We start from the raw sequence: 54,105 nt of genomic DNA, 5'->3' as shown, positions 1-54,105 counted from the left end.
AAAGATCCTCTTGGAGAAAAACTTGGCTTCACTTGGTGTGTCCAACTGGCATCGGTTAGCACGAGAAACGACTGGTGTGCTTTGTTAAACTCGGCCAAAATCGCGTAAGTGGTTATCGCGCCAATCAAGAAAATGAAGAAGGAGTTTATTTTATTTTGTGGCTAACATTAACACGGATAATTATGTCAGCCTTGAAACCCATGGAGAATCTCCCTTGCCAACAAGTGCTACTTTGAAAATTTTATCCTTAATGATGGACGACAAAATCATTGGCGTGTTCAAGAGAAAAATTCTTTGCGGCGGCAAATATCACAGATGATGGAACGATGAGAGAATAAAGATTCAGCGGATCGGCTGAAATTGAAATTTGAAAAAGATGAGACAAGAAACACCGAGAGAATGGTAACTCCTGAAACACTCAGGCTAAGGAGCCTATTGAATTCGAAGTTCCGGAAAGGAGGAAAGGAGAGAAGTGACAGACAGAAAGAGATACGACTCATATCGTACGACACACTAATACGATCAGTGGGATCATCCAAAGTGCATTATGCGAGCTTAACTCTTGGGACACAGGATGTGGTCTAAGTTTAAACCCGCGTAAAGCAGAACTAGTGCTTTTCAGCACCAGATATAAGGTACCAACCTACATATTAAGAAGACGGCAACCATGAGTGCATTTAGTTTAAATGAAGCGGGTCGCTGGAAAGAAAAAACTTATGGTTTTGCCAGTCTACTATTGAGACAAACTCAGTTAACCTCGGTGAGGACTGACTACATCGTCCCGACAGTAACATTCAATAGGAATTTTGCCACTCTCTTCCCATCTAAGGAAGAATAGATTAAGGGATTCTTTCGGAACAACTTCGACACTACAGTCTATACGGATGGAAGTAAAATGGACTGTGGTGTTGGATCTGGCATATACCATATTCTCACAGACTTAAAATTGAGAAATCTGTGCGCCTCCCTAAGACCTGCAGGGTCTTCCAGGTGGAAGTACTGGCAATTGGGGAAGCTTGTAGGCTACTAATCGCAGATCTTTCTTTTAAGGGCTATATCGGTATTCTTTCGGATAGCCAAGCTGCAATCCAGGCACTGCGTTCGGCTACAACAACCTCTAAAGTGATGGAACAAAGTAGGAATAGCCTCACCACTTTGAGTGTAAACCATAAAGTTACCTTAATCTGGGTACCAGGACATCGGACCATTGAAGGTAACGAAAAAGCAGATGAACTGGCAAGAGGGGGATCTGCCATCTTGTATCGGTATTCACACCATTAGGTGCAGTCAAGAATATAGTTTCCCAAAAATACCTCCAAATCGCGGATTGTAGATGGAAAGACCCGACGAAATGCAAAATTAGTAGAACGTCATGGCCCATCTACAACCTCAAGCAATCGTTGATATTAATAAGCATGAAATGACGGGACGCCTGGAGACTAACGGCAGTCATAACTGGCTTTTGGTCCGAACGGGGAACAAGCAGCCAAAATGGGTATCCCTCACAACAAATACTGTCACAGTTACAAACAACCGGAGGACAAGGAAACAATCCTCCATTTCCTCTGTGAATGCCCTGCCCTATGGAAGGACTGAATGTTAATCCTGGGCCAACCGCTATTCGAGAATCTCGAACAACTGTCTGGCTTAGACGTCGACAACCTAATAAGCTTCTTAAACCGCACATACTGGATATAATCCTGCTGTAAATAACCATTAAAAAAGTTGGTAACGAGGGTGTGGCAACAAAATGGTGCGGAAGCGCTAGTTGGAAATCTCTTAGAATCACCACTTTAACTAACCAACCAACCGTATCGTACGAATGAAAGTATTCGGTGCGGTAACACAAAGCTAGCCGAGGCACCCACATGAATGAACGAATTCCTTTAATAATAAAAATGATTGCTTTTTTATGTAAACCAAAAAAAATTGAGTTTTCAACTCCATAATTCGTTTGTATAAAAATTTCAAATATTTCACAGTCGTTGGTGCAGTCCTAAGTATCGCTTCAGAAACTACCGGAAACAAAGACTTTTATTGTTCTTTTCTCGTTAAGTCTTGTCGTAATAGTAATGCCCATAAATCTCAAGTATGAATCATTTAATGATATTGATAAGACAATCGAGGTGATTTAGCAGGCACTTATCTATACTTCATATATTTATAGTATTCGCATCACTTCCACTAATTATAAAAGTAGATTTCTTAGAATTTCTCGAATGAGTCATAAGGGTAACATCCGTTAATACTTTGCATTTTTTCAAGTACTAAAATTAATTTTAGATAATTCCAATCAAGTGAGTTAGGCAACGTCGGCTATCGCACTATTGGCTATCTAGGAGTGATTCCTAATTAGAAAAATTACTGATAAATGCGGAGCAGTTATTTAGTAAACAAATCAAGCTAATTAACATAAATCGAAGCAATTTCGTTTGGCAGTTTGGTAATATTGCTCAAGTGATTATTGAAAGCTTACTTTTATTACTTTTAATAGGCCACCTGCCAATCGGTGCTTTGCACAGTGGGCATGAAAGATATTATGTCCGAACTTTGATTCATTTCGTAAATTGCGATTCGTGTTTATTTATACTTTGCGATCTGCTGTTTGCATATCAACCACTCTTGCACAAGATAAGACGAATGTTTTGGATCATTATCTTGCTGAAATTGCCAAGTTAGGACCCAGTTCTTCGACACTTGGACTTAAATTTTCTTCAAGAATGTCGCGATACACATGCTTATCCATTGTCTAAGCTATGAACACGAGCTTTCCGGCATCAGATGCCGCGAAACACCACCAAACCATCACATTTCCTCCACCGTGTTTAACTGTTTTGAGCAGGTTGTTCTCTTGAAGTTCTTTATTTGGCTTTCTTTTGGTGCTCCATCTGATCTAAATAAATTGAATTTTGATTCATCACTAAAAATGGTGGTGCTTCAAAAAGCGTCAGGCTTATTTAAATGCTGTTTAGCAAATTCTAGCCAGTTTTTCTTATTTACCTTCGAAATTAAGGGTTTACGTCGAGGAACCCGGCCATGATACCCAGCCTTATATAGGGTATTCTGAACAGTTTGGGGGTTGAAATTGATTCCAAATGAATTTTGCAGGGCCTCGCACAATTTGACAGCCGAAGTTTTTGGATTTTGTGCCACCGTGGACACCACAATTCGCCTCCAGTCGTTTGGTTAATTTTTTTGGGCGGCCAGATCTGCTCTCCGGAGCTATTTTGACAGTATTGCAATAACGCTGGACCATGATTTATCGACAAGTTTGCCAATTTCGCGATAGAATTTTTTTTCTAAATACAGTTTTATTATTATTGACGTAGTTCTAGGGAAATATCAGCACCACGGCCACGGTCCATGCCCGTTGAAATTGCGATCAAAAGTGATTGCGACCGTAAGCAATTCCTAAAACGTACGAATAAGTAAAAAAGCGAGAGTGAAAACAACGGGAGTTTACCGTTACGACGCCAAAAGCATAAGCTAACAAAAAGAATGTGCCAATACTTTTTTGATGTGAATTTGTGCCTTATTTTACCTTTCAAGGTTGAGCCTGTAAACCTATGTCAATATTAATTTTTTTTTTTGTTCAGATACCTAATAAATAATTACATTTAGGAAACACCGTTTTCTATTTTTTTTATACTTTCATTAGAAGAAAAGTTATAGCACTGAGAACTTTGATTTTTCGAGTGTGCCAATACTTTTTTGACTCACTGTATACTATAAGAAATAAATTATTAAACGGTGAGAGCAAAATCTACCAAGCCATAGAGACTTTTCCTAAGATTAATTTAAACGCTCCGTGCATGCGCAAAAAAATCTCACTCTACAGTGTCTGACACTCGAACTGTAACCGATTAAAAAGACCATAAATCAAGTTTGGAAAATAACTTTTATTCAATTGAAAGTAAAAAATTTGTGAAAATAATACAAAATTAAGAATCAATTTACTTTTGCTCGATATGACCACTTTTTTCCTTGACTATGGCCTTGAGATGGTCTAGAAACGAATTGCAAGCTGCCCGAATGTGACTTGCAGGTATTTTGGCCAACTCGCGGACAATGGCTGTTTTCAGCGCCTCGAGACTGGTGAATCTTTTAGTTCGGACCTGGCTCTCTAAAATGGCCCAACGAGAATAATCCATCGGATCCGCGTCTGGTGAATTTGAGAGCTATTGTGTGGACGTTATGAAGTTCGGAACGTTGTTTTTTAGCCATTCTTGGTTCACTCGAGCTTTGTGAGAAGGTGCCGAGTCCTGTTAAAACGTCCATGGTCTGCCACCGAAATGTGTGTCTGCCCTCGACTTCAAAGCAACCTCCAGAATACTTTTCCGATGGAACCGATTGGATAGCGACCATGCTCGTGTATCAGCTATGCGAGCGGTCTGAAGTTGGTTACACTTCGAGTGCTGGACCCTATATTTGCTCTATAAGATTCAAGAAAAATTCATAAAATATTGAAAATCGTCTTAAAACAAAGCAAAAGCTTTGTTGTTTCTTTTTAACTCGTGTTAGATCAAATTCGTGTAAAAAGAGAATCAGGTGTATGTCTTGTTTTGTTTAAGAAAACAAATAATATTCAAAGAAATATTTTTTTTGTACGAGACCTAAATATTTCTAGTTTCTCGATATATTTTGACTGAATCATAGTTAATTAATCTTTTGCCAAACAAAACAAAAGAAAAAAAGAAGAAGAAAAAAAAACCAGACAGTAGAACACCTTTGTTACAGCACAAAAAACATAAATATTTACCCCAAAACATTTTCAGCAAAAAAAAAAAATACAGCATTGAAGTAAAAATTATTACACTCTATCATTCGCATATCCTCTCTCTTCCTCCTTCCCCAACTTCACATTTTTAATTGTATTGTCGATGCTTATCATTAGCGATGCGCCACTTATCAGTTGTGATTCTTTTTTCATACTTTTTGCGGTTAGTTTTTTTTTCTTTTCCAATTTCTTCAGCACCTGTTGAAAGTGTTTTATATTTGTTTTTGATAAGCACTGAGTTTTTCATATCTTTCTGTATTGCCAATCAATCGGCCACTCGTTGTTTCAGTATAAATAGTCGCTTTTGCTACCTGGCGTTGTCATTCAGTTTTGATAACAGTTCTTAGCAGTGCCATTTCCGGCTAGAAAATTCTAACAATTTTATTGTAATCTCAAATCAAATAAATTTTTTACTAAAAAATATGTATTCGCGTATATCGTCTGTGGTTTCAATTGCTCTGGTCGCCTGTTTGGCGATTGCCGTAGTGGACGGTGGTGTCGCCAGAGATAGCAGCAACAGCCTAACGGGGCAGAAAGAGCTTGACATTACGGTTGTCACGGATTTGACTGAATTTCAGAAGCAGCATCCAGAATTGGTTTTGTCGCGTATGACGAAGGAGGAGAGCCAAGCAAGGAGCCAATCGGTGCGATACACGCTGGGCGCACGGGTTTCAGGTGAGTTTTCGAAACGACAACTGCGCTAAATCTAAAAATATGGGAAAATAAGTTATGACGTCACTATTTTCGAGGAAAACTAGATGCACCTCAATCATGATTTAGAACCTCAAACTGATTTGTGCCAAAATTAAAAAGGAAATATTTCTTAACCAAGCCCAAGTGAAAATGTACTTGAAATTTGAAAAGGCGCAAAAGTTCAGTAACGCTCTCAATTTCGAAATAAGTTTTAATACTCATTTTTCCTAATCTAAGTAAAGCGATTAATTTGGTCACTCAGAAGTAGGTACCCACTTACAATCAAAATTTTGAGCGAACTACATGCATTGATTTTTTTTTTTTGAAAAATTAAACGTGATATTTCTTCTAACAAAAAAAAAACCTTGATACATGACTCCAAACGCTTGAAAAACGAGAAAAAAAAAATTTTAAATAAATGTTAACTTCGTTTTCATGACTCCAAACGCTTGAAAAACGAGAAAAAAAAAATTTTAAATAAATTTTAACTTCGTTTTCATGACTCCAAACGCTTGAAAAACGAGAAAAAAAAAATTTTAAATAAATTTTAACTTCGTTTTCATGACTCCAAACGCTTGAAAAACGAGAAAAAAAAAATTTTAAATAAATTTTAACTTCGTTTTCATGACTCCAAACGCTTGATAAATGAGAAAAAAAAAAAATTAAAAACTAATTTTAAATTCATTTGCATCAGTTGTGCCTGGCATTGCTCTGGAGTAAATACAAAAAAAAAAATACCTCCTTTCACTTTTTTACTCGAAAATAGGAAATATCTGCATTTACTCTGACCCTTCACTCACTCACTCACTCATTCACTCACTTCAATCCACTAATTTTTCAATTTCTCTTTCTACTACATTTTTTAGGTGATCACTTGGTTGCACAGGCTGCCGATGTCTTCAACTATCAGGTGGCGAAGGATGTGACTATTCAATTGAGTTACCCTCAATCGGACTCGGTTTCGGCCAGCGTTCTCACTTATGTCGAAATCGTCTGCGAACAGGATAGCCTCGAAGGCAATGCTTACGTGGTGGCTGGCGGCATTGGTCAGCGTTTGATCTCCATTGTGTTGGAGGCGAGCCAAACGGAGCAGTTCTCCTACAATGCGCAATACTATGGAACAGATTAGAAATTAAGTTTTTAAAGAAACTCAAGTACCTGTTTGAAGAAATTTGCATTCGAACGCTTTGTGTTTATTGTACCTATAATTAATTGCATTTATGAAGAAAAAAATATAAAAGTAAATTCTGCCCTGTGAGTTAAATTATAGAAAATTGTCAATTATTTCACTGTGAGGAGTTGGAATTTAATTGTGTACCATTTGCGCTGTTGGCTTGTTTTAAGAACAACTATAACTATTAAGAGGAGTAGTTATCAGTTATGGTATCAGATAGCTGTTTACCAGTGTCTTTAAAAAGCATCACGTCAAAAAGAGAATAAAAAAAAAAATGGAGTTCAACCGTGAATATTTTCGTGCTATTATTTTTCACAATTTTCAATGTAATTTAACAAGACAAGAATACCTCACTGAACTAAAATCATTACGAGATAAGCAAGCACTTTTCTTTCAAAGCTGAGAGATTTAGAAGGTTTGCTTTTTAGCTATGAAGAAAAAGAAAATTGCGAGGGGAACTTTGGTTGCCACGTCACATTGGATTCGGAAGCCGAATACCGATGTATACACGATGTATTCACACTCGGCCAATCAGTTATTGGCATCATCTCGGGTTAAGCGGAAGCAGGCCTTATCGAGTAATCGTCGGACGAGATAGCGTTAGTTGGAACCCCTTGTTCCGCCAGAGACTCAAGGAAACAATGATGATGATGAAGCCATAAAATTTGCCAGCAATGGTCGAGGAAAATTTGCAATCGTCACATAAAAATTAAAGGCAACTAACTAGCCGATCTAACTTCAAAGGAGGCCTTGAGACGTCCACTTAGCCAGAGATAAACAAAGCTACTCCAATAAACTTTTTACACTTAAACAAAATAGTACAGGGTCCGGAACTCGAAGTGTAACCAACTTCAGACCGCTTGCGCAGCGGATGCACGGGCATCAGCTGTGTGTTAGTTGGGTAAATGACAGTTCAGAGTATTCTTTACAAGCGCGCGGAAGCATTTTGCCGGGAGTAAACGCGAAAAGAGAAAATCAGTAATGGATTTCAAACTTAAAGTCTGATTGCATTACATTTGAATGCAAAATCACAACCAGCGATTTTTTGTGAGCTCGAGCATCTTAAAGTAAATACAGTTTTTGATTATCGCACCATTACCTATTACAATGATACTGGTAGCATCGCGAAACGTCATGGAGGTGGTCATCAAAAGACAGCAACGTCACGTCAAGTGCTTCAAAAAGTGAAGAAGCGACTTGAGCGAAATCCCCGACGAAGTGCCAATCAAATGGCGAAGGAACTGAAAATATCTGATCTTAACATCCGCCGCATACTGAAAAATGATCTCAAATTCAAACCTTACAGGATCCAAAATGCGCATGATCTCTCACCTAAGCAGCAACAAGTCAGACTTGAGAGAACGATGGAGTTGCTTCGCTTGGCCGAAAGCGGTCCATTTCCGAACATTGGGTTTTCTGACGAGAAAATTTGTCAAATTGAGCAATTCGTAAACTTCCAAAATGATAGGGTTTGAGTCATCTATTGGGCACCAGAAGGCAGCATCCATCACAGGTAATGGTTTGGACCGCTGTAACCGCAGATGGGCGCTCCAATCATTTTCATCGAGCCTGGCGTCTAGTAAAAGTGAAATATTATCGGAAAAGTATTCTGGAGGTTGCTTTGAAACCGTGGGCAGGCAAGGATTTCGGTGGCAGACCATAGACGTTCCAACAGAACTCGGCACCATCTGACAAAGCTCGAGTGAACCAAGAATGGCTGAAAATCAACGTTCCGAACTTCACAACGTGTGAGCCATTTTGGAGAGCAAAGTCCGAACTAAAAGATTCACCAGTCTCGAGGAGCTGAAAAAAGTCATTGTCCGCGAGTGGGTCAAAATATCTACAAGTCACATTCGGGCAGCTTTCGAATCGCTTCTGGAGCGTCTCAAGGCCATAGTCAAGGCAAACGGTGTTCGTTCATATCGAGCAAAAGCAAATTGATACTTAATTTTATATTATTTCCACACATTTTTTACTTTGAATTGAATAAAAGTAATTTTCCAAATTAAATGTATGGCCTTTTTAATTGGTTACAGTGCCGGACCCTATAGTCCTGGGCTGCTTGAACCGCCAAATAAAAACTTTCACCATTTGCGCGAATTTCTGCACATGGAACCACTTTCGTACAGAGGGATTGAAAAACTTAATAAAAAAAACCACATTATCCAAGTAAAACCACATTATCCAAATTTTTTTGTTAAAAAAACATTTTTCTATGGTTTGAAGCTTGAAATAATTTTTTAAATTTAATCTCACATTTGGTATATAACAAGTAAAAATAGGTAATAAGTATTAACTAAAAACAAAAGTCATCTAAATAAAGGCATTCAGTATTTTTCTGACAGGGTGATCCAAATACAAGTTTCTTTTTAAAATTCAAATAAAATGAACAAAGGTCAATTTCTGCGGTTTCTTGCGGCATTATAGGAAGGCGTAAATAGTCCCATTATTTATGGAATACGGTTTCACGTGTGCGCCCTTGCTTTGTCCTGAAGGAACACAAAACCTTTGCTGTTGGCCAATTCTGGTCTTCTGATCAATCGCTAGCTTCAAAAGGCTCAGCTGTGGACAGTAGAGATCTAAATTTGGTGTTTGGCCATACGGAAGTAACTCATAGTAAATGATTCCTTTCAAGTCCCACCAAATACACAGTAGAACCTGCTTGGCCATTAGTCCTGCTTTGACTACCGTTGAGCTGCTTGGTCAAGGTTTCGCAGATGGAAATGCGATCCATCCTGTTTTTTTGGTGTTAATTGGTGTGACACCCAAACAGCGAGCTTCTTTTTGAATCCAGCTTTGGGCAATGGTTTAAAACTGTTGTATGGTCGATCTTTAGCTCCTGGGCGATGCTACGACTACTAAGATGCCGAACTGAATAGAACAATCCAACTGAGTAATTTATACCTTCTGTGTGAATAGTCCGAGAGTTTCACGAACAATTCACATCAGGCCGGATAGAGTTGCATACAGCACGATGTCGAGAACTTCTAGTTTTTCTTTTTGTGAGGCAAATTAGTTTCTTTAAAAACACTTAGGTAGGGAGGTGAAATGGTTGAAGTCCCAGTCTGGCACTCCTCAAGTAGTACTGATGCCAGTCAGGGCTGTTGATATAATAGAGAAGATTGATGGGATTTAGGTTGGCGCACTGCCCCAGGCTGTCGAAGAAAGGAGCACCCAGTGACCTTAATCGTCCAGCTGCCAAACCCGGACATTTACAGAGAATGTGCTCAACAGTCTTCTTCTCTGAAAGGTCCCCACAGATCGTCCAGTGACCAGTAAACACAGATACGAATTTGGAACTTGAATGGCGAGGAGTCCAAGGGACTTTCTGAGTCCTTCGTATATTGTACTGGGGCCAAAGTATTTTCGAGATAGCACCTGAAGAAATGGAGCTCCATCTTTTCTGCGCTTTCCTGAGAAATCATCTGTGCAGTTTCCCTTTAGCAACTGTCAGGGGGATGTCGATGATCGGGTAGGAGGTCTCTGAAGCCAATTCAGTCCCCTCTCTGGCAAGTTCATTAGCAATTTCATTTCTATGTTCCTATGTCCTGGAACCCAGGTCAGAGAAATGATACCTGCACACCCAAGATATTTGATATCCTCCTTACAGGAGTTTATTAATTTCGTTCTGCACCATGGTGTCGTCAGAGCCTTGATCGCGGCATGACTATCGGAGAAAATGTTAATATCTCCCTCGCTACCGCGTTCCCTAAGCATTTTGCATGCCTGCAGGATCGCAAAGACTTCTGCTTGAAAAACACTTCGGCAGTTTAAAGCAGATAGATGAATTGGCCGATTTAGAGAAAACCCCTGCTCCGACTTCCGATTCCATCTTGGAACCGTCAGTGAAGACAAAGGTGCAAGCTTCGCTACAGATTTTCCCCTCGAACAAATCCTGCCTCTTTGGAAGATTGCCCTTGCACGAGCTTCTAACACTAGTTTGCGGGTAGAGAGATCTGCTCGAAGTTCGGAGAAATACGGTGTTAACTGTCCGAAAATGCTACCATATCCCTTGAGAGATTGCCTCCAGCGGCTAATCTCCTTTAGCCTGATTGCACTTTGAGCTGCGATGGAAATAACGTACAAGTCGATGGGAAGTAAGTGCAAAACACTGGGGCAAGTTTTACATGCTCCGCTGATGCCAATGCATGAAGACTGCACCCGCCCCAGTTTAGTGATATTATAGCCCTTCCGAAGAGCTTCCCATCAAACTAGGCATCCATACGTTAAAATTGGCAAAACCACTGCGTTGTACATCCACAGCACGACCTATGGCTTGAGTCCCAATTTTTTACCGAATATAGATTTGCAGGAGTAGAAGGCTATACTGACCTTCTTTACCCGATTTTTAATGTGTAGCTTCCAATGGAGTTTGGAGCCAAGTATCACTCCAAGATACCTAACTTCCGATGAGAGCGGGAGAACGTGGTTGTTTAATTTGGGAAGTGGAAAGGGTGGAGGTTTATATTTTCTGGTAAATAGCAGCAGCTCCGTTACTCGGACGCCGCAAGTGGCAGTCCAGCGACTGAGTATAGCCAGTGATCTTTCCAAAATCTCAGCCATGACTGAGGGAAACGGTCCCGATACCATCAGGACTAAGTCATCGACGTATGCTACTACCTTGACCCCACTCTGATTTCTGTAAAGACTTATTTTTTTTAGGATTTGTTCAATCATAAGGCGACTCATTTCATTCCGCGGACATAATTTCGACCTCAAGTCAAGATTTCGAGCGTGTAAGGCAGACGATGCCAAACCCATATACGATTCAAAAAGAAACTTGTCTCTGGACCACCCTTTATAAACTAAAATTTCATAAATCCTTCCACACGATATCCTCTATAAAATCCAAATACGACGCAACTCGTGTATACAAACTAGGCGTGGTCGTCGCGCAACCACTTCCAGCCGAGACTATGCCAATAACCTGCATTTTGCGATATTTTTCGTCGATTATGAGATTGAGCGGTCCACCGGAGTCGCCCCAACAGGCGTCACTGATCAAATCTGGATCGTGAATGCACATTTGTGTGGGCAATATTCCGCGCGCGGGTAAAATACCTAGGCGCGTATAGGCGGCATTGCAGTCTTCTAAGGAAAAAATCTTAACACGTGCCGTGAGTAGAACGTTGGATTTTTCACGTGCTTTGGAGGGAGAGAAAAATGTTTGTATGGTAAGTAGAGATAAATTTAAAAATTTGGATACCAGCTGTGTGTGATTTGAATAATTTAATACCTACTTCTCAAGTTAGTTGTGCCCCAGCCAGTTACATTGAGTGCCGCGCTTGGCGGCGGATCAGCTAGGTCTGTATGCAGGCAAGCTGGAAACACCAGCGAGGAGTATTCGACGTCATTTTTTAGCTCGATTATGGCAATATCGTCATACTTCTGCAGGCTGTTGTAGTCCTTGTGGATGTGCACCAACTGTCAATAAAAAAAAGTAGTTAAATTATCGATTTCTGAATACTTAGCAAACATTTCTCACCTCAATGGGCATATCGACAGCATTTTTCATTTGGTCGGCATTATTAAAATCGGTCACGCCCAAACGCACAATAGCCGGCACGCTGTCACGTCGATTAACGCAATGCGCCGCCGTGAGCACAAAACGTTTGGCTATGAGTGTGCCACCGCAACGTATATCATAGGGCGGGCCTCGTTCATTAATGGATGCGTAACCGATTGCCGCCATGTGCGGGTATTCGCCCGGCGCAACCGGTGAGCCGCCAAGTATATGCGGCACGGTAAATGGCTCTGCAAAGTCCTCGAGTAAGCGACATGCTGAACAAATTTTTGAAGAGAAAGCAGAATAATCAAGACTTAAGCTAATTATTTCGTACAGTGTTTGTGTGGTGTGGAAGTTCTCCTACCTTTCAGCGCTTTTCGCTCTTGGGCGCCGAAGTCTCCGCGTTCATTGTTGCCGCCATTCGAATTCCGAGTATTTTTTATAAAATCATTTGTGGTATTAAAAATTCCTAGAACATTTGTATCCGCTGCCACGGGGCAGCAAATTATTTCCTCAAAGGTGGTGAAACCACAGCGGACTACATCCTTGTTGGAAAGTCCCAAATTTTGCATTTGCGTTATGAGATCGGGACAATTTCGGGGTAGAGTACACTTTCCAAAAACTCCTTGTTTCACCACACACGGGTCGTTTTCTGTAGGAATAAGAAGTATTTAAAAAATAAAATACATGTTTTTGGGAGCTTAGCGAAGCGCTGCTTGTTCGTGCTATTCACTGAATCGACAGCCTATTAAACTGTCTTTGGGAAAGTGGATCAAAACTACGTGATAGGCATCATTTTAGACGTTTCGACATATTGCCCATTTAATGCAAGATCGTCATATATCAAAAAATCAAAATGTTGAGAAAGACGGCTTCAAACCAACTTCTTTAAAAAAATATTTTATACCATTATTGAGTAAATAAGCGATATGTGCATATTTGTTTCATATTTCAAGCTACGTCACATCAGAAAACATCATGTGATGTGACATCGCGTTACACGAACTGACATCACATCGCATCACATCACATGGCATCAGAGGATGCGTTTGCACGACAGCTACCGGAACGACCCAGATTTAAAGCATACCCGTTAAAGGACTGCCACTTCAGCATCATTTCTCGTACATGTTTGGAGATATTTAGACTGCTACAACAACAGCGACAACAACATGATGAAAATTTCTGATATTTTTATATAAGGCATCGCCCTGACTGAATAAAAAAATAAAAATTCTTACATGTCAGTAGTTGAATTCACCCTCACATATAAGTTTTTCGAGTTTTCTATTAATTTTTTGACAAAACGACGCAAAATAATGCCATGAGCAACACAGATTAAAGTGATGAACACATCATGCCAGATTATATTTCATCACATCACATCACATTAGCATGCCTTGACGATATACACTAAGTCACTTATCAACATAGCAGACTGCTAGATCGCGCTTTGTTGCTGGACATCAAGGCATGATATCACATCACAGTTTAGATCATCAGCGCATATGCAATGTAACATTATCACTCTAGTCATGTCATCATATCACGTCAAAGGGCATCACATCGTATCAAATAACAACACACAACAATAAATGACATCACAGCGGAGCACTCGGCGTGTTATTTATAACGCAATCAAGCAATTTTTAAATCACATCGTATTTTAAAGGGTGGGGTGAACCAAGCAAACCAAACCACTTTTGAGATGCTAATTCGCTTAGCGGGAAAATATAATAAATACTAATATAGTGAAAAACGCTGACACCACTCCGAGGGTGCCCTTCCTAACTAGTTCAAGGGCCATACATTTTTTTGCAATGCGGTTGTGATGTGGAACCCTCAATACCTGCAGAGTTTGAAAGCATTCAGAAATGAGGGAAAGGGAAGTTAATCAGCCTACAAAGTAATTTCGACTCACATTGTTAATGAGCCTTGATTGCCGCTTGGCTATCAGAAGCGTGATAGAAGAATATGTAAGTATGTATGTAAGTAAGCGGGGGTAGCTGCAGAGAGCGCTGTTAAGTTACATCTTCAACATTTCTGAGCGATTCTCTGTTTACTATGATGCTATTGCTTTTGGCGTCAATTTAACTAAGTTGTTCTCATTATTTCTTTTACTTACCACCCGATCCATTTGTGTTAGTGGCTGGTGCCGGCACAGCATTGAGAATGCGAAATAAAGTTGATAGGAAAACAAACGTACAAATCCAAAATTTCAATTCGCGGCATAGCTTGGGCGATGTAAACATATTATTCTCAGCTTTAGAAAGAAAAAGAGGAAGAGAGAGTGTGTGAGAGAGAGTAAGAGGGAGAGACTGTTAGATCGAAGAAGCAATATGTGGTAAAAAGTGTGTTAATCTCTCGGCTTAATCTTATCTTCCCTAAAAATAAAAAAAATAAATCGCACTCTTTCGACTTGTGCTCAGTTTCAAAAACGACAAAAAAAAAACAACAAATCACAACATTACTCGGTTTTAAATAGCACTCTGTTGTCGCTCTAGTGTTGATACGCTGTCGGAAATGTCACTAATCTACATACATATCTAACGTCACTTGTTGCTCACTTAGCACTAGCCAACAACCGCTTGAGCCGGACTTAGGAGAACTTTGCGAGCCCAAGTCAGATGAATTGCACTCTGATGGCTTGTTGTGGGCTCCTTTGTTGTTTGAGTACGATTTGCGAATGTTAATGGACGCGTGTTTACCTTCGCCAACTGCGTTGTTTGATTTCAATTGATTTCTTTCACAAAGCGCTTTACTCAGTTTACTTTTTTTCAAGGTTCTCCGTAATATTTACAATTCGAAAGTTTTATATTTTCGGCACTAGAACATTTGCTATATACGCAAAATGTGCAAAAATTGGCGAACGTATTTTTTGGAAATGAAAATTACGACTCTCTCGCGGCAATGCAACACGACGACTGAGACGAGTTGGCTACTTGGCGTTAGGTCTTTTTTGACAACGAGAAATGGCAATGACGAGAAAAGTCTGATTAATTACACTGTGTTGCATAGTAAATAATTTGAACTAAAAATTTTGTTTGAACTCGTAAGTTCTGCATTATTGAGGTAATTTAGTTCTATTTCTCGTGGCCGCAAATGTAAAATCAGATATTTAGTATTACTTACTAAAACCAGATACATTTTTTATTCTAAATTTTGTTACTAATTTTAAGCTAGGCAACACTGATATAGAAGTTGTAAATTTTCGAATAAAAAAAAAAAATAATAATTTGGCGTCTGTTAAGTGTTTGGCCGAGCTCTTCCTGCATACTGAATACCTTTGGAAATAACAGAAAATGTAGTGCGTTTGAAAAATATTACTTTATTTGTTAAAAAAATGTTTATGTACTGAAATGTCCCAAAGTTTTTTCCTTGTTGCTACCTTCTAAATTTGTCCCATGGCCCAAAAATGTTCCCAATTTTCTTTTTTTATTTTTTAACATGTTTCGACTATTTTTATATAACGTTTTTTTTTTTAAATAAAGCTATGATATATTAGTTGCGCAACTAAGATCCCGCTGTTTGTCAATAGATGCCGCCAGCAGTGTGTGCTAGTCGATTCTAACATAACCTAAACGTCATAAACCAAGCTTAGAGATATGGTAAACAAACTGCTTCGACACATTAGTGATTTGGTTTTGGTATCATTTACTTTTGGTTTTGAGGAAATGTCTGATTTTGTGCCGAATAATCGACATTTGCGGAAAGTGTTGAGGAAACTCTTTCATTCGAAAAAGACGGCGGCTGAAGCGCATCGAGAGCTACAAAAAGTTTATGGAGATGCTGCTTTAAGTGAAACAACATGCCGAGATTGGTTCCGTCGCTTCAAAGACGGTGATTTTAATGTTGACGAGCATTGGACCGCCCGCGTGAAAGAAGGCCAAAAACCTTCGAAGAGCCTGAATTGGTGGCATTGCTCAATGAGGATTCGTGTCAAACGCAAGAAGAGCTTGTTTCAGTATTAGGAGTTACCCGCCAATCCATTTCCAAGCGATCGCATGTTTTGGGAATAATTCAGAAACAGGGGACTTGGGTTTCTTATGAGTTAAAACCAAGTGATTTTAAACGTCGTTTTTTCGCCTATGACTAACTGCTCCAGCGGCAAAAAAGGAAGGGTTTTCTTCATCGCATCGTGACGGGTGATGAAAAATGGATTCATTACAGCAATCCAAAGAAAAGAAAGTCATGGGGCTGTCCGGTTATGCTTCTACGTCGTTGCTTCGACCGAATATTCTCGCTGCGAAGGTTATGCTATGTATTTGGTGGGACCAAGTTGGTGTCATGCATTATGAACTGTTAAAACCAAACGAAACCATCACTGGGTATCGGTACGACTTCAATTGATGCGATCGAGCCGAGCACTGCGCTGAGAGGCATGAAAAAGTGATTCTACAGCATGACAACGCTCGGCCTCACATTGCCAAACCCGTTAAAACCTACCTGAAAACACTGAAATGGGAAATCCTACTCCACCCTCCATATTCTTCAGATATTGCGCCACCTGCTCCGATCGATGGCACATGATGAACAGTTTTACCGCGACGGTATACGAGATCTACCAGAAAGATGGGAAAAAGTAGTAGCCAGCGATTGGCAATACTTTCAATTCACTTGTAACCATTTTTTCAGAATAAAGTTATATTTTCACCAAAAAGAGGTTGTCTGTAAAGTCGGTTTACTGACGATAGTTTAACGTGACAACGTCATAAGAAAATACTGATTGAATGGTTGCATTTTTAAAAAAAGAAAATTTTAATTTTATTTGTTTGATAGATATTTTGTGTGGATATAGAGAATGAGTTAACATTAACATAACATAACATAACATAACATAACATAACATAACATAACATAACATAACATAACATAACATAACATAACATATCATAACATAACATAACATGCTGTTCAAGCAAGGTAACGACGCATTTTTTGGTGCGTGCAGCCGGCTACATAGAATTATAAGACGTTATCACGTCAAAAAATAATAATAACATTAAAACAACAGGTATTATTAACAAACTTGGTTTTGTTTTAAATTCTTCAAGTGAATCAAATTAATAATAATCAATAAGAAGGCATATGCAAATACAAATACGTGAATTTATATATGTACATATGTGCATATACATACATATATACGCTCACTTAAGTAGGAGAGAGCAAGATGTCGAACGTTGCCGTTCGTTTGCTTTGTCGTTCGTTCCGCGCTTTCGCTGCAGTTCATTCAATGCAATGAGCAAGGTAACGACAAATGAGCAAGGTAACACTAATGAGCAAAGTAACGACATATGAGCAAGGTAACACTAATGAGCAAGGTAACGACACATTTTTTCGTGCGTGCAGCCTGTTAAATCGAATTATAAGACGTTATCACGTCAAAAACAGCGAGAACTTAGTTACGCACTTAATAATTATTTAGACATTTATGAAGAGGAGATTAAATAATATTGATCTATAAAAATTGTATGCCAAATTTAAAGAAGAATTGATTTTTTCCAGGGGAGTTTGATAATTTTCAAAGTGTTGGCATCATGGGGAAATATTAAGTAAATAAAAGGATATAAAAAATTGATGTCTCAGGTTTTTTGGCTACTCAACATATTTAGGAGATAGCATCAAAACAAAAAAGGTTTTTTCTTTTTTTAGTCAACAAAATGTATGGCATAAGGTATGAAATGATATTTGAGATATTTGAGTTCAAACTTGGCAACACTTTTTCTATACACAACCATTATGATGATTAACGTCAGATTTCTAGATTCAAGGCTCGAAAAGTTGTTTTGAAAATCACAGTTCAGCTCGCAAAATTATCCGTGAGGAGCAATGCTTTCTTCTCCACTATAGTTTATAGTCTCCACTATAGTTTGATTTTGCTGCTATGTACATCTTCGTGTGGTGATATGTGAATTCACCACTGACAAGCCAGAGAGATTAAATTATACCACTTGAATGGAAAAATTCACATTTTCTTGCAAAACTACAAAAAGCCATAAACAAACGAATGCCCAACACGAAGAAATATACCGATCTGATCGAAATTTGGTTTGGGTTCTTCCAAGAGATACTACTAACTAAACATAACATGCAAGTAGTGCCATCTCTGAGTTTGCACATACTTTTCAAACGACCCTCGTATTACAGATCAAATGGGCACACTTAATATTCTATCAATCCACAAAGTTCCGCATTTGTTCTACAGTGTAGACATTTGATTTAATTTTGCTTACAGTTATGTAAGTCAACAATGTAAGTTACAGCAACAAGTCAGACTTGAGAGAGCGAAGGAGTTGCTTCGCTTGGCCGAAAGCGGTCAACTTCCGAAAATTGTGTTTTCTGATGAGAAAAATTTTCAAATTGAGCAATTCGTAAACTCCCAAAACGATAGAGTTTATTTGACCGACCGTGCATACAAGAATTTGAGTCATCGATTGACCACCAGGAGGCAGCATCCGCCACAGGTAATGGTCTGGGCCGCTGTAACGCAGATGGGCGCTCTCCAATCGAGCCTGGATCAAGGTAAATGGGAAATATTATCGGGAAAGTATTCTGGAGGTTGCTTTGGAGACGTGGGTAGACAAACATTTCGGTGGCAGACCAAGGACGTTTCAACAGGACTCGACACCGTCTCACAAAGCTCGAGTGAGTCAAGAATGGCTAAAAAACAAGGTTCCGAGCTTTATAACGTCCACACAATGGCTCTTAAATTCACCAGATGCGAATCCGATGGATTATTCTATTTGAGCCATTTTGGAGAGCAAAGTCCGAACTAAAATATTCAGCCGTCTCGAGGCGCTGAAAAAAGCCATTGCCCGCGAGTGGGTCAAAATATCAGCAAGTCACATTCGGGCAGCTTCCGCTTCATTTTTGGGTCATCTCAAGGCTATAGTCAAGGCAAAAAGTGGTCATATCAAGCAAAAGTAAATTGATTCCTAATTTGGTATTATTTCCACACATTTTTTACTTTGAATTGAATAAAAATAGTTTTTCAAACTAAATTTATGACCTTTTTAAGTGTTTACACCTCGAGTGCCGGACCTTGTAAATTACAATCAAATGCCGGCATATTTGGTCTAAGAGTAATATATAGTTAGTCACTACAGTTACTTCGAGACAGACGTCCATTCACGGTGAGCAGTTAAGACTTCTGTCGTGCCCTCTCATACGAGTTTTATGTCACCGCTCAAAGAATGTGTAGTTGAGGGTCAAAGCGTACTACAAGATGGAGTCGATTATAATCTAGACAAACTAATTATTTTTTCTCTACTACAAGTGAATGGTAATTAAAAATTTTGTTCAATACCGTAGATTTATGCACATTTTAATGGACAGATGGACACGTTTTTGAAGAAAGGTCGACAGTTTTCCGTTCGGGCTTGTCACAAAAAGTTTTCACTTCTACAGCGTTCTAGACTGAACCTTTGCTCTTTATTTAAATTGCATACATAATCGCTGATCCAATTCATGATTCGTCTAGAACTGATTTCGATTGTTGGCTCTGGTCCCTATGGGCGACCGCTGATCCGCAGTTGGCAAATTATTCGGCAATTTCACTTCCTTGAACACCGCAGTTTCCTGGAACCCATATAAGTACAAGCTTATTCCGTTTTACAAAATAATTGAGCTTCTTCTTACATTCGTGAGCAATCTTTGATATTTGCTTTGCGTTTTTCAAGGCCTTCAATGCTACTTGGCTGTCACTAAAGACTCAAATCGGTTTCCCGCTCCATCTCCTCTTAATTTTATATTCTGTTATTTTCCGAATAGCAAAAATTTCAATTTGGAAAACAGTTGCCATTTATCCTATAGCGTAATGCTGTTTAGGTTAGGTTAGGTTAAATGGCGACCCTAGGAACACTTGGACAAATATTGACAATGCGTCCGTTGAGATGCCATACATGGGAGAGGAGAAAGGAGAAGGGAAGGAAGAAGCAGCCTTGGGATTAGAGACAATGATGACCATACATTTTACGACGACGCCGACGGTGGCTAATTTGTGTTCGTAATTAGCCGCAACAAGCTTTTGATGAACTTCACCCAATGTATGATATTTAGACCCGCTATATCCGCAGGCGTAGCGAAAAAATGAGAGCCCAGATGCCTAAATCTTTGCCAGACGAGAGCAGGGCAGCTGAGAAGAAGGTGTTGAGATGATTCCACCTCGTCTTCAAGACAACTTCTGCAGAACGGACTTGAGGCAATCCCAAGTCTCACCGCATGAACACCTAACGGACAATGTCCGGTAAGGATAGCCACCAAATTCGAGAGCTGAGGCTTTGTTAGCCTTAGGAGATCCCACGAGCGTCCCCGGTCTACCCGTAGCCAGAAGGATCTCGCGACCATGCACGTTTACGCACTAACCCAGCGCTCGCTGAGTTGACTCGAGGCCCATCTTTCCAGGAGCAAACCACAGGTTCTGTCATTACGCGACGAAACCGTCTCCAAAGTTCACTGTCTAGAAGGCTTATCAGCCCAGCAGTTTCCCTCTATGCCGGGAACCCAAATGAGCCTGATGACGAAGTATTCGGATGCAATCGAGAGAGAAGCCAGACACTCCCCGACCAATCTCCAACGCACAAGCAACGAGCCCAAGGCCCTACTTGCCGCTTGGCTATCGGAGTAAATATTTACTTCCTTAATGGTAATTATCGAGGTAAGCAACCAGTCCACTGCTTCCTTAATTGCGGATACCTCCGTTTGGAAAACACTACAGTGGTCCGGAAGCCTGAATTTAAGTTTGAAGGAAGCTCCTTACAGAATATTCCCCCACCAACCCTTCCGTCCAACTTCGAGCCATCCGTGAACATGTTTGCCATGCCTTGCCGCCAAATGTTGCTCCCCGCCCACTCAGCCCTTGAGGGTAAATGAGTAGAAAACGGTCCGCTCGGACCTAGCGTGGTTGCACAGGATCCAGCACCATGGAGATGAACTCAAAATGTTTAAGGATGCTAGAGTGTCCGTAACTTAAGTCTAGCCTATGGCCCGAACAGCTTACTCTGATTGCGGCGCGTGCAGCGGTAGTTTTTCCTACAATGCCAACGGGTGCCACATTCAGCATAGCATTAAGCGCTAAAGTAGGAGTGGTACGGAGCGCCCCACTGATTCCAATGAGAGCAGACCTTTGGACCCTCTCCAGCTTTTTAACAGATACCATCCTTTCTTGCGAGTTCCACCAGACAAGGACTCCGTATAGCAAGATTGGTTTTATAATCGTGTTCTAAAGCCAAAAAGTGACTTTAGGCGAGAGGCCCCATCTTTTGCCTATAGCGGCCCTGTAACCATACAAGGCGACTGTTGCCTTCCTAATTCTCTTCTCAATATTTGGCTTTCACGTAAGACCTCTGTGAAGGATGAGTCCCAGGTACTTCACCTTGTCAGAGACCACTAATGGAGCGCCCCCTATTGAGGGGAGAAACACTCTAGGTATTTTGTATTTCCTCGTAAATAAGACGAGCTCCGTCTTTAGAGGATATTTGGAATGTACGTCTTGATGTTTTTCCACAAATGAAAAGACCTACAGTTGTATGCCGCTTCCGAGCGGAAGATGGTTTTTTATGTGGAGCTTTTTAATGGCAGGAATACAGACGGAGGTTTTCCATTGCTACCCGAGGAGTGACCGCTACTAGAACAACATTTTCTATCAATTGGTGGTTCATGTCCGATGTTTTGGAATCTGAGTTCTACCGAATGGTTGTCACGCAGCAACCCATTCATCTACGGCGGTCGTTAAAAGCTTTTAGGTCCACTAAAAAGGTCTGACACATCTTTTGCTTACATGCGATGATGAAATTAATATAGTCCGGGTCGCTCGATTTAAATGAAATATGTGTCATTTTGTTCAATAGTTTTTGTGCATTTTGAAGGCAATTTCATAATGGCGTGAAATAATTATTGAATTTATTGTAGTAATTTACTTAATAAGAGTCATGAATATTGTTTATTCCAATAGACTACAATTTTGGTAAGGTATTCTCCTGCCAATCACACCACCACACTTGGACTTATAGTAAATACACAAGTAGATACGTAATTGCATACGAGGGTTGCTACTAACGTTTTGTGATGTGGTAGCACTAGCGTGAATTCGAAAAATATTACATTTTTTAGACAATTTGACTGTTTTAATATATAGTAGGCTGAAACTGAACATTTTGCTGTATGAGTGCCATTTCTGATTGATATGATTTTTATTGCTGAGATTTTTCATGACGGAAATACACTCGGTGGGTTTCCATTGTCTGCCGAGGAATGTCTGCTGTTAGAAAAAACTTGTTCTATCTTCTATCTATCATTTGGTGTTTCCCGCACGGAGATTCGAACCCATTAAGCCACGGCGGCAGTTGAAACATTATTCTTGGTCAAAAAATGGAATTAAGACTTCACACTTTTGGGCGACGAATTTCTATGACTTTCGATATACATACATCAAACTAGCAGCAGCGTGCTGAAAAAATTGGTTGGACTTTTCGTGATGTAGCCCCAATCGGGCGACATGCTTGCCGGTTTTCCAAATTCAACCATTTTTGCAATGAATTCAAAGAATGAGTTTCGTCAAGGTTGGGCGTGAAATCGGTTGTGGTGTCAAAATAAATTGATGCCTTAGTATGCATCCAGCCATATTGAAGGGGCAATTAGAATAGATATTATTTGATTTTTTCTACTCAGTTGCCAACTGATTTCGTTTCTTTAAATTACTCGAAACTGTCAATCTTTGTTTATAGATTTTGACATTCTAGGGGCCAAAGGCATAAACAAAATATTCTACAAAATGCTCTACTATACTTCTTCTTCTTGATTGGCGCGATAACCTCTTACACGAGTTTGGCCGATTATAACAAAGCCGTTTCTTTCTCGCCAGTTGGACACACCAAGTGATGTCAAGTCCTTCTCCATCTGATCTTTCCAACTCAGAGAACTACTCGTACTAGTACCTGTTTAAGCTGCCTTGGTATGTAGTGATATCGCAAGACCGTTCGATTACGGTATGCTTGGGCATTAGTTCCACTTTCATACCTTCAATATTGCATGAATATTTTGCCGCCAAAATGATTAGCTCGCATCGAATACCGCATAATTTAAAAATCGCTCCAGAAAAGCCTCGTTTCGAGTGCTTCGAAAATTGATTCAATCGCATGCAAAGTTGTATTGATCTTCACGGAGAATTTTTTGAAAAACAATAAAACCATTTTCGATTATAAATTTGATTTTTGCTTGTCTATCGCAAAACGTATGTAGGTACCCCCGTATTTTGTATAAACTTACTTCTGATGAGTTCTTAGAAAAATAGTTGCTCTTAATGTGAATTCATCTTTGCATCAAAGTTCAGCTGAGTCTTATCACTGAGGAATTTTCATTGAAATGAACTGCAAACAATAAAATTAGTTGTGAAGCAAAGAGCCGTCATCGAGTTTATTTTCGCAAAGCAAAATTTTATATACAATATTTTTTTAGTTCTAGTGAAAAATACTCAAAAATATGCGTAACTTTGATTTCAAAAATAAAATCGATTAAATATTTTGTATCAACAAATAAATAGCAAATTTATATGAAAACATTTGTCGAAACCAAAACAGAGTTCAGTTGAAATTTTGTGTGAGAAGTGCAAAGAAGTGCCGGCTTTAAGCTACAAATAAGTGCTCACAAGTCTAAATTCATACATAGATACAAACATACGTGAAATTGTGAGGAATATAAAAGGACATTTCGGGTTCAAAACATTTGACAAACTACAGTTAACTTCCACATTTCCACAACCCATTGCCCAATTATGTTCGTGATTATTTTACTTGTTTGCCTGGCACTCGGAGCAGCTCAATTAGAAGGTGAGTAAATAACTGTTATTATGAGGAGAAATCTACCCTTTTGTGGTGTCGTTGCAAAAACTGAGAATACCCAAAAAAAACTTCATATTTTTTCATAGAAACCGTCCGGCCCGCGAAAAAATTTTCAACCGCCTTTTTTCGATTGTTTAAATTATGGCAGACACTAAAAAGGTAGTGTTTCGATTGATGCTTCCTCATGTCGGACTAGCTGCTGAGTCTATTTAATTACATTCTTCTTCTTAAATGGCGCGATAACCGCTTACGCGATTTTGGCCGAGTTCAACAAAGCGCGCCAGTCGTTTCTTTCTCGTGCTAACCGGCGCCAGTTGGAAACACCAAGTGAAGCCAAGTTCTTCTCCACCTGGTCTTTCCGACGCAGAGAAGGCCTTCCTCTTCCTCTGGGCCTTCCTCTTCCTTTGCTACCACCAGCTGGTACCGCTTCGAATACTTTCAGAGCCGGAGCGGTTGTATCCATTCGAATGACATGACCCAGCCAACGAAGCTGCTGAATCTTTATTCGCTGCGCGACGTCTATGTTGCCATAAAGGTCACATAGCTCATTGTTCTTTAGCCTGCGATACTCACCGTCACCAACGTGCAAAGGTCCAAAATTCTTCCGAAGAATCTTTCCCTTAAACAGCCCAAGATACGCCTCATCGGATGTTGTCATCGTCCAATCTTCTGCGCCATACGTTATAACGGGCATGATGAGAGTCTTGTAGAGTGTTAGTTTTGTTCGTCGAGATAGGACTTTACTGCGCAATTGCCTATTTAGTCCAAAGTAGCACTTGTTGGCAAGAGAGACTCCACGTTGGACTTCTAGGCTGACATTGTTATTGGTTCCTGGTTCCTAGATAAACGAAGTCTCTTAAAACTTCGAAATCATAACTGTCATGTCAAAAGTGACGTGGGTGTCAATACGCGACTGCGCTGACTGTTTATTTGATGACAGGAGGTACTTCGTTTTGTCCTCGTTCACCACCAGACCCATTCGCTTTGCCTCTTTATTCAATTTGGAAAAGGCTTATTTGCTTATTTCAAGTTGGAAAATTCAGACCTAGCGGTATATGTTATATACCTTCAACACTTCACTTGGGAACATAGGTCATCGACAAGGCTTCGCCATCTGATAAGATTAGTTCCTGTTGACAATAACTGTTTCTTTTTGCGCTATTCCACATGATGTTCACAGCGGCTAACTCACGCAAGGTCGATCTTCTCCAAGTGGTTTTGGATCTCCTCCAGGTACTTCCTTGAGCATGCCAGTTTAGTACCATTCGAGTTAAGTGAACTGATGGCCTTCTGAGTGTGTGACCTATCTATCGCGTTTTATTTGCCGGTGGATGGGCTTTTCATCAATAAAACTCCACTGTGTGGCAATTCTGCCTATCTTTGGCCAGAATATTCTTCAAACTATGCGTAAGCAAGTGTTTATATAGGTCTGGAGCCTCTGTGTGATGTTGTTTGTGACCAGCCATGTTTTAATTCCGTACAGCAATGCCGACTTTACACAAGAGTTAAATATTCGAAGCTTCGTTCCCTCGTCGATGTGCGAGCTCGTCCAAACACCTTACTTGCTTTACTCAGTCTGCAGTTGACGGCTTCTGCGGCTGTTAATGAATAGCCAAGCTACCAACGAATTCTACCGTGAAATGGCCAATTATTATATGGTGTGAGCCGGTTTGGTTGGCTCTCATGGCCTTGGTGTTGACAATGTTGATCTTCAGTCTAACACTGCCGGCCAGTGCAACTAAGTAATCCGCTTTTGCTTGCATGTCGGTAACCTTTTGTGAAAGGAGGCAGATGTCATTGGTGAAGTCCGAGTTCTCGAGATGGATGGTGAAGTTCCAAAGATACCTCTTTTTTGAGTTACCAAATGGTATATTCTTATTTCAGTCCTTAATCCCTATTGGGACTTACGATATTTGATGTTTCGTTGGCGAACAAATTTTGAGGAAAACAGGACGCCAGCCTATTCACCTCCAGTCTGGAGTCTATGCCTTGTTTCGCCAGTAAGCCTTGGGAATGCCACTATTGATCCACAAGAGGCTCATTCACCGCCACTCCTATATGACCAGAGACTCTGTTGTTGTCCTTAGTACCTATCCTAGCCTCGTCTTCGAATATGTGAAAGAAGCTCATAGTAGGAAAAAAGAAAGCTGGTCCTCATACGTCTCTAACTACCGTATTGGCCCTCTGAGCTGACGCTAGTCTTGCTGTTGGGTTCAGCAGTATGGTGACAGGGACTATCCACCTCTCTCTTTAGCTACAACTTTAAATTACGACACACTGCTGCCCTGTTCTCGCAAAATATAAAGTCGTTCATCGTCCGCTGCATTGCCCAGAGTGTGCCCACACTACGTCAGTAAGCGCTTCTAGGAGGCAGATAGTATGATTCACACCCCAATATACCCCAGCGGTATATAGGGAACTTTAGTTAAAAGAGCTTCAACTTCACAGTACTACAGAGAGGGTTAAAGTTTTCAATTTTGGCTGAAAATGCGAATTGTTTTTAAAAAAACAAAAAAAAAAAAATGTAAAATCGACTTCGAATATATTTTCTGTTCTCAGACTTCTATAACTCAACGAGGAACTTTTTTGTAGTATATTTTAATGCTCAATCTCCTACCTAAATATGTGTTTTCGACCCTTTCTAAAACTTCATTAAAAGAGGCAGTTAGATGGTTCAAATGTTCCACAAAAATTTTAAGCAAATTTTACTGGATATCAGCGAAGACGGAAAACTCGGACGAGTTAAGGTGAGAAAGCCTTGTTCAAGCTAACCTTTCCCCATTTGGTATAGAGGCAATGAGCACTAGGGAGAATCGATTTGTATGGCAAAACAATATTTTGGAATTATTGTGCCGCATAGATTGATATACAAATTAATTCGAAGTAATTTTTCGTTGAAAGTACGGCTGTAGCTGACTGTAGTCCAGTGCCGGACACTGTAATTGTAGCAGATTGTTGAATCAACTATATTTTGGTTTTATCGGAACGCACTTAAATTGCATTGTTTTTTTCTTGTATTTTAGAAAATGACGCATGTGAAACGGAACACTATAAGGGAAATTGTGCTGTCAGCCTGAATTGTCCGCAACTACCCGCTTCTATGACCACAATGGGTCTCACCAGTAAAGATGTCGGCCATTGTGGTTTTACTGTAATTGAGGAGATTATTTGTTGTCCGTAAGTATTTATGAACTCAATGACAAGTGATTCTCTAATATAAAAAAAACAATATAAAAAATATTTCCTCCTAGGGACAGTGTTGATATCAATGCAACTACTGAGAAGCCGCCAGAGTTTACGACTATGTCATCGCAAACGATTCGTGACATGCTGAGCGCACTTCCTCCAGATCAAAGGAAGCAAAAACTACTAGAACTGATTAGAGAAGCATCTGGCCGTGGAGGTGGTGGAGGTCGGAATGCAACAGCTAAGTCTTAATACTTGTCGTTCGAACCGGCCGAAGCATGATTGACTTTTGATGATGCGACTCTCCGATCAACAGATCACCGAACAGAGAATCACTCTAGTTCGCCTTTTCATACTTGATGCTACGGTGGGGTAATGGCAATTGCAAGTAGCCGTTCTCAATCTTCACTGGTCGACGGCTGCAGATATGCAACCAACGTAGCGCAGTTTTGTTTAAAATGTCAACGTTGACGCTCCCAAGTACACTGTACAACACTTTTACATCGCATTTAACCTCAAATTGTCTTAGATAGTTAAGTAGAATGACAGTAGTTGTGGTAAGTTTGTGGAGAATCCTCTCATAAATGTAAATATATAAAATAAGTAAAAATAAAAAGTGTGAAGAACTTAAAAATATAACTAAATATTCAGCTACATAGCCACATAAGTGCACATAAATGGAAATGTTCTAGAAAAAGTTAATAATAAAACAACAAAATGAAGCAAATTTTTCAAAAGTTCTTTCACTGTGGAAACTTTCTCTCAACTATCAGCGATCTCATGCAATACGCGTTAAGGGAGTATTCTGGTCTAGACGCCTTAATTTTAGGTATTTTTAAAACTAAGATAAAAAAAAATGAAAGACATTTGTACTATCCATTTTTATTAATATTCGAAAAGTAAAGGGTGGTTAAGTTTGAGGGCCGGTGTTGATTTTAAATAAAATACAATTTTTTTAAGAAATTATTGTTATTTCTCTTTATTATGATAATATTGGTATGGCTGAATTACGCATGAAACAAAATATCGGCCAAATAGCCGCCGAGGCCGCGGCGGTACACCTCCATCCGATGGTCCAAATTTTCGATGACGCTGAGGCATAATTGAGGTTCTATGCCGTTAATGAGCCGAATTTTCTTATCCTTTTTCTTTCGAATAACCCCAAAGAAAGAAGTCCAACGATGTCGTTGACGTTTAGGTGTGGTTCACATTAAACATCGGCCCTTGACATTTAACCACCCTTTATAAAAACAAAAATCGTGGAATTGCAGGCAGGCGGAGTGGGGGCTACATAAAAAACAGTGCTCCATGGTTCACATGATTCCAACCCTTGTAGTGATATAAAAGAAACAAATTAAAAAAATTCTTCATTAGTTAGAATGTCGCTATCGGATTACGACAAATAAAAAAAAAAAGAAAAAAGTTCACGAAATGGCGTCAACTTGAAAAAAAAAAAAAAATGTTTACCCTCTTTCTTTACCTTTTCAAATTTTTTAAAAATACTTTAAACTTAAATTTTCCAAAATCCGAGGCAGACACGACAGACAGATGTATAATAAAAAGTATTTATCAAACTTCAAGGCGATCGGTCAAGTAGAACTTGAGATATCATGACGACCATCTCAAAAAAAGTAGTTTTGAGAAAATCGCGTTTGAAGTTTGAGCAACAATTTCAATAGAATAACTTAGATCCTAATATTTACTACTTACTCTGGATTAATCGGCGATATATTTCCAGGTATATAATATGGACGTCTAAAGTATATATATATGTATAGAATAAATAAAGGTTGTGCCGGATACAAAAGATTTTCTAGACAGAACGAGTCCTCAAGTCGTCCGGTAACATCTGCCGTTCATTGTGCGATTCACTCCACTCGGCCGGCTTAGACGCCACGTCACAAAATCCGCTGTATCTTTGATAATAATTCGAATTTGGAAAATCCGTTGAAGGGCATATTTTTGAAGGTCTAAACTTTGAAAATATACAAAAAAAAGCGATTTTTCTTTTTCAAATTTCTAGACCAGAATACCCCCTTAAGTGTAACCCCTTACAGCAGCGCCAAAAATGCGCTAAAAAAAACTGTTTTTAGAACGGGATAACAATAGAAATAAATATTAAAAAATGCTACACATTTTTTATAGTAATATACTTAAACTTTATAAAAAAATGTTTTTTAATTTTTCTAACAAAAATTACTAAATAAAAAATCACGTGACCCAAAGTACAATGAAAAAAAAGTTGCTCCACGGTCTGCATCATTTCTCTTGGAAATGTTGATGGATCTGTAAAAAGTAAAAAAAAAAATTTTTAAATAAAGTTGTAGTTATTGTCTGTCGAACCGGATTTTGGAATTTCGAAAAATTTTGCAATTTACGGAATTTTAAGGGGACAGATACCTGTAAACGGCTATATTTTCCCTGATTTTCATTAAAATTATTTAAAATGAAGAAATCAATATATTTTTGTTCAAAATTGGCATACAGTTTATTTATACATTAAAATAATATAAAATTTTTTAATTTTTTATTTTAATCATTTAAAATGGCGGATGTACACCCAATTCTTCCAGGAAGGTCGCAGCGGGACTTCTTAATCGGCGGACATTGTAGCATCGGCGTCAGTGACCAGAATACAAAAAACCAAATTTTTTTTTATTTATTGATGTCATAATTTCTATATGAATAAACAATAAATGGAACAAAAAAAATTACGCGGAATAAAATGCTTCAAAACAAAAAAATGAATTTTGGACGAATTTTCCTACTATTTTTGCTTCGAAAAAATAGTTTTTTCAAAAAATTTTAAATTCACATAGAAAGTCATATCATAAAAAGATGTGTGCAAAATTTCAGGGAGATCGGTCAATAACTTTTTGAGTTATCGGGTACGCCAATTGGAAAAATATAGTTTTGAGAAAAACGCGAAGAAAACGCAAAGAATAGAGTCTTCACGGTTGACGATCTACATATAATATAAGAAATACTTGAATTTGCGTTCTAAAAATTTTTTGCCATATTCTTAAAGGATTATATAAACATTTTATGAAAAATAAATTTTTTTTTCCAAATTTTATAGGTATCTGCCCCCTAAAAAAAGTATGCGTTCTACGTCATAAATGTCACACTATAATTATATTTATAAAATTTTTTAATAAAAATAACAGAAATCCGGCTCAGAGAAAAACGAGTTAAAACTTAAAAGTGCATTTCGTAACGGCCAGCTGTCTCAAATGAAGAACAGCTATCTGTGCTGATCAAACTCTCGTCGGGCAGTTACATTTTCTACCATAACTTTGTATCTATGGGAAATTTTTACAACCGACTTCCACAGAAATACGCCTAAAACTATTAAGAATAATAATCTGGAAAAAGGAATCAATGTTTTGAAAATTCTGGACGTATGTAACTCCTTAAGGTTCGCTAAGTGGGCGACCTCAAACGACCTAATGGTCAACCCAGCCAAGACCGAACTAGTTAGTTCTTTTCATAGAAGATATAAGATACCGAGTTTTCAGTTACCGTCTATTGATGGAGTAACACTAACCCTATCGAACGAAGCCAAGTGTCTTGGCATAATTTTGGACTCAAAACTTTCTTGGAAAAGGAACACCGAGAAATAATGAAGAAAGCTTGTAATGCCCTCTTTATCTGTAAGAGAACATTTGGCCAAAAATGGGTCTGAAATCGTAAATAAACCACTAGGCGTACAATACGATATGTCCAGGATATGTGCTCGACCATCACTAAATGGGACGCCGGAAAAACGTTCGCGGCTACAGTCGTGACGAGCAGCAGCAGCAGCAGTAGAAGCAGAGAGATAGACTAAGTATTCAATACTATTAAAATATTAAATTAATTAGATAGCAAGGCCAGCTAGGTTATTTCTTATGTAATGTACTTAACCCAGCTAAGTCATAATACGATAGTGATAATTCGATAGGGGAAGAGGAAGAAAAAAAAATACAAAATACAAAACAACCTTATAAATATAAAACCTATTTGTTTATTAGAAAGTTTTTGGTACCTTTGCTAGCAGGTGGACAGTGGAGATAAACTGTTTTAGGCAAACCGACGACAGACAGAGACGCTTGAGTCAAACACTCACAACAGTACCGAACTGAAGACAAGACAATAGTTTGTGAGTATTGGACTATTGCATATTCTCCAATGCTTCATTCCCCCCAAAACTGCTTTCGAAGACAGTGGGAGGAGTGAATACTATCGACGACGTAAAATCTCCATACGCCCACAGGAGCGGAACCTGGATGCAGGAACCTGTTGTGTCAATAGACATAAACGCGGCTCCACCTTGAAGAAATGCTATGCGGTTATCTTTAAAATCAGCCGAGGAGGAAAAATGTTATAGTGTTAGTGGAGGCATGCCCCACATACTATGGGTGTGACGGCACCTTTGCTGATTTTTCAGACAAAAGAAAATGCGTACAATACGATCATCAGACCCATTTGGACTTATGGAGCTTTCGTATGGTGAGAGGCAGTGTAGACACAAAATAGTCTCATAAAAGTCCAACGATTAGCTTGTAAAGGAATAATAGGTGTGCTCCGATCGATAGCGGCCAAATCTGCTTCCAGAATTGAAGCAGAAGGCATACTAAAAGGAACCACACATGGTCATGATTCAGCTCTACTATTTGTGGAACAGTTGCAAGACGCATCTAAAACAGGCTATCTGGTTCCCAAGATAGATCTGAAAAAAAGACAATAAAATACTAATACCCGACAGAAAGTATTGACAGACCAGAGTCAAATCAGTTGATAGTGGTCACCATATTTATACTGACTGCTCAAAGGTACCGGACAATGGCACTGGACCAGGAGTGTATTCGGAATAATTATCTTTAAATTGCGTCTTTAGCTTCCCAAACCGGTCTAACGCCTTCCAAGCTGATATCTACGCTCTAGACAAAACAGCAAAAACGATAAGACTTATCTCCGGGAAACCATTTTTGTTGATAGTCAAGCAGCGATCAAGGCACTGGCCTCAGTGCACACCAACGCAAGATGTATTGGCCACTCTGGAGCGGAAGGAAATGAAAGAGCGGATGAGTGTGCAAGGAAAGGCTCTAAGCTTGACCTGCAATGTGTGATAGAGAACATAAGCATTCCTCTAAACGAACTGTATACTACGATTGACTTGCGCGTAATTGCGGAAACTAATAGAAGTTGGTCTCCGACTATTAACTGTAGGGTATTCCAAGCGCTCTGACCAAAACTGAATCTTCAAAGGACAAAATGTCTGCTTGGATTCAACAGACCAAGTAAAAGCGTCCTCACAGGTGTTTTAATGGGTAACTTACTATTGGCACCTTAGCCAGTAGAATGGATCTATCTCACAATGAGTTCTGAAGATGAAGAAGAAATTGAGTCCGTATAACATCTCCTGTGTGAATGTCCTGTACTTTTAAGAAGCCGTGCCAAATATCTGGGCGATTAATTCTTTGGAGACCTTGGAAATTTGCAAAATGTCTCACTAGAGGGACTAATTATCTCCCTAAGAAGATTTAAGTTTCAAGCCGACTCCGAACGGCAGATATTTTTATGAGGAGCTTTTTCATGGCAGAAATACACTCGGAGGTTTGCCATTGCCTGCCGAGGGGCAACCGCTATTAGAAAAACCTTTTTCTTAACTTTTTTTTTTTGGTGTTCCACCGAGATTCGAACCTACGTTCTCTCTGTGAATTCCGAATGGTAGTCACGCACTAACACATTCGGCTACGGCGGCCGCCAAAGTCTTAAAGTATAATATCTTAGAAATATTGTGCGAAAAATTGAAGTGAATTCAACAAATACTTTTCGAATTATTCAACAATTAACAGAGGACGCTCGGGCGCTCCGGAGCAGATAACAAAACTTTAAATACGTTTTTCTCAAAACTATGTTTTTTGAACTGGTGATCACTGTAATTTAAAAACCGCTTGGTAGATTTCCATAGAATTTATACTGTTTTTGAAAACCATAAAAAACTGGTACCTGATCGAAGGATTTTTTTTTCAAAAGTTCCCATTTTTTTAAACAATTAATTGCCGGTTTTTTTCTCGAAAATCTGAAAAATATTTCCTGAGGCCGCCTTAGTTTTGAAAGAAAAAGCTTCCATCAGGCACTAGATTATCTACTAATAAAACTAATTTCTTTTGTCCGATTCATTTTAGATAAATCTCCAAGGACTTGAGATGATCACCGCAAGGGACTTCTGGAGAAACGGGCTCAACAACGATAACTTTTAAAATTATTAGTTTTTCTTTTGAAATTTTACTAAAGTCAAGTGGCGTATTAATGCTATGTTTTTATTTTTGTAAAAAAAAAAGCCAAAAAAAATGATTGTAAATCATAATTTTTTCGGGCCTCTGACCATCCCTAACCCCTTAAAGGTCTGAAAAAAATACTCAAAATTTTTTCGAATGATTGTATATTAGTTCACACGATAACGACATCAGTTCTACGTCATTTAAATTTTATTTCATAAAAATCGGTTCAGTAGAGCCGGCTATATCTGTGTCTATTGGCCACGTTAAGACCATTTTTTTTAGGCTGACAACTTTTTGAACGAACCTCGTATGTCCAAAAACAGATTTTATTTCTTAACAGTGGATTAAAAAATGAAATACTTAAAACAAAATTAAAAACTATTTTTTCGTTTCCGTTTTTAACGAAACACCCTAAAAAACACTATTTCGAATGAGGCGACAGATACTTAAGGGGACAGATACCTGTAAACGGCCATATTTTCCCTGATTTTCATTAAAATTATTTAAAATGAAGAAATCAATATATTTTTTTTCAAAATTCTCATGCGGACTATTTATACACTAAAATAATACACAATTTTTTTTTTAATCATTTAAAATGGCGGATGTACACTCAATTCTTCCAGGAAGGTCGCAGCTGGGCTTCTCAATCGGCGGGTATTGTAGCATCGGCGTCAGTGACCTGAGTACAAAAAACCAAAATTGTTTTTGTTTAGTAATGTCATAATTTCTATATGAATTAAAAAAAAAAAAATGGAAAAAAAATCGCGGAATAAAATCCTTAAAAAAAATGATTTTTGGGCGAATTTTCCTACTATTTTTGCTACAAAAAAATTATTTTTCGAAAAATTTTCGAAAACTTCTAAATTCACATAGAAAGTAATATCATAAGAAGGAAAGAGTAAAGAAGGCCAACGTTGGATTATATACTTGCAAAAGAGCGGTCGGTATTAAATGGGGGTTAACCCCTCGCGATATTCATTGGATATATACTTCGGTAGTTAGACCAATCTTAATATATGGAATACTTGTATGGCGGCCATCTACTCTTAAGGCGAGTTACGCTAAAATCATAAATAAGGTCCAAAGAACAGCTCTTTTATGCACCTCTGGTGCTTTAAGGACTACTCCAAACAAAGCGCTAGAAGTGCCAATCAATTTGCCTGCACTAAATCTCGTAGGGGAAAACGTGGCCGCCGCCTCGGCGCTTAGACTCAAAAGTATGGCGCTATGGAAAAAACGGCGGTTTGGCCATGCCTGTATTTTGCACACTCTGAACAGTCACAAACAAGAAATAGACTATTCTATTCCTAGATTTAGCTTCGACAAGCTCTTCAAGACAAGTATGCCGTCAAAAAGGGAGTGACAGACACCAAGGCCATGGAGAAGGAGGGAATTAAATTTTTATGCAGATGATTCCCGGCTAGGTAAGTTGGCTATTGAGTATTTTTGAAAGAGTTAGGGCTATAACTATCCGCACTACTACGGCTTTTATCAGGCAGAGGTTTTAGCTATAAAAGAAGTGGCTACATACCTAAATACGCATGCAGTAACAAAAACTACTATAAATATATTCTCAGATAGCCAAGCGGCCATTAAAACAATGTATATGGCTATACTAAGATCAAAGGTTGCACAGGATTGCCGGGCAGCCATAAATGATATTAGCGTCGTATTCAGGGTAGCCTTATTTGGGTTCCGGGACAGAGAGATATTGAGGGAAACTGTAGAGCTGATGAGCTAGCCAGAAAAGGTACTGCTCTTCAACTATTCCGTGATAAAAGTACCATTGGAGTACCTTTGGTCACGAGTAAATTAATAATAAAAAACCACATTACCCAAGAGGCCATTAGGTCATGGGAAGAAGAAGATACATGCATAACAGGCCGCAAATAAACAAGAAAAGGACAAAGGAATTGCTTAGTCTCTCAAGAGAAGATATCTATGTAGAAGGTCGTAGTTTTTGTCACCGGACACTGGCTATTTGGCAGACATTCCTTGAGACTAGGAGTATTCTCCTATGAAAATTGTAGAAGTTGTAGAGATGAGCAAGAGGAAAAAAAACAGTTGAGTACTTCCTTTGCAATTGACCAGCCTTAGCTAAAATCCGAGCAGGTTGTCTAGGTAAACACTTTTTCAACCCTCTTACAGAACTTTCTGGGGGATAGGCTGGGATTAGACCAATCCTGCGCTTCATAAGAGCCTCAAAATGGTTTCATAAAAGTAACTAAACAAGGTTCCAGTGTCGCACAGTGGTATCACAACGGACCTGTGAGGTCTAAGTGAGTTGATCATACGGACCGACTACCACCATAACCTAACCTAACCTAATATCATGAGAAAGTTGTGTGTAAAATTTCAGGGAGATCGGTCAATAACTTTTCGAATTATCGTGCACGTCAATTCGAAAAATATAGTTTTGAGAAAAACGGCTCTAAAGTCGGCAACGCATCTATACCTCTCCCAGCGCTCGAACGCAAAGAACAGAGTCGCCACAGTTGACGATCTATAATATATATAAGAAATACAGGGTTGGCCATATTAAACTGACCCATTGAGTAACCCTATAACTTTTTACTGTAATTTCAGATCAGCTAATGACATACCGCGTTGGAAGCGTCAGTCGAAGGAGATTTATACCATAAAACAGTACACCCCAATAGAACGCGCTGAAATTGTTCAGCTGTACATTCAAAATTCCTTCTCGATTGTAAAAACGCAACGTGCGTGGAGAAAAAAAAAATAAAGTGAAAAGTGCGCCGTCAAAGAACGCAATCAAGCAAATGCACAAAAGATTTTTGTCTCCCGGCACTGTGGCTAATACCCGACGTCCAAATAAAAAGCGGCCAAGACGATCTAACGAAAATATCGCGGCCGTACGAGCCAGTATCGAGTCATCGCCGCGAACGTCAGGTAATCGTCGTTCTGCTCAGTTGGACATCCCTCGGACCACTCTACGACGTATCATTCGTTTGGATTTGGGGATATTCCCGTACAAAATACAACTAAATCAACAACTGTTGCCGGCCGATAAGCCTCGTCGCTTGGAATATGCCAATTTGCCGTTTGATATCAAAAAGCGGCGATTTTGACTGGCCGCCACGATCACCGGATTTGACGCCACCGGACTTTTTTCTTTGGGGCTATTTGAAATCTAAGGTTTACGTCAACAAGCCAAAGACACTAGGCGCACTTAAGGCCAATATCCGACGGGAAATAGCCGCCATATCGGCCGAGACGCTGGCCAAAACTATGGAAAACGCCGAAAAACGGGCACATTACGCTATACGAGCTAAGGGCGACCACTTGCGCGATATCATATTCAAAAAGTGATGTAAACGAATCTCCTTGAACTAAATTAAATGTTTTTCACAATGAAACACAAAAAAATGTTTCTTTTTCCATATTTTTTTAATAATCACATGGGTAAGTTTAATATGGCCAACCCTGTACTTAAATTTACGTTCTGAAATTTTTTTCACATATTCTTAAAGGATTATATTAACATTTTATTAAAAAAAAAAAAATTCCTAATTTTACAGGTATCTGCCCCCTTAACTCCTTAAATTTTTATATTCTTTTTTAACACACTGTATGCGCATAATATTTTTCCGTAGGCAGGTACATTAATACATCCATGTGTTTGTATTTTCATTGCAAATTTAATAAAATATTTATATAAATTTACTTTGATCAGTTCTCACTAAAATATGTGAATTCTCCAAAAATGAATTCACCTTTGCATCGCAGTTCAGCCGAGTCTTATCGCTAAAAAATTTATAATAGAATGAACTGCGAGCAATGGCGCCAGTTGAGGAAGCAAGGAGCAGCTGCACAGATGCAACCGGAAAGGTTTATTTTCGCAAAGTGAAAAAATTGTGTATACGATATTGCATCACAATCAACTCATTTTTTACGAATTCAAGTGAATGAAAAATTATGCATAACTTTGACAATGTAAAATATAAAATCGATTAAATATTTTTTATCAACAAATAAATACAAAATTTATATAAAAATCTTGCTTGAAGCAAAAACAGAGTTCAGTTGAAATTTTGCAGGAGCAATGCACAGAAGTGCCGGCTTTAAGCTACAGAAAAGTGCACAGAAGTCTAAATACATGCATACACGCATACATATGTACGTGAAATTGTAAGAAATATAAAAGGACATTTTAGCTTCCAAACATTTCAAATTGCCTGATTAATATGTTGGTGATTATTTTATTTGCTTGCTTGGCACTCGGAGGAGCAGCTCAATTAGAAGGTGAGTAAATAACACAGCGCCGCAAAATTTTACATTGCTTTGTGTGACTAAGATAAAGTAAATAAAAAGTAGTGAAACTCGAAACTCACGTTTTTGATATATTTCAAAGTAATTGAAGACCCTAAGCATAGTGCAAAAAAAAATAGGTACTGTGGACTTACACAGTGTTTTGTGAGAGAAATCAAGCAAAGTGAAGCATCATCACAACTCTTCCTCTTCATTGACTTAGCGCTTCATTTTGCAAGTCTTAGGACGCGGCCGAGAATCAGAAAAGCAGTGTGTTTTTATTCAAGGATGATAGATTTACAAGGTTTGCTTGATAGCTGTGGTGAAAAAAACAATTGTGAGGTAAACTTAGACTGCCACGTCACTTGGGAAAGGCGAATGAAATGAAAACAAACGAAATGCATAACAAAAAGTCTAAAGTGTGGTTAGTTCAATACAAAAACAAAAAGAAAAACATGGTCAGCAAATTTCCAAATGATGAAAAGTCGAGTGTTTTAAATTAAATTTAGGAATTTCAAAAAAAAAGACAGCATAATTCGCGCATCGTTTTGCAGCTATATTTGAGCTACACCCAAGAGCGAAATGTGACTAAATGTTCGTGTGTTACTACTGGCCTTTAGATGGCCTTACCAATTGGTCTATGGATGTGAGCCAACCGTGAAGTATTTCAAAAGTATATTCAAGGGGTCTCATTTAGATAAAAATATCAAACTTGAAACAAAACTCACTTCAAATAACGCACGAAAAATTACGCACTTTCGCACATTTGTATTCTCCGTATTCGTAAACAAACCGCTGCCATGGCTGTGTTGATTTTTTTCATCTTTTCACTATCAGCCCTATCATAGTATCCGTCGTAGACTGTTTTTCGTAGAAACTAAGAAATTGTAATCATACAATTCGAATACCTCCGAACGTACATTCGAAATTCGTAGAGCAGCGTTCACCAAATACACTCGTAATAGTCCGGGAGCCAGGGGTCGATTTTGGACTGCGTTTTTATACCGTTAAATTCTTGACTACCCTTGTGACTTAGCTTTCATGAATTACGAAAGTGAACGCCAGCTGGCGCACACGCGGTGGGTGTGATTGTGGAAGGGTACGAAACGTGTCGAAAAAAAATTCCAACCAATTCATTTTATACCGGCTGACATTTTTTTCATGTATTGTTGACATTTAAGCTGAAGGAGATTGACCTTTGGAGACAATTTCCTGTAGGATATAGTAGCATCTTGAAGCAGATCTCCCCTTCCTTCTCTGTTATTCGCACTGACCTCTCCATCCGCAAACTGTGCTTTGATGGTTGTGCTAGGGCTATTTTTCCGAGCAGGCAAGATTGGAAAGAGGGGAGAGTCGGTACGGATATAGATGCCTCTGTTTTCACTGACGGATCTAAAATAGAGTCTGGAGTGGGAGCGGAGATTTACTCTAAATCAGCCAGCATTTCGGTCTCTTTTAAACTGCCGGAAACAAGCAGCGTTTTTCAAGCAGAGGACTTTGCGATCCTGCAGGCATGCAAAATGCTTCGGGATCGCTGTTGGGAGTGAGACATTTTTTCCCGATAGTCAAGCTGCAATCAAGGCACTGTCGGCGCTCTATTGCAGCCCTCTTCTCGTGAACTCCTGTAAGGAGGAACTTAAATGTCCCGAACGTGCAGGAAACAATTCCCTTATTTGGGTTCCTGCGCACAGGGATATAGAGGAAAATGAAATTGCCGATGAGCTTGCTAGGAAGTGGTCGCCAGAACCGGTTTCAGCTGTCCCCTTCTCAGACATCGGTATCCCCTTGGCCGTCGTTAAAGGGAAACTACACAATTTCTTTCTAAAAAGGAGGTCTGTCTCATCGTGCGCTATTTCAAAAGCACTATGGCCTCAATACACCTTGTAAGCGTGTAAATGCAAGTCTTTATGCATAATGTTCATAAACGACGAGCGTGAGAGGTGCAATTGTTGGGCACGACGACGAGTTGAGGTGGACGGCTCTTCAACCACACTATTGCGAACAGCAGCAATATTTTCTGCAGTACGAGCTGTACGAGTATGCACTGGTGTTTTCACATCTCCTACAGACCCGGTTTGCTCAAACTTTTGCACAATTTTTCCGATTGTACGCACATTTGGACGATTAAATTGACCGAAATCAAAATATAATTTTCCAAAAGTTATTGCTATCCTTCCCCAATTACCGGATTTAAACGCTATAGATACTAGTGATACGAGATGGAGCGGGATGTGCATCAGCGACCAGTTTCTGAAGCCAGGGAACTAGTAAAAGAAAGATTTGAGGAAGAATGGGCGAAAATCGGGTCAGATAAAGCGCAAAATTAAAAATATTCCAAAACCTATTATATGTTTTCTTGGCTCGGAGCATTGGAAATATCAGGCAAAAGTTGAATTTACCAATCCTAAGCCCGCACTGAATAAAGATCCAGCGTCAACGTTGGCAGGATTATGTCGACCGAATAGAAACAAACGCTTGGACTCTGCAAGTATTCGATGCGGTACCAACCGGTGGTTCCACGATGCGGCAGCAGCGGAAGGCCTCCTCTGTGTTGGAAAGATCAGGTGGAGAAATTCATACTTGGCTTCACTTGGTGTTTCCAACTGGCGTCGGTTAGCACGAGAAAGAAACGACTGGCGCGTTTTGTTAAACTCGGCCAAACTCACGTTAGCGGTTATCGTGCCAGTCTAAAAGAAGAAGAAGCCCGCACTGAACTAAATACCTTTTTTTGTTTTTTATATGGCAGTTATTAACGGCATTTTTGAGCCACTTCAAGCTTAAACTTTTTTATACCAAAAGCTACTGGGCTATAAACTGCATAACCCAAAATTTTCTACGAATTCTGAAAAAAAGTTTGAAATTTTGATGAAAAATAAAAAAAAAATATTTTAAAGAATTAAAAAAAATTTAAAAATTTTCAAGTTTGCACTTTTTTATACCAAAAGTCATTGGGCTACAAACTGATAAGCGAAAATTTTTTACGAATTCTGAAAAAAAAGGTTGACATTTTGGTGAAAATTAAAAAACAAATTTTTTTGGAAGAATCAAACAACTTTTAAAATTTTAAAATAAAAAAAAAATTGTATGTCAAATATTAACGGTATTTTTGAGCCACTTCAAGCCTCGATTTTATTATACCAAAAGCTACTGGGCTATAAGCTGCATAGCTGAAAATTTTCTCCGAATTCTGAAAAGAAGTTGGATATTTTGATGAAAAAAAATTCACAATGTCACTTTTTTTTAAATTCCATTTGTTTTTGTATTTTAGAAAATGATGCATGTGAAACGACACACTATAAGGGAAATTGTGCTGTCGGCCGAAATTGTCCGCAGCTATCCGCTTCCATGAACGCAATGGGTTTTACCAGTAACGATGTCGGCCATTGTGGTTTTAATATACTCGAGGAGATTATTTGTTGCCCGTAAGTACCCATGAACTAAATGTGTGATGAGCTTTTCCTCCAGCAGTTTTGGTTTCCAAGTACCCTGCTAAAAAAAAAAAAAATGAAAAAAAAATATTTCTTTTTAGGAACAGTACCACCACAGTAAAGCAGTCGGATATTACCACCACAGCACCACTGCCAGGGTTTGTTTTCTTTGCATTAAAAAAAAGATATTTCTTAGCATAAAATTAAAAAATATATACCAATATCTTATTTGTAAATCTTTTATTACAATATATTTTACAGCAACATGACGTCACGTACACGCAATTTCGATCGCCCAGCTGATCGTGGTGGGTATAGCGTGAAAATCATTATAGTGGCAGTAATTATAAAGTTAAAAAAAAAATTAAAAATTTCAGCATGCAGCAAAATTGAAATGGGTCTGATGCCAAGCATAATAAATCATATACTTGGCGGCGAGGCTGTGGCCTTCGCAGAATATCCGCATATGGCTAAAATTGTTTATGACATCGAAGGTATGCTTTGTGGTGGTACGTTGATCGATAAACGTTTCGTTCTTACTGCGGCGCATTGCATAATAACGAGGGGCATGAAGCCTATAAAAGTTATTTTGGGTGTTACTGACTTCAATGATACAGATCAATGGCAAGGTCGGCTGGAGATAGATATCAAAGTGAGTAGTATGAATACATATCCATATAGAAGGTGGCGCAAATGTAATCATCCTAACGGAATCATCCCCGATCAGACTTGTTTTGTGTTGGTTTCGTTAATTTATTTGATTTCTGACAGGGTAGATGATTAGCTTGCCGCTAGGTAGGTCGGTGGGGTAGCTGTCGCAATGACGCACTTAGACCTTTCATAGGTCCATTGGAAACTGGAATTTATCCTTACCCTATGGGTTCCTCTTCAAATCAGCCGGTAGCTTTAATAAACGAGCAATGTTTCGTTAGTTTTTGATGCGCTATGTCCGCTTCTTTTTCTTTCATAGCGTTACAACGCGGGGTGCGTCAAAGCTTCCTTCAAAATGCTCCTCCAAAGCGGTCTATCTTGAGCTGTTGCTTCGTAGTTACGTATTCCCAGCTTCTTAAGATCGCGTTCCACTGCGTCTATCCAACGGTTCCTCGGTCTGCCTTTGGACTTCACGCCCATTAGCTTTCCTGTCAAGGCTTTCGTCACGGTACAGTTAACAGGCATACTGATCACATGACCTAGCCATTTTATGCGCTGCGCTTTAACAAAACGCACAGCTGTCTCGTTCTGAGTTAGATCGTTCAGTTTCAAGTTCAATCGGATTCTATAGGTACCATCATCCATTCTTATTGGATCAAAGATCTTTCTTAAAATTTTTCTTTCCATGCTAGCAATCTGCGCGCATTCTTCAACCTTAAGAGTCCAAACCTCACAACCATTTGTTAGGATTGGTCGAATAAGAGTCTTGTACATAGTGAACTTTGTAGCTTTAGACAAAAGTCGGGACTTGAACAAGTTAAGGTGGGCGTAATACGCTTTGTTGGAGGCGTTGATGCGATCCCTGACTGCGGAAGTTGAATCACCGCTACATGCGAACATAATGTCCGCTCACTCACCTAAAATGTGCCTGACTGTTTCCTCTTCTTTTGAATTTAGACAGCTTCTACAGAAATCGAGATACGGCAGTCCTAACCTTCTAGCGTGGCTGCCTATCAGACAATGACCAGTTAATACCCCCATCATTTTTCTTACAGTTTCTCTGTTAAATCTTAACAAGCTTTTTGATCGGTCGCTGTTCCATTTCGGCCATGTCTGTCTGCTTATTTCGCATGTTGAGAGGTTTTGCCAACTTGTATTTACCGTATTGGTGGTTTCCCTATCTATCAGTAGCTTGCAAGTGGCTAAAGGCATGGGTATCAGCGACTTATCCGCTTGGAGGTCGAGCGTTGTACCAATTCGAGCAAGTTCATCTGCCTTGCAGTTCCCTGCTATATTCCTGTGTCCTGGCACACAAATAAGGTGTATTTTGTATTATTTTGATACATCCTTTAGAGGCTTAAAACCTTCTATGACTGTTTTTGACGAGTGTGTTTTAGATTCTAGTGCTTTTATTGCCGCTTGACTGTCTGAGTATATGAAGACATTTCTTTGTGGATAATACTCTCATTTTTATTACAGTAAGTTCCTCTTTTATGGCAGTGACTTCCGCCTGAAATACACTGCAATGATCAGGTAGGCGAAATGATTGGCTAACTCCGAGTTTATCGAAGTAAACCTCTACACCTACTCTGTTATCTAGTTTTGAGCCATATGTATAGATGCTCATATCATTTTCCCTAACCATAATCCCATTCCTCTTTCAAGGGGAATGCTGTGACAAAGGATTTAACTAAATTGATATCCTTGGTCTTACAGAAATCCGTTGCACCAGGAATGCAGGGGAATTTTTCTAAAATTCAAGAGTGTTTTCTCTGCTTTATTCTGAGTATACCGGTTTCGCTTAATCTGAGAGCAGACTTGGCAGCTGTTTGCTTGCCGAAATGCTCTATTGGTAATAGGTTAAGCATGATGTTTAGTGCCTCTGTGGGTGTGGTCCTCAGTGCGCCGAAGATGCAAAGACTGGCCATTCTTTGTACATGTACCATGGTTTTTTTGCTACATAACTTATCTAAAACCGGCCACCATACTATGTAGTATACCGTATGTTAGGATTGGTCTTACAATTGCTGTATATATCCAATATATGATAGATGGGGAAATACCCCAAATTAGCCCTCTTAGTTGCTTACAAGAGTAGAGTGCTATTGTTGCTTTTTTACTCTATCTTCAACATTTGATTTCCATCTTAGTTTTCTTTCTAGTATTAGACCTAAGTAGCGGGCCTCATCACTAAATGACAAAGCCGTTCCATCTAGAGGAGTAGCCGTCGGAGGAGTTATTCTTGGAATTCTATGTTTCCTGGTAAATAAGATCAGTTCAGTTTTGTTGGGGTTGACGCTTAGCCCATTTGATCTTGACCAGTTCTCAACCATGTTTAGTAAATCTTGCATGATTTCACAAAGTGTATTGGGAAATTTCCCTCTAACAATCATTGCAACATCATCCGCATAAGCTACGACGTGTTGTCCTCTCTCTTCTAGGCTCTTTAGCAAGAAGTTTATTGCCAGCACTCAGAGGAGAGGAGACATCACACCGCCTTGAGGTGTTTCTCTACTGACTCTTTTCCTGATCTTCGTGGCCCTTAAGGTTGCAATCACAAAACTGCTCATGAGCATGTTTTTGATGAACTCAACCAAAGCCCCGGAGATAGCCTGCAGTTCTAAATAGTGCGAATGCCCACCTGTCGTTGCTTAGGAACAATGTTGTCTCACTGCTTGGAGCGCCATCTGTGTTTCACATTTTTCTGCCAAAAGGAGCGCTCAGATGGTTGAGGACTTCGCTAAATTTGGTGTGTCTGCGTTATTAAAAAGTGTTGGTTGGTTGGTTTAAGTGGTGATTCTTCCAGAATCGAACTAGCGGCTCCGCACCATTTTTTTGCCACATCCTTGTTATTAAATAGTGTTATACAAAAACAAAATTGGATGATTAATTTTGCGCCACCTTGTGCATGTAGCCATACAAACTATTTTTTCCACTTGATTTGATTTGGTTTTTCTTCAATTCCATAATAGGCAACCTACGCGCCACAGAACTATTCGGATTTTTCTCATTACTTCGACATTGGATTAATTGAATTGGCCAGAGATGCCGATTTTAGTGTAAAGGTCTATCCAACATGCCTGCATACTGATCCAACTGATTTGCCCGAAAACACGGAAATAATTGTGACTGGTTGGGGACTCACCGAAAGTAACAGTACGCCTATGAAATTTTATTATTAAGCGAATGCGTTTTAACTTTTTTCTTGCGTAGGTCCATCAAAACACTTAATGGCGGCCAAGATGAACATTATCCCGCTGCCAGAATGCAATGCAGAATTCAAAAATTACACTGATCGTCGCTTAAGTCATGGGATTGATGAGACACAGCTGTGTGCTCTGGCCCCAGGGAAAGATGCCTGTTGGGGCGACTCTGGTGGGCCACTGCAGATAATTAAAGATAAAGCCTACAGTAACTACAGAGTGGTGGGTGTAGTTTCATTTGGCTTAGATTGTGGAAAAAATATACCCGGTGTTTATGTACGAGTGTCAGAATTTTTGGATTTTATTGAAAGCATTGTGTGGCCTGAAGGATGATGGACGATAAACGAGCTGACCTGATTAATACAAAATATGCTCCCTAAAATAATAGTCTAATTTAGATATACGAGTATTTATAAATAACGCCTACTTAGATCAGTTGAATTAAATTAGAAATATAATTTAATTAGAAATTATAATGTTTTTCTCTTAAGCGCTTGCCGTCAGTGCGAAGTTGTGACTGCTGGCGAAAATCGCAAAATTTGTTATTTTGTATAGAATCGAATTTGTTAGCATTGAAAATGAAATGTATTAAATATTAAAATTCTGTTACCACAAGGTGAAGTCCAAAATAAACACGACTGGCATCATAAAAATGTTTTTGATGGCACCATCTTTTTAACGAGTTAGTGCGTTGGAAGTTTCATCCCCAGCTGACTTCCAGTGAAAGCTTAGTGACATTCAGTACAGTGGAAGCGAAGTTCTTGCGTCTAAAGTGTCAGTATGTTTAGGTCCTCGGTACAAAAATGAGTTTCGAACAAAGAGCTAATATCAAATTTTGTTTTAAAATCGGTAAAACGTCTACCGAAGCATTTGAATTGATGCAAAAAGTGTATGGTGATGATTGATCTATTTCGTGCCAGAGTTCATGAGTGGTTTACACGTTTCAGAGATGGTTGTGAGAACATAAATGACAATGAACGGGCCGTCAAAAATCAGTAATCAGCGAAAACTCCAACGAAATTTTTCGTAAATTTATCAAAAATGCACCGAAATAATGGTTGAACTTCATGGAATCGGAATTGAATATCTCCATAACATCGATTTATCGCATTTTAACTGATCATTTGGGTTTACGAAAGGTCTGTGCACGTTTCATTCCGCACAACTTAACTGAGGACCAAAAATTGCTCCGCATTCAACATTCGAAAGACCTCATTAAAGAGGAGAGAAAAGACGAGAACTTCCTTTACAATGTTGTAACTGGTGATGAAACGTGGTGTTTCCAACATGCACACGAAACTAAGCTTCAAAGTGCCGAATGGAAGGCCCCAGACGAGCCACCACCCAAAAAATCGCGTTTGGTGAAGTCAAAAATCAAGTCGATGCGCTTTTGTTTTTACGATCTCAAAGGAATTCTCCACAAGGAGTTCTTGCCACTGACCCAACCTGTCAATGCAATTTTCTATCTTGACGTTTTGAAGCGTTTGTTGCATCGCGTTCGTCGAATTCGCCCTGAATACCGCGTAGAAGGAAGCTGGCGCTTATTGCATGAAAATGCACCATCTCATCGATCCACTTTTGTGACTGAGAAATCGCATTTTCACCATCAATTACTCACCGTATTCATCTGATATAGCTCCCTGTGACTTCAACCTATTCGGAAAATTGCATTTGGCCATGAAAGGAAAACATTTTGGTTCCGTAGAGGCCATCCAAAAGACTTGTACCGATATCCTGAAGGACATTCCGGTCAATTACCTGAAACACTCTTTCGAAAAGCTTTTACATCACGCAAAACAGTGTATTGAGGCCAGGGGGACTATTTTGAATAAATAAACTCGAAGTTATCAGAACAAAGTTACCGTTGTTTCTATTTTTTCCTCAGTCTTGTTTATTTTGGACTTAACCCAGCATTCCGTCGCTAATATCATTTTTGTACCGTCAGCAACCTCTCAATCTTTGCGTTCTTTTTACGAAGAGTATTTAGCTCGATCAAAAATGCTTTTTAATAGCTTGTCACTAGCAATAATTTTCGAAAATACATTTTAAGGCATTTAGCTAAAAGCAATTTTGTTTGAGTAGAAATTGATGACGGAAAACAAAAAGTATTTGGAGTTTGATAGAAAATATCCATAAATTCAAAAAATCCGTAAAAGAAGCCAAAAAAAAGGAAATCTCCAACTAAACTTCCGATATCAACCCATCCTATACACCAAAGAAAATTTGGGCCAAGATCTAAACTCTCACTGGTATCTCCTCACTACCCTTAAAACTTATTCAACTACCAAACTGCTCCCTCACAGCGGCATAAGACCTAGCCAACGCTTTTGGTAATACTTGGTCTAAGTATGCAGAAAACTCCAGCTTCCCAACTGACTATACTAACAGCAAAGTTTCAATACTATCTCGTCAGTACCAACTATTAAATGTCTCAAGGGGTGCAACTTGTTTGGAAACCGAATTCTTTTCGTCGAACTTGAGTTTGCTCTTCAGCAGGCTAAAGGGAAAACACCGCGTAGGGATCGTATATCCTACCCTATGTTACGGAATCTTCCAAAATCTGCTAAGCACGTATTAATATCCTTATATAATAAAATACTTAATGATGGCAGTTATCCCCATTCCATGGTCATCCGCTTCTGTCCTTCCGTTTCCGAAACCAAATAAGCTCCCAGAACTTATTAATAGCTATATACCGATTTCCCTCCTTTCATGTCTTGGAAAAATACTTGAAAAGTGCTAACACAACGTCTAATGTGGTTTATCTCTAAAAATACGTTTGTTAGCCATAACCAAGTAGCCTTTAGAAGAAAACAGGACGTCCTTGACTGTCTACTCCCTCTCCAACTTTTTATTACTGATGCAACTTTCAAGCAAGAATCACGTTACTATTAGATTATTTTTGATGAAAATACAACTTTATTCTTAAAAAATCATTGAAAGTATTGCGCCCATCGTTGGCTACTACTTTTTCCCATCTTTCTGGTAGATCTCGTATACTGTCGCGGTAAAACTGTTCATCTTTTGAGGCTAAACTGTTCATCTTATGAGGCTATCCATATAAATGGAACTGCTGGTCAGCTAGGCCATGTGCCATCGGCCGGAACAGGTGATAATCGGACGGCGCAATATCTGGAGAATACGTAGTGGCAGTCCTTCGACATCGAAAACTGCTGAAAACATAAATAAAGTCAAAAAAAAGTTCATCAATAACCGCAAATTACCTATCAGAGAGCTGGCCGAGGGCTTAAACATTGCTTATGGAACCTTCAGGACATTCTAGGTAATACTATAGTTTGAATTTCATACAAAAACGCCAAATGCCAAAGACATGATTTCCAAGGCTGAATCCGTCCCGAAATTCATCAAACGCATTATTACTGGAGACGAGATGTGGGCGTACTCATACACGCAATCCAAAGCAAAATAGGTATGAGTGAAGAGCTCCGAATAAACCAAGTCAAAAAAAAAAAACCACGCCCTTTTCAGTGATGAAGAAGGCGATGCTCACGGGTTTTATGGATTACATCACGAATCTTTTCCAGAACCTCAGACAGTTAATAAGGACTATTACTTGGGGGTTACGAAATGTTTACGTAAAGCAATTCGTCGGAAAGGAGTTGGGAGAAAATAACTGATGGGTTTTACTCCATGAAAATCCCCTCCTCGCTCAGTGCCATCACTATCCGTGATTTTTGTGTCAAGAACGAAACGAATGCCCTCCAACAGCCATGGAATTTACCTGGCATGGCCCCCTGGGATTTTTTTCTCCTTGATCGAACCAAAAACCACTACAGAAGTTATAGTGGGAGCAGGGCCGTAGAGAGCATATCCGGGCCCCGGGGGAAAATTGCAAATGCGGGCCCTTTCCAATTATATCTAATTCATGTAAATACGTATAATCTCGAGTCCGGGCCCCTCTGAGAACTCCGGGCCCGGGGTAAAAAGTCCCCGATCCCACCCCCTCTCGTCGGGCCTGAGTGGGAGGAAGTAATGGGAAAATTGAAGAGACAGTGATGGCTATACCGAAAATAGAATTCCAGACACGTTTCGAGAGCTGGATCACACGTCGGCATAAGTGCGTTGCAGTGGATGGCGAGTTCACTTTTGAGGAATAAACGTGTATTTTGAATTTTTTGAATATATTCCAGAAATTCTAATACAAAAAAGTGGAAGGGAAGTGCGTACAGAAAGTTCTTCTTTGTGAAACACTTTTCTCAAATGTTGATGTAGCCTTCGAAATAATAAGCATTAAAAAGGAACTCGTTGAAAATCGTTTCCTGCAGAGGCACTTAATGCTATGCCCTACCTGAGGCTAACAATTACGACTAATAGCAATGAATACCGCCTTCAGCAAAAAAGAAGGTGGTTTTTGGAATGCTGGTTTGGTTTGGTCATGACGCTATTTTAGATAGCCAATGGCCTATTAGCAACTCAACAGATTTTTATATCGCTACCCAATACTTTAGAATAGAGTTTAAGATGAAGTTTCCCACGCGAAAGGAATGCGATTTGAATGCACTAGACAAAGAGTGGATGTAATGGCTCTATGCACTCGGATTTTTAGTAGCCCAAAAATGAAAATTTTGTTTATTATTGTAAACGCTTAGTGGAAATGTACCTCGTCGCTCATGATGATTTTCGACGCAATCATCATTGATTCTCTCTTTGCTGTGGATGTAGAGGATAGTTTGACCGTAGTTTTCAAGTGACGGTGGTCAGCGGGCATTAGCTGATGCGTTTTTTGTACTTTGTACGGGAATAAGGTAAGTTTTTGTTAAAATTCGCTATAGAGTCCGTCTGGTGATGCTTCATTGCTTGGTCCGTTGTCTGGTTTCTTCGTTCTCGGTAGCGGTCATGCCCTGCAAGGTGTCGTGTGGTTAGAGTTTGTTCGAGAGTTCAGCAGCTCGGCGCCGAAATGTTTGCCCAGTTGGCGCAACACGACTAGGAAATCGACGTTGATATTCACACTCCGCCAACCCCACCGACCGATTATTGTTCACGCCAACACCGATTATTGGTAAAAAAAAATCGACGCAATTATTCCACGCTCTTGCGAAGTATAGCAACTGTCTAGTTCACAAGCGTCAAATGTGATTGACGTACGACGCCATTTGCAAAAATTATAAATTTTCCGAAAGGGCAATAAATTTGGCGCTCCCTTGTGTAGGTATATAGGGGGACCCCTCGGCAGCAATTGCATCTACTATTTGTGAATTTTTCCACACTTCGTGTTTGCTATAATCCAAGGCGAATCCAGGCAAGGCGCATCCAGACAGTAGTGCACAACGAAATTTGCATGTATTTTGTTTTTGCAATTTGGTGTTTTGAATGTCAAAATCTCAATCAGAATCAGAATGTACATAAATGAAGAAAATTTCAATCAGAAATAAAATAACAATAAGAAACATTTACTCCACCAAAAAGCGAAACTAAAATAATAACCCATCAGCTGCTTTAGTAACTTCATCTTATACAGTGAAGTACTTGAAGGGTCCCGGTGTCTAGAGCTCGAAAATTTAGGGTACATTCAGGAATTCTTTTTACAATATTTAAATTTTTTAAGCTTTTTATTTAACTTCTTTTATACACAAAAATGAAAAAATAAATTTTTAATTTTAATAATTTAAAAAATGGCGCTGAAGTTGGCCCTCCCAAAAAATTGGACCTGGACGGCGTTGGACGGTTTTTAATAAAAAAAATACGAAATAATTCAAATAAAAATATGATTCTAGCCCGGGTGATAGCCAATGATGTTGTGAACAACATATTAAAATTTCAGACGATTCGGTTGAATAGTTTTTTTTCACAACACCGGGCCAAAAGAAGTCATTTCGAGATAAATGCGTTTAAAGTTTGAGGTACAGAAGCGCGCGGACTGCTTTCTACATAGTCAATGGTCATAGTCATTCATTTTAAAACTAGCTTTTTTGAATACATATTTTTATGTATGCAACGTGGTATTGATCCAATGCACGGAATCAGTTGTCTGTTAGTTGGCTAAATGACAGTCCAGAGTATGTTTTACAAGCGCACGGAAGCATTTTGGCGAGAGTAAACGCGAAAAAAACGAAATCAGTAATGGATCTCACACCTAAAGTGTGATTGCATTATATTTGAATGCAAAATCACAACCAGCGATTTTTTGTGAGCTCGAGCACCTTAAAGTAAATAAAGTTTTTGATTATCGCACCATTACTCGTTACAATGATACTGGAAGCATCGCGAAACGTTATGGAGGTGGTCATCAAAAGACTGCAACGTCACGTAAAATGGTTCAAAAAGTGAAGAAGCGAACCAACCGAACCTTTCGCAAAATGGCAAAAGAATTGAAAATATCTGACCTTAACATCCGCCGCATACTGAAAAATTATCTCAAAGTCAAGCCTTACAAGATCCAAGAGGCACATGATCTCTCACCGAAGCAGCAACAAGTCAGACTTGAGAGAGCGAAGGAGTTGCTTCGCTTGGGCGAAAGTGGTCAATTTCCGTACATTGTGTTTTCTGACGAGAAAATTTTTCAAATTGAGCAATTCGTAAACTCCCAAAACGATAGAGTTTATTTGACCGACCGTTCATACAAGAATTTGAGTCTTCGATTTGCCACCAGGAGCCAGCATACACCACAGGCAATAGTATTGGCCGCTGTAACCGCAGCTGGGTGCTCTCCAATCGTTTTCATTGAACCTGGTGTCAAGTAAAAGTGAAATATTATCGAAAAGGTATTCCAGAGGTTGCTTTGAAACCGTGGGCGGACAAAGATTCGGTGGCAGACCATAGACGTCCCAACAGAACTCGGCACCATCTGACAAAGCGCGAGTGAACCAAGAATGGCTAAAAAACAACGTTCCGAGCATCATAACGTCCACACAATAGATCTCAAATTTACCAGACACGAATCCGAGGGATTATTCTCTTTGAGCCTTTTTGGAGAGGAAGGTCCGCCCTAAAAGATTCACTAGTCTCGATGCGCTGAAAAAAGTCATTGTCCGCGAGTGGGCCAAAATACCTGCAAGTCACATTCGGACAGCTTGCAATTCGTTTCTGGACCGCTTCAAGGCCATAGTCAAGGCAAAGACGGTCATATCGAGCAAAAGTAAATCGATTCTTAATTTTGTATTATTTTCACACATTTTTTACTTTGAAATGAATAAAATGAAATGAATAAAAACTAAATTTATGGCCTTTTTAATTGGTTACACTTCGAGTGCCGGACCCTGTATATTGGTACATAGTAATTTCAAATAATTTCATCCTTCCAACGCCAGATGCAGCTATAGCTCCCCAAACCATTACGCTACCTCCGCCGCGCTGGACAGTAGGCATACATTTTTCATTTCCATATTTGTTTTTCTTCTCCTTCATATATATTTAAGTGCGAAGAAATATTATATATTGAATTTCAATACGTCAGTAAATAAAATTTTAGAACAGAATTTCGATTCATTAGTAAATAAAATTTTGGACCGGGGAGAGAGAACCCTTAGCAATATTTGCCCGTGTAAACTCAAGCCTCGGTTTTTTCTGAAATCAGGGGCTTTTCCTGCTGAATTTTCCGGTATTATTAAGATATCTTTTAATAGTTCTTGCATGAACACTTCTTCCGGATGTCCCGACGATATGTTGGACCTATTTTAAAGCACTAATTCTCGGATTTTGGTCGAGTTCTCTCAAAGTGGAGCTTACATTTCTTCTGGATAGCCCCTTTGTGCGGCCGCTTCGCTTTTTATTTTCTTACGAATTAGCCTCTGCATAGTTTTGAACAATCGTTTGTACCGTTGCCCGCCCTAAATTTGCTATTTTTGCACTTTCACCGTAAGACTTGTTTTCTTTTCTGTGCTTAACCACCAATTTTCTTAAATCAGAAGATATTTCTTTTTTCGGGCTAAATATTTTATCCGCTTGACAGACCAGCGACAAACCACGAAATAAACAATCACAGATTTTTCTACTGAAATTTTTGAATAAAAGTACTTTCTCCTACTTTTTCAACGCATGCTTTGCTTGAGTGAACCAAAACAGATGGAAGTATGTAGACTTTTGTGATACTGTTGTTTTTTGTTGTTTTGGTAATTTTATTTTTATAAAGTACATAAGTGAAATAATTTAATTTTTATAAATTTTTGAATAAATATGAATTCCGAAAAAACCTCTATATACACCTTTTAAAATTATTGTATACCTTTTGGGAAATAAGAAAATATGCTGCTATATGTAGACTTAAGTTCCTTACTGTACGAATTCGCTTTGCTATAATCAGTATTCGGAATAAGCCGAGGCATTATCAGCAGAAATATTTGCATTTTCGAACGACATCAAATACGGCTCCAGTCCAAGCTAATCACTTTAGTTGTGTCGAGGGCCAATTGTTGTTAGGAAGTATTCGATTTGACGACTGTGAGCGGAAACATTTCGCTGAGCTGATGGGAATTCAATAAATAAACAAGCGCCAAATACGTGGAAATAAAGTTTATCAAAAATTCGAGAAACAGTTGCAAAGAAAGTAAGTGTTTAAAAAAAATGTGTTTATATATATTTCGTATTTATTTATGTACACAAATGCAATCAATCAACCAAAAGCATAAGAAAAATCATGCACCATTGCACCCTCGTACTCAGGCAGATAAAATAAAATTTCCAGAAAATGCTTTGCCTTACATATGTAGTCTTTCTTTTTTAAAAAATTTTTTTGAATTTCGACTTTAATCATTTTTATGGAGTAATTTTTGTGTTTAAATTACATTGAACCTTAATTCTATGAACCAGGAAACGCCGTACAGAGATCGCTTAACATTCTCGACGCTGAGTCATTTCGCCCAAAGTGTAACATGGGTTTCTGGTCATGACATAGAAATAGCCTTACAGACATGTAAGCTACTTATTTTTGAGAAATTTGTAAGAGTAGCGCACGAAAGATGGCGTAACGAACTCATCGGCAGAATCGCTCGACAATTGTGGCCGACTTTCAATGCGCAACGCAAAGAATCTCTGCTAAGCCAAAATAAGCATAGCCTTAGCTGAATGATTTCTGTTATAAAGGGGCACTGCGTAATTGGCAGACACGCCCAGTTGATGGGGGTGTGGACGCATGACTTTTGCAGAAGCT

General features: G+C 39.1%; 5 protein-coding genes across 5 annotated transcripts in view; 4 read left to right on the top strand and 1 right to left on the bottom strand.

Annotated features, from left to right (window-relative positions):
* The first annotated feature begins 5,092 nt into the window (after positions 1–5,092).
* Positions 5,093–6,744, top strand: LOC128857201 (uncharacterized). Its single transcript, XM_054092843.1, has 2 exons — positions 5,093–5,452; positions 6,337–6,744. Exons 1-2 carry the CDS (start codon positions 5,200–5,202, stop codon positions 6,597–6,599), a joined length of 516 nt encoding a protein of 171 aa, XP_053948818.1. The 5' UTR covers positions 5,093–5,199; the 3' UTR covers positions 6,600–6,744.
* A 4,509-nt stretch (positions 6,745–11,253) lies between these two features.
* On the bottom strand, positions 11,254–14,942 carry LOC128857200 (serine protease persephone-like). Its single transcript, XM_054092841.1, has 6 exons — positions 14,718–14,942; positions 14,276–14,413; positions 12,515–12,802; positions 12,130–12,425; positions 11,885–12,068; positions 11,254–11,789 (listed from the first exon to the last, which is right to left on the bottom strand). The coding sequence occupies exons 2-6, from the start codon at positions 14,400–14,402 to the stop codon at positions 11,458–11,460; spliced, it is 1,227 nt and encodes a 408-aa protein (XP_053948816.1). The 5' UTR covers positions 14,403–14,413; positions 14,718–14,942; the 3' UTR covers positions 11,254–11,457.
* An 8,625-nt stretch (positions 14,943–23,567) lies between these two features.
* LOC128856315 (uncharacterized) lies at positions 23,568–27,974 on the top strand. Its single transcript, XM_054091610.1, has 3 exons — positions 23,568–23,978; positions 27,014–27,167; positions 27,242–27,974. The coding sequence occupies exons 1-3, from the start codon at positions 23,924–23,926 to the stop codon at positions 27,426–27,428; spliced, it is 396 nt and encodes a 131-aa protein (XP_053947585.1). The 5' UTR covers positions 23,568–23,923; the 3' UTR covers positions 27,429–27,974.
* A 9,294-nt stretch (positions 27,975–37,268) lies between these two features.
* On the top strand, positions 37,269–45,630 carry LOC128857199 (serine protease persephone-like). Its single transcript, XM_054092840.1, has 7 exons — positions 37,269–37,711; positions 40,986–41,139; positions 41,247–41,303; positions 41,407–41,453; positions 41,523–41,797; positions 44,769–44,952; positions 45,010–45,630. The coding sequence occupies exons 1-7, from the start codon at positions 37,654–37,656 to the stop codon at positions 45,330–45,332; spliced, it is 1,098 nt and encodes a 365-aa protein (XP_053948815.1). The 5' UTR covers positions 37,269–37,653; the 3' UTR covers positions 45,333–45,630.
* A 7,714-nt stretch (positions 45,631–53,344) lies between these two features.
* Positions 53,345–54,105, top strand: part of LOC128857198 (uncharacterized) — a 5,888-nt gene continuing 5,127 nt past the window's right edge. The window contains exon 1 of the mRNA XM_054092839.1: positions 53,345–53,502. The gene's annotated coding sequence lies outside the window, so the exon portion shown is untranslated. The remainder of the gene's footprint in view (positions 53,503–54,105) is intronic.

This window comes from Anastrepha ludens, chromosome 3 (genome assembly GCF_028408465.1).
Source record: "Anastrepha ludens isolate Willacy chromosome 3, idAnaLude1.1, whole genome shotgun sequence".
NCBI classification, from domain to species: domain Eukaryota; kingdom Metazoa; phylum Arthropoda; class Insecta; order Diptera; family Tephritidae; genus Anastrepha; species Anastrepha ludens.
This window is presented reverse-complemented; position numbering and strand designations above follow the sequence as displayed.

Bases quoted from the DNA above. Each gene is read 5' to 3' on its own strand.
- LOC128857201 (XM_054092843.1), top strand. From the start codon at position 5,200: ATGTATTCGCGTATATCGTCTGTGGTTTCAATTGCTCTGGTCGCCTGT. The intron at 5,453-6,336 runs GTGAGTTTTCGA...TACATTTTTTAG, and splicing joins GCTGGGCGCACGGGTTTCAG to GTGATCACTTGGTTGCACAG.
- LOC128857200 (XM_054092841.1), bottom strand. From the start codon at position 14,402: ATGTTTACATCGCCCAAGCTATGCCGCGAATTGAAATTTTGGATTTGT. The intron at 12,803-14,275 runs GTAAGTAAAAGA...TTATTCCTACAG, and splicing joins TAACACAAATGGATCGGGTG to AAAACGACCCGTGTGTGGTG. The intron at 11,790-11,884 runs GTAGGTATTAAA...CTCCCTCCAAAG, and splicing joins GGGCACAACTAACTTGAGAA to CACGTGAAAAATCCAACGTT.
- LOC128856315 (XM_054091610.1), top strand. From the start codon at position 23,924: ATGTTCGTGATTATTTTACTTGTTTGCCTGGCACTCGGAGCAGCTCAA. The intron at 23,979-27,013 runs GTGAGTAAATAA...CTTGTATTTTAG, and splicing joins CGGAGCAGCTCAATTAGAAG to AAAATGACGCATGTGAAACG. The intron at 27,168-27,241 runs GTAAGTATTTAT...ATTTCCTCCTAG, and splicing joins GAGGAGATTATTTGTTGTCC to GGACAGTGTTGATATCAATG.
- LOC128857199 (XM_054092840.1), top strand. From the start codon at position 37,654: ATGTTGGTGATTATTTTATTTGCTTGCTTGGCACTCGGAGGAGCAGCT. The intron at 41,454-41,522 runs GTGGGTATAGCG...TAAAAATTTCAG, and splicing joins CGATCGCCCAGCTGATCGTG to CATGCAGCAAAATTGAAATG. The intron at 41,798-44,768 runs GTGAGTAGTATG...ATTCCATAATAG, and splicing joins GGCTGGAGATAGATATCAAA to GCAACCTACGCGCCACAGAA.